Consider the following 72,089-nt stretch of genomic DNA (forward strand, 5'->3'; position numbering starts at 1 on the left):
GTCAGCGATTGCTAGGAGTGGTGGTAGGAGTCAGGCGCAGAGAGCAGAGGTAAGAAAAAATGTGTTTATTCCTTATTGTACGACAATGGTCGACGCCAACACAACCGGCGTGAATAACGAAGTGCCCAACCCCTATACAACGGGTCCACAGTTCGCACAGAAAATAAAACAGGCAGATCGCCAGCACATCCAACAAAAAGCACTCTGACGGGCTTAACAGGCTTAAATAACCATAAATCAAGAGACACAAATAAGGAACAGGTGCAAACAATAAGACATACCAACTGAAAAGGAAAAAGGGATCAGCGGCGGCTAGTAGGCCGGCGACGACGACCGCCGAGCGCCGCCCGAGCAGGCAGGGGAGCCACCTTCGGTGGGATTCGTGACAGTATTTCTATGTTTAGTTAATTGGGGATTGGACTCTCAATTTGAGGCAGATGTTTTCTAGTTGCCTCTGATTGAGGGTCCTATATATAGCTTTGTGTTTGTTTTAGTGTTTTGTGGGAGATTGTGCTGGGTATAGCTTTGTTGCCTTACCGGCCTGTTATTAGTCCTTGTGTTTTTTGTGTACGTATTTATTTTGGTTCACCTTCTTTGTCCGATTAATAAAAAAAGATGAGTGCACATTTCCCCGCTGCGTCTTGGTCCACTTTACTCTACGACAACCGTGACAGAATCTACCACCAACCAAGGACCAAGCGGCGGGGTAAGGAGCAACGGGATAATTATATGGACTATCGGGAGTTTTGAACGTGGGAGGAGATTTTGGCCGGAGAGGGCCCATGGAGGAAGTCTGGTGAGGACCGGGAACGCTACCGGGGAACACGGCTGGCTAGGAAGCCGGAGAGGCAGCCCCAAGATTCTTTTTGGGGGGGGCACACGGGTAGGTTGGCTAGGCCAGGCAGTGGACCTAAGCCAGCTCCCCGTGCTTTTTATGGGGAACAGGTGGAGACGAGAGCACCGGAATATGCGGAAGTGTACACGATTTCGCCCATGCGCACGCACAGTCCGGTGCGAGTGATCCCAGCCCCTCGCAAGTGCTGTGATAGAGTGGGCATCCAGCCTGGAAGGAGGATGCCTGCGCAGCGCATCTGGCCACCGGTGCACCTCCTAGGTCCAGGCTACCCTACGCCCGCTCTACGCACGGCAACCATCAGGCCCCTGCACAGCCCAGTTCGCCCTGTACCAGCACTCCGCTCGTACAGGGCTACTAGTTCCATCCAGCCAGGACGGGTTGTGCAGGAGGTGCGATCAAGACCGCCTGTGCACCTCCACGGTCCGGTATATCCACAGCCAGCATCACGCACCAGGCCTCCAGTGCGTCAGCCCAGTCCAACTTAGCCTGTTCCCGCTCCCCACACTAGCCCTGAGGTGCGTGTCCCCAAACTGGCACATCCAGTACCAGCACCACGCATCAGGCTTCCAGTGCGTCAGCCCAGTCCAACTCGGCCGGTTCCTGCTCCCCGCACTAGCCCTGAGGTGCGTGACCCCAGACTGGTACCTCCACTACCAGCCCCACGCATCAGGCTTCCAGTGCGTCAGCCCAGTCCCGAGTGTCCGGCAACAGTACCTCGTCCAGAGTGTCCGGCAACAGTACCTCGTCCAGAGTGTCCGGCGACAGTACCTCGTCCAGAGTGTCCGGCGACAGTACCTCGTCCAGAGTGTCTGGCAACAGTACCTCGTCCAGAGTGTCCGGCGACAGTACCTCGTCCAGAGTGTCCGGCAACAGTACCTCGTCCAGAGTGTCCGGCAACAGTACCTCGTCCGGCACCGAGTGAGACGGCCTACATTCCGGAACCGAGTGAGTCGACTTACAGTCCGGAGCTCTACAGCCCTGAGCATTCAGCAGGGGTGGACAGGTTGGGTGGTGGAAGAAGACCTGAGCCTGAGCCACCTCCAGTATAGGTTAGTTGGGGAGGGGGGGGGTGTAGCACAGGAGCCGTCGTTGACGGCAGCCACCCTCCCTTCCCCCCTGTAGTTTAGGGGATTTATTTTGTTTTAGGGTTATTTTGTTTATTTGTGTGAGGTGCATCCGGGGTCTGCACCTTTGGGGGGGGGGGGGGTACTGCCACATCCTGACCAGTAGAAGGGGTTATTTGTTATTGTAGTTTGGTCAGGACGTGGCAGGGGGTATTTGTTTTATGTGGTTCGGGGTGGTTGTGTGTTTAGTAGGGTGTTTGATTTATTATTCCGGGTTTTGGGCACTGGTCTATGTTAATGTATTTCTATGTTTAGTCTAGTTCTTGGTATTTCTATGTTTAGTTAATTGGGTATTGGACTCTCAATTGGAGGCAGGTGTTTTCTAGTTCCTTCTGATTGAGGTGTTTGTTTTAGTGTTTTGTGGGAGATTGTGCTGGGTGTAGCTTTGTTGCCTTACCGGCCTGTTATTAGTCGTTGTGTTTTTTTGTGTACGTATTTATTTTGGTTCACCTTCTTTGTCCGATTAATAAAAGAAGATGAGTGCACATTTCCCCGCTGCGTCTTGGTCCACTTTACCCTACGGCAACCGTGACAGAACCCTTGGTTTGGTCTTGAACATAATTTTCTGTTGAGTTGAATTTCAAACAACTAGCTCAGAGTTTATGGTATAAGCTATTTTCACTTTAAGTTGACTTAAATGGTGCAGATCTCGGTTCGTTGTTGCTTACGTTCACTGCTCCTACGTTTTTGACTCATCCTACAATCTTTGTTTTGTCTTTGTCTATAGTTTCTCTTAATGCTAGGGGATTACGAAACAACGTGAAGCACAAGGCCTTATTTTTATTTTCTAAACAATTTCGAACAGATTTTAGCTTTTTTCAAGAGTCTCACTCCAACTTCTGGAGGTCACAGTGGGGCAACAATATTTGGCTTTCCCATGGATCTGAACGCTCCGCTGGTGTCACTACAATGAAATATACCTTTGGTGGTAATATTCTACACTCGAAATGTGACCCATTTGGTCACTTTATTTGTCTTGTGATCAGATACAATGACATTACGCTCATTACTGTAAACTTCTACGGGTACAACACCAAACATGAGAATGATGAGTTGCTTGAATCTACAGTATAGAGAAACATATTGGTTATCTACATTTCCAAATTTGTTATTATTGATAGGAGGGGACTTTAACATTACTATAGATAATTCAACTGATAGATGGCCCCCAACCAATCCGAATTTGGGTTTAATACTTTTTATGGAAAAGATTGATCTTACTGATATATGGAGAGAGAGAGAGGTTTCCGAGCCGACAGATCATCCACTTGGAGTAAAAAAACAGGTTCCAGACAGTCCAGAATAGATTGTTGGCTTATATCCGAATGTATAGATAGTGAGTGTGTTACTACAAATATTTGTACTACTCCCCTCACAGACCATAGGCCCATTTACATTGATATCAAAATATTTACCCCTGATACTAACCTTGGCAGAGCATCCTACTGGAATCTAAATAGCTCGTTATTAAATAATGATATAGTTAAGTTTGAGGTTAAAGATCTGCTCTCACACTTTTGTGAAAGGGCTTGTGAAGAAAAATCTTATTGCAAGAACTGGGAGCTCTTTAAATTTGAGGTGTCCAAATAACTTAGAAAATATGGTATTAATGTTGCTAAGACCAGAAGAGCTGAGGAGGAAAAGGTGATCATTAAGATAACTTCCCTTTCTCAGAGGTCCCCAGCCGGCCTCTCAGGGGAGGAGAAGATTGTCACGGTCGTCGTATGAATGAGACCAAAGCGCAGCGTGTGTATCGTTCCACATCTTTATTTAACTGTGAAACTATGCAAGACATACAATAAACTAATTAACAAAAACAACAAACCGTGACGAAGAGGTGCAACATACACTAACTCAAAATAATCTCCCACCAACACTAGTGGGAAAAACAACAACTTAAATATGATCCCCAATTAGAGACAACGATGACCCGCTGCCTCTAATTGGGAATCATACACAAACCCCAACCTAGAAAAAAGAACCTAGAACACAACATAGAAAATTTAAACTAGACAAAAACCCCAACATCGAAAAAAGAACCTAGAACACAACATGGAAAATTAAACTAGACAAAAAACACAACATTGAAAAAAGAAACTAGAACCAACATAGAAATAAATAAACTAGACCAAACCCCCCAGGCACGCCCTGACCTACTCTACCATAGAAAAATACAAGCTCTCTATGGTCAGGACGTGACAGTACCCCCCCCCCCCCCCCCCCAAAGGTGCGGACTCTGGACGCAAAACCTGAAACCAAAAGGGAGGGTTAGGGAGGGTGTCTAATGTTGGTGGCGGCTTTGGTGCAGGACGAAGAACCTTCTCATCCCGCGGATCCTCCCGCATCGGAGGCGGTTCTGGTGCGGGACAAAGGTTCCGGACTGTGAAACGTCACCGGAAGCTCTGGACTGTGAAACGTCGGCGGAAACTCTGGACTGGGAACTGTCGCCGGAAGCTCTGGACTGGGAACTGTCGCCAGAAGCTCTGGACTGGGAACTGTCGCCGAAAGCTCTGGACAGGGAACTGTCGCTGGAAGCTCTGGACGGGGAACTGTCACCGGAAGCTCTGGACGGGGAACTGTCGCCGGAAGCTCTAGATTAAATCAACTGGATAATATATAGATATTAAATCAACTGGATAATATATAGAGATTATATCAAATGGATAATATATAGTGATTAAATCAAATGGATAATATATATAGATTAAATCAACAGATAATATATATAGATTAAATCAACTGGTTAATATATATAGATTAAATCAACAGATAATATATATAGATTAAATCAACTGGTTAATATATATAGATTAAATCAAATGGATAATACATATAGATTAAATCACTGGATAATATATATAGATTAAATAAACTGGATAATACATATAGATTAAATCAACTGGATAATACATATAGATTAAATCAATTGGATAATATAGAGAGATTAAATCAACTGGATAATATATATAGATTAAATCAACTGGATAATATATATTTCGATTCCCATATTGATCAATCCTTTTCCAAAGCATCTGGTCTATATCTTAGCATGAATAAATATGAACTCATGACTGTCAAAGATTGTGTGACACCTTCATATTATGGTATTCCAGTGAAAGAAGAACTTACATATTTAGGCATAACCATTACAAAGGATCAGAAGTCTAGAGGCTTACTACATTTTAACCCTTTTGTAAAAAAAACAGAAGAAGCTAAATCAATGGCTACAGAGGGACTTATCTTTGAAAGGAAGTCCTAATAACCAAGGCTGAAGGTATCTCTAGACTAACATATGGCACTCTATCTTTATATCTTGATGGTAAAATAAGCAAGGAGATAGACCAGATGCTTTTCAACTTTCTGTGGAGAAACCGTACCCATTACATAAGGAAAACTGTTGTAATGAACACTTATGAGAATGGTGGGCTGAATTTTCTGGACTTTACTGCCTTAAATAATACTTTTAAGATCAATTGGATAAAACAAAGAAGACCCACTTCTATATGGATTTTTATCCTCATGTCTTCTCTACTTTCGGTGGCCTTAACTTCATGTTGGTTTGCAATTATAATATTGACAAGGTTGAAGGGAAACTTTCTGCTTTTCATCGGCAGGTTTTCTTGTCATGGTCCTTAATTTATAAGCATAACTTTTCTCCACACAGATATTATATATGGAATAATCGGGATATATTGTATAAAAATACTTATTTGTTTTTAGAATATTGGTTCCAAAATAATATCCTATTGGTGAGCCAAATGGTAAATGCAGAGGGTCTTTTACTTAGTTATAAGGAATTCTTATCACTTTACAAGGTCCCTGTAACACCTAAAGATTTTGCAATTGTTTTAGATGCCATTCCCTCAGGTGTTGCTTTATTATTCAGGAACATGTAAAGACCTGACCCTCAGAGCCTACCTTCCCTGTTGACTCATCGGTAGGAAAGATTTGTTTCTCTTCTGGTCCATTCAACAACAGAGTGATACGAACCTTGTTTCAGCAGGATGTTGTATCTATACCTTATGTCATGCCTTATTGGAATGGATTTATTGATAATATCTGTTGGGAAAAAGTTTGGATGTTGCCACACACATACCTACTTGTTAACAAAATTAAGGAGGTTTCCTTTAAAATTATTAATAAATATTATCCTGCCAATCACTATATGAAGAAGTTTAAGAAAAACATAAAGTCAAATTGTACCTTTTGTAATGACCACCCAGAAACGGTGTTGCATTTTTTTTTACATTGTATTAATGTAAGAAAACTGTGGCAAGACATCAGTAGATTTATAATTGAACACATTTATGAATATGTTACACTATTGTGGAGAGATGTACTGCTTGGATTCCTTACCTACAATAGAAATAAGCTGAAACAATTTTATGTAATTCATTTCAATATTCTTTTGGCCAAATTTCATAATCACAAATGTAAAATCACAAACAAAACACCACATTTTCTTACCTTACAAAAAGAAATTGAACTGTATTTTAAGGCAATTAAATACTCTACTAACAAAAAAGCTGTTAGAATTATAAGTGTATGTACAGTTGAAGTCGAAAGTTTACATACACTTAGGTTGTAGTCATTAAAACTCGTTTTTCAACCACTCCACAAATTACTTGTTAACAAGCTATAGTTTTGGCAAGTCGGTGAGCACATCTACTTTCTGCATGACACAAGTAATTATTCCAACAGTTGTTAACAGACAGATTATTTCACTTATAATTCACTGTATCACAATTCCAGTGGGTCAGAAGTTTACATACACTAAGTTTACTGTGCCTTTAAACAGCATGGAAATTTCCAGAAAATGATGTCATTGCTTTAGAAGCTTCTGATAGGCTAATTGACATCATTTGAGTCAATTGGAGGTGTACCTGTGGATGTATTTCAAGGCCTACCTTCAAACTCCGTGTCTCTTTGCTTGACATCACTGCTCCAAAACCACAATAAAAAAGCCAGACTATAGATTGCAACTGCACATGGGGACAAAGATCGTACCTTTTGGAAAAATGTCCTCTGGTGTGATGAAACAAAAATAGAACTGTTTGGCCATAATGACCATCGTTATGTTTGGAAGAAAAAGAGGGAGGCTTGCAAGCCTAAGAACACCATCCCAACCGTGAAGCACGGGGGTGGCAGCATCATGTTGTGGGGTGCTTTGCTGGAGGAGGGACTGGTTCACTTCACAAAATAGATGGCTCATGAGGAAGCAGACTTATGTGGATATGTTGAAGCAACATCTCAAGACATCAGTCAGGAAGTTAAAGCTTGGTCACAAATGGGTCTTCCAAATGGACAATGACCCGAAGCATACTTCCAAAGTTGTGGCAAAATGGCTTAAGGACAACAAAGTGAAGGTATTGGAGTGGTCATCACAAAGCCCTGACCTCAATCCTATAGAAAATGTGTGGGCAGAACTGAAAAAGCGTGTGCGAGCAAGGAGGCCTACAAACCTGACTCAGTTACACCAGCTCTGTCAGGAGGAATGGGCCAAAATTCCCCCAACTTATTGTGGGAAGCTTGTGGAAGGCTCCCTGAAACATTTGACCCAAGTTAAACAATTGAAAGGCAATGCTACCAAATACTAATTGAGTGTATGTAAACTTCTGACCTACTGGGAATGTGATGAACAAAATAAAAGCTGAAATAAATCATTCTCTCTACTATTATTCTGACATTTCACAGGGACAGGGTATTTTCACTAGGATTAAATGTCAGGAATTGTGAAAATCTGAGTTTAAATGTATTTGGCAAAGGTGTATGTAAACTTCTGACTTCAACTGTATATTAATTTGGGGACAGGTCGAAAAGCATTAAACATTTATGGCAATTTAGCTAGCTAGCTTGCAGTTGCTGGCTAATTTGTCCTATTTAGCTAACTAGCTTGCTGTTGCTAGCTAATTTGTCTTGGGATATAAACATTGTGTTGTTATTTTACCTGAAATGCATGAGGTCCTCTAGTCGGACATATACTCCACACATAAAACGGTCAACCGAATTGTTTCTAGTCCTCTCTCAAGGCTTCTTTTTCATCTTTGGACTTCATATGGCGATTGGCAATAAAGGTGCATTACCACAACCGACCTCAGTTCATCTTTCAATCACCCACGTGGGTATATCTTCCTAAAAACCAATGAGAAGATGGCACGTGGGTATATGCTTCTAAAAACCAATGAGGAGATGGGAGAGGCAGGACTTGCAGCACGTTCTGCGTTACAAATAGAATCAACTTCTATTTTAGCGCCTGGCAACTCAGATGCTCGTTGGCACGCGCGAGCAGTGTGGGTGCAATGATTGAATAACGTGTGTACATTTATTGTGCAACGCTCACGCACGCGACGTGACTAGTGTGGTCAGCATTTTAGCCTAGTCCCAGATCTGTTTGTCTTGCCAACTCCTATGGCCATTGACGTGGCAGATCTGGGACCGAATTTATTATTGTCTCATTGACATTTCAGCCCATTTGGAACAGAACCTTCTTCCAACCATAAACAGATGTATTTCACAGTTTGAGTGAAACAGAGAACAGTGATATTATTCTATAAACCCTGTTGCCTCAGTTCGTAAGTATCTCAACAAAATGTTTTACCCATAGTACAACCACCCACATTGGTAGCCCACTCTTATGACCCCTTGTCTTTGTCTCTCTTCCTCAGTTTTCAGATACCGCTTTGTGCTGACCACTACATGCTAAAGTACCTGGAGTCCATCTCAGACCAGATCCCCTCTCACACCATGACCTCCTTGAGGCAGAGGCTCGGCCTATGGATGGCTGACCAGGGAGCGGAGACCCACGCTGGCCCTCAGTCAGGTAAGGGCCTACATTTCAACAGCTGTTGCCAGGGTGACACATTAACCTGGAATACTTGATTTGGGATTATTTTATCAGATGTGTGTGTGTGTGTGGGTGCATGCATATAAACCAGACCGCTCCAACAGTACACTCATTCCTCTCCCTTCTTTCTTCAGATGACATCAGAGTGGAACCCTCTTCTTGATGTCATAAAAGATATCACTCCCCTACAGCTTTTCTCCTCTTTACTCCCTAACAGAACATCCTTACTCCCTTCCCTCAGACTATGAACCAAGGTAAGTACACCCTTGTTGCTTTGACAAAGTAATTTCTGAAGATTATATACACTGCTCAAAAAATAAAGGGAACACTAAAATAACACATCCTAGATCTGAATGAATGGAATAATCTTATTAAATACTTTTTTCTTTACATAGTTGAATGTGCTGACAACAAAATCACACAAAAATAATCAATGGAAATTCAATTTATCAACCCATGGAGGTCTGGATTTGGAGTCACACTCAAAATTAAAGTGGAAAACCACACTACAGGCTGATCCAACTTTGATGTAATGTCCTTAAAACAAGTCAAAATGAGGCTCAGTAGTGTGTGTGGCCTCCACGTGCCTGTATGACCTCCCTACAACGCCTGGGCATGCTCCTGATGAGGTGGTGGATGGTCTCCTGAGGGATCTCCTCCCAGACCTGGACTAAAGCATCCGCCAACTCCTGGACAGTCTGTGGTGCAACGTGGCGTTGGTGGATGGAGCGAGACATGATGTCCCAGATGTGCTCAATTGGATTCAGGTCTGGGGAACGGGCGGGCCAGTCCATAGCATCAATGCCTTCCTCTTGCAGGAACTGCTGACACACTCCAGCCATATGAGGTCTTGCATTGTCTTGCATTAGGAGGAACCCAGGGCCAACCGCACCAGCATATGGTCTCACAAGGGGTCTAAGGATCTCATCTCGGTACCTAATGGCAGTCAGGCTACCTCTGGCGAGCACATGGAGGGCTGTGCGGCCCCCCAAAGAAATGCCACCCCACACCATGACTGACCCATCGCCAAACCGGTCATGCTGGAGGATGTTGCAGGCAGTAGAACGTTCTCCACGGCGTCTCCAGACTCTGTCACGTCTGTCACATGTGCTCAGTGTGAACCTGCTTTCATCTGTGAAGAGCACAGGGCGCCAGTGGCGAATTGACCAATCTTGGTGTTCTCTGGCAAATGCCAAACGTCCTGCACGGTGTTGGGCTGTAAGCACAACCCCCACCTGTGGACGTCGGGCCCTCATACCACCCTCATGGAGTCTGTTTCTGACCGTTTGAGCAGACACATGCACATTTGTGGCCTGCTGGAGTTCATTTTGCAAGGCTTTGGCAGTGCTCCTCCTGCTCCTTGCACAAAGGCGGAGGTAGCGGTCCTGCTGCTGGGTTGTTGCCCTCCTCCACGTCTCCTGATGTACTGGCCGGTCTCCTGGTAGCGCCTCCATGCTCTGGACACTACGCTGACAGACACAGCAAACCTTCTTGCCACAGCTCGCATTGATGTGCCATCCTGGATGAGCTGCACTACCTGAGCCACTTGTGTGGGTTGTAGACTCCGTCTCATGCTACCACTAGAGTGAAAGCACCGCCAGCATTCAAAAGTGACCAAAACATCAGCCAGGAAGCATAGGAACTGAGAAGTGGTCTGTGGTCACCACCTGCAGAACCACTACTTTATTGGGGGTGTCTTGCTAATTGCCTATAATTTCCACCTGTTGTCTATTCCATTTGCACAACAGCATGTGAAATTTATTGTTAATCAGTGTTGCTTCCTAAGTGGACAGTTTGATTTCACGGAAGTGTGATTGACTTGGAGTTATTGTGTTGTTTAAGTGTTCCCTTTATTTTTTGGAGCAGTGTATTTCATGTGGTTAGTGATTCATTAAGGCAAAAAAATATATTAACTGTCCCTTTCCTGTCCAGCTCCCCCCTCAGTCCTCCTCCAATGAGGTATCAGATACATTGAGGAAGCAAGGAAGGAGGTTGCAAGGATTTAACAGCCATACAAAACAGATTCACATCATGGTAATTGCAAATGATCAGTTATTTTTATATTTTAGTGTGTATTGTACCACACATCAGTTATGGTTGAAAGATTCATTTAAGGTAAAAAATAAGTCCAGACCACCACAATTGAGAAAAATGCATTATTTAATTAAGTAATAACAGATACTTCTTTAACAAAAACAATGGGAATGGCATGCGGTATTATCCAACATACATGGTCATCAGGATGGGCATGGTTTGTGTGAAGTGACCACAGCATGAGCACAACGCGGTCCGAGTAACACCGACCATGACCCAGAAGAAAGGGCCAAGGATTAACCAGAGCCCCATGATTGGTCCAATATCAACCTTGTCCCGCCAATTCTACACACTACCCATCACTGACTGGGTAGCATCAAAGCCAGCACATTTGGATGTCCCTCTAGGGCCACCGTAGTATCAGCAACATCCTTCCTGCACCACATTACCAGGGTCGTATTTATTAGGACAGGAAACATAAAAACATTTATCAACGGAAACCGAAAATGTGCGTTTCTTATTGGACAAGTCCAAATAGTGCCTCAATGTTTCAATCCATTTGGTGCCTAATGAATACGACCAATGCTAAAAACAAAAAGCGAAGCCAGCTCATTCAACGGCGACAACAGAGCTCAAAATCAGCTGCGGTGACATTTCGACAAACACTACACCAGTACAGTACTTAACGTATGAGGCATCACATTCAATATGACACATACAGTGTGCCAAACAAACAACATATTCATCGTTCTGTATACAAAGGGAGCTCCAAAAACAGAGTGGCCATAGCAGGCGGTGTGGGTGTATAAAAAAAAATACTGATATTAGAGTAGAGAGAGAGAGTAAATGTCTGTTCAGGGCTCAAGGGGGGTTTGGTTTTGGATTTTCATCCAGCATTTTTAAAGCCGTGTTGTGTCCATAGCGACAGACCCAGGCCCCGCGTCACCTCCGGAACACGCAAAACAGGAAGAGGATGAACCGTGTGGGACCAGTTTCCTGTTCCTCTGATTGATAAGCCATATAATCAGGGCCACTGTTAGGGCAGCCATTCCGGGTAGAGCCATTAGGGGGCCTTGATCTTCTTGGGCCGAGGAGATGCTCCATTCTCGGCTTTGATCACGCCATTTTCATGCTGGCCAACTGTAAGAGGGAGGGAGGAGAGGAGGGCATACACACATTAACAAATAGTAATCAACATGTTATTGTTAGCTGCAATAGAATGGCTTCAACTCTTACCATTGACTATCTTCTAACTTGATAACTTGTCATAAATCCTCTACTGATCTTGAACAATGGCATAAGAGGTGCTATAAACCCATTCTAAAGTGTGTGTCCACTCACGGGAGTCTCTCTTAAGAGGTCGGGGGGTTTGCTTGGCAGCGACCCTCTTCCTAGAGGCCTGTTCGTGTCTGAACTCTCGCCACCGCCTCAGCTGGAAACGGATAAACTTCCACAGGAGCCAGGACTGGGTCAGACACACCAGCAACAGCACAGTCATCCTATAGAGAGGGATGATAGAGAGAGGGTTAGGGAGAGAGTGGTGTGTCTGCGTTTGTGTGAGAGAGGGAGAGACATAGTATTAGTGTGCACACACGTGTGTGTGTGTGTGGAGCAGTTTGTGTACATTAGACATAGAAGTACGCTGTTCAAGACAGCCATCAAAAATCCCTTACCGTATCAGCACAGTGTTAAAGTTGCCCAAGTCCCAGTCCAGTCCCTGGTTTTCGGCGCGGGCCAACCCAAAGCCCACAGCCAGGAACATAAGGGTAAGGGTCACCATCCGCGTGAACACAAAGCACACCGCCCACACGTCAAACCTGGACACACACCGAACACATCAGTACATGACATAAATGGATTGTGATTATGCTAGGATTGGTTGCATATGGCATGCAGTGCCATTAAAGGTAGAGTCAGCAATAAGATATCATTATACACATCAGGGAGATTTACAGCATTTTTAGAAAACAACAAAATTGAGATTTGCCAAGAATGTAGATATTGGGAAGAACCAATAGTGAGAGTCTTGGCAGGTTGTATTTCAGGAAGTCACCACACTGTCTGGTGATGTCACATTGCATAGTTTACCTTTAATGAAGTGCTGTTTATACAGTTGAAGTCGGAAGTTTACATACACTTAGGTTGGAGTCATTAAAACTCGTTTTTCAACCACTCCACAAATGTCTCGTTAACAAACTATAGTTTTGGCAAGTCTGTTAGGACATCTACTTTGTGCATGACACAAGTAATCTTTCCAACAATTGTTTACAGACAGATTATTTCACTTATCACAATTCCAGTGGGTCAGAAGTTTACATACACTAAGTTGACTGTGCCTTTAAACAGCTTGGAAAATTCCAGAAAATTATGTCATGGCTTTAGAAGCTTCTGATAGGCTAATTGACATCATTTGAGTCAATTGGAGGTGTACCTGCGGATGTATTTCAAGGCCTACCTTCAAACTCAGTGCCTCTTTGCTTAACATCATGGGAAAATCAAGAGAAATCAGCCAAGACCACAGAAAAAAAATTGTAGCCCTCCACAAGTCTGGTTCATCCTTTGGAGCAATTTCCAAACGCCTGAAGGTACCACGTTCATCTGTACAAACAATAGTACGCAACTTTAAACACCATGGGACAACGCAGCCGGCATACCACTAAGGAAGGAGACGCGTTCAGTCTCCTAGAGATGAACGTACTCTGGTCCGAAAAGTGCAAATCAATCCCAGAACAACAGCAAAGGACCTTGTGAAGATGCTGGAGGAAACAGGTACAAAAGTATCTATAGCCAAAGTAAAACGAGTCCTATATCGACATAACCTGAAATGTCCGCTCAGCAAGGAAGGAGCCACTGCTCCAAAACCGCCATAAAAAAGCCAGACTACGGTTTGCAACTGCACATGGGGACAAATGTGAAGCACGGGGGTGGCAGCATCATGTTGTGGGGGGTGCTTTGCTGCAGGAGGAATTGGTGCACTTCACAAAATAGATGGCATCACGAGGAAGGAGAATGTGGATATATTGAAGCAACATCTCAAGACATCAGTCAGGAAGTTAAAGCTTGGTCACAAATGGGTCTTCCAAACGAACAATGACCCGAAGCATACTTCCAAAGTTGTGGCAAAATGGCTTAAAGGACAACAAAATCAAGGTATTGGAATTGCCATCACAAAGCCCTGACCTCAATCCTATAGAAAATGTGTGGGCAGAACTGAAAAACTGTGAGGGCAAGGAGGCCTACAAACCTGACTCAGTTACACCAGCTCTTTCAGGAGGAATGGGCCAAAATTCACCCAACTTAATGTGGAAAGCTTGTGGAAGGCTACCGGAAACATTTGACCCAAGTCAAACAATTTAAGGGCAATGCTACCAAATACTAATTGAGTGAATGTAAACTTCTGACCCACTGGGAATGTGATGAACAAAATAAAAGCTGAAATAAATCATTCGCTCTACTATTATTCTGACATTTCACATTCTTCAAATAAAAAAGTGGTGTCAGACAGGGAATTTTTACTAAGATTAAATGTGAGGAATTGTGAAAAACTGAGTTTAAATGTATTTGGCCAAGGTGTATGTAAACTTCCGACTTCAACTGTATATCACATTAAAATATGAATAGCACTTCATTAAAAAGGTAGACCCCGCAACATATGTTGTTTTGCAGTTGGAAGTAAAAGTAGCCATAGGTTCCTGCACTATCTCCTGATTCTGCAACGTGAAGCAGCATGATGTACAAGTACACCCTGGACAGGTCGATAGTCAATCACAGGCCATTAGCCCAAATCCATCTGAGTGCCAAGTAGAGAGGCATCGGGCACCATTTTTAGGGTCTTTGGTATGACTCAACCAGGGATCAAACCCCCCAACCTTCCAATCTCAGGACGGACACTAAGCACAAGGACACTGAGTTGGAAGTATGAACTCACATCTTTTGGTGGCTCTCATCAGTGAAGTAGAACATTCTTGCGATGTGGAAGCCCATCTCAGACAGGTACTGGAGGCAGAGGAGCACCAGGCCCACACGACTCAAACTGAGGGAGGGGAGGAGAGGAGGGGGCGGTGAGGGAGAAGGACATGGTCAGGCATGTGTTACGAAGTCCTTATGCAAGTACAAATTTGGAGTAAATATGAATATGGCAACTCTCAGGTGCTCTTAACTTCTTTGGGATAGGTGGCAGTATTTTCACGGCCGGATAAAAAAACACGTAACCAATTTTATCTGGTTACTACTCCTGCCCAGAAACTAGAATATGCATATAATTAGTAGATTTGGATAGAAAACACTCTAAAGTTTCTAAAACTGTTTGAATATATCTGTGAGTATAACAGAACTCATATGGCAGGCCAAAACCTGAGACGATTCCATACAGGAAGTGCCCTGTCTGACAATTTGTTGTCCTTCTGTATCGAAATTACAGCATCTTGCTGTAACATGACATTTTCTAAGGCTTCCATTGGCTCTCTAAAGCCGCCAGAAAGTGGAATGGGGTGTCTGCTGTCTCTGGGCGAAGAACAGCAGGAGAATTTGTAAGTGGTCAGCGACACTGGAGAAGCGCGGCCACGAGACTATAATCTTTTTTTCTTTCAGCCTTTGAATGAATACAACGTTGCCCGGTTGGAATATTATCACTATTATATGAGAAAAATTGCATAAAAATTGATTTTAAACAGCGTTTGACATGCTTCTAATTACGGTAATGGAATATTTCGAATTTTTTTGTCACGAAATGCGCTCGTGCGTCACCCTTCGGATAGTGACCTGAACGCACGAACAAAACGGAGCTATTTGAATATAACTATGGATTATTTGGAACCAAAACAACAGTTGTTGTTGAAGTAGAAGTCCTGGGAGTGCATTCTGATGAAGAACAGCAAAGGTAATCCAATTTTTCTAATAGTAATTCTGAGTTTAGTGAGCACCAAAAACTTGGTGGGTGTCAAATTAGCTAGCCTGTGATGGCCGAGCCATCTACTCAGAATATTGCAAAATGTGCTTTTGCCGAAAAGCTATTTTAAAATCTGACACCGCGATTGCATAAAGGAGTTCTGTATCTATAATTCTTAAAATAATTGTTATGTATTTTGTGAATGTTTATCATGAGTAATTTAGTAAATTCACTGGAAGTTTTCGGTGGGTATGCTAGTTCTGAACATCACATGCTAATGTAAAAAGCTGTTTTTTGATATAAATATGAACTTGACTGAACAAAACATGCATGTATTGTATAACATAATGTCCTAGGAGTGTCATCTGATGAAGATCATCAAAGGTTAGTGCTGCATTTAGCTGTGGTTTGGGTTTATGTGACATATATGCTTGCTTGGAAAATGGCTGTGTGATTATTTGTGTCTATGTACTCTCCTAACATAATCTAATGTTTTGCTTTCGCTGTAAAGCCTTTTTGAAATCGGACAATGTGGTTAGATTAACGAGAGTCTTATCTTTAAAATGGTGTAAAATTTACATTTTAGTCATTTAGCAGACGCTCTTATCCAGAGCGACTTACAGTAGTGAAGGCATACATTTCATACATTTCTTTTCCTGTGCTGGCCCCCCGTGGGAATCGAACCCACAACCCTGGTGTTGCAAACACCATGCTCTACCAACTGAGCTACAGGGAGGACTAAAAAAATAGTTGATTGTTTGAGAAAATTGAATTGTGGTATTTCAGTTGGTTTTGTATTTCGCGCCTTGCGATGCCATTGGCTGTTGGCTAGGGGTTCCGCAGGTGGAACGGGGTTCCGCTAGCGGAACGTCTGTCCTCAACAGGTTAAGGTATAGGTGCTTATATATGCTAATGTAAAGTGCCGTCAGAAAGTTCTCATACCCCTTGACTTACTCCACATTTTGTTGCGTTACTGCCTGAATTCAAAATGGATTAAATATATTTTTTTCTTCACCGGTTGACACACAATACTTCATAATGACAAAGTGAGAACATGTTTTGGAGACAATTTTGCAAATGTATTGAAAATAAAATACAAAAAAAACAATTCACACTCAAGAGTCAATACAGTATTCACACTCCTGAGTCCAATACATGTTAGAATCACCTTTGGCATCAATTACAGCTGTGACACTTTCTGGGTAAGTCTCCAAGTGTTTTGCACACCTGGATTGTACCATATTTGCACATTATTCTTAAAAAATATATATTTAAGCTGTCAAGTTGGTTGTTGATCATTTCTAGACAGCCATTTTCAAGTCTTGACAAAGATTTTCAAGCTGACTTAAGGCAAAACTAACTAGGCCACTCAGGGACATACAATGTCATCTTGGTAAGCAAGTCCATGTACAGGTTATGCATGTGTTATGAAGTCCTTAAGCAAGTACAACTCCATTGTTAGTATTGTGGAGTAACTACAATGTTGTTGAGCCATCCTCAGTTTTCTCCTATCACAGCCATTAAACATTGCAACTGTTTAAAGTCACCATCAGCCTCATGGTGAAATCCCCGTATCTTTGTAGTGACTGGGTATATTGATACCCCATCCAAAGTGTAATTAATAACTTCACCATGCTCAAAAGGGATTGCTCAAAAGGATATTACAAAGTCTGTTTGTTGTTGTTGACCCATCTACCAATAGGTGCCCTTCTTTGCAAGGCATTGAAAACCTCCCTTGTCTTTGTGGTTGAAATTCACTGCTCGACTGAGGGAACTTACAGATAATTGTATGTGTGGGGTACAGAGATGAGGTAGTCATTCAAAATGAATGTAAAACACATATTGCACACAGAGTGAGTCCATGCAACTTATGTGACTTGTTAAGCACATTTTTACTCATGAACTTATTTAGGCTTGCCATAACAAAGGGGTTGAATACTTATTGACTCAAGACACTTCAGTTTTTAATTTTAATGAATTTGTAGAAATTGTGAAAACATAATTCCACTTTGACATTATGGGGTATTGTATGTATGCCAGTGACACAAAACTTCAATGTAATCCACTTTAAATTCAGGCTCTAACAACAAAATGTGAAAAGAATGAAGGGGTGTGAATACATTCTGAAGGCACTGTATGTGCTTATCTATGCTTCTATGTTTTGGGTGCTCATGTGATTATATATGCTTTATATGCATTTGTGCTAATATTAGGCGCTTATATACACGTGCTTCTATTAGGGATGTCACGTTTAAATGATTGTTAACGTTTTAAAAGAAACGCTAACCGAAAAACTTTAAAATAATTAAAATCACAGGGCAGTTACCAAAAACCGAACAGGTCCCGATCATCATCAAGGGAAAAAGAAACATTCGACAAATGCCTAACAACAATGCTGTAACGTTAGGAGATATTCATCTTTCAAATGATTTGCTCAGCAAGTCATCCTCGTTAACAATTGAAAAATTGCAGCGTGAGACAGGGAAGTGACAGCAGCGAAGTCCTGTATGGCAATGCTTTGAGAAGTTAAATAAGAAAGTTGTGAAATGCAAACTTTGTGGGGTGGAATTGAGCTACAGTGGCAGTACAGGTGCAATGCTGAAAGGGAGGCACCGTGAGACCCAACCTGTTGCTGGCAGCAGTGCGATAAGGGATGGAATGAGAAATTTCACAGCACTGATTAGATAAATGATTGCGGTTGATATGCAGCCATTGTCAATGGCATGTCTAGAGCCAGACTACAAGATGCAGTTTAAACGTTAAGAACATTTGTCACATCCCAACTGTAGCTTCTACATGTGCTTACTTGAGCAGGTATGCTGCAGAGATGTGCAGTAGGTAGAGACAGATGTACTGCAGCTGGCGAGGGACCTCTTCCTAAGGACAACAACACAGAGCAGTCACATCAGGAGTGGGTTACCAACCTTTTTTGAGCCATGGCACAACTTGATGGTTTTTAAAATTCTGTATTTAGTGGTAATGGCCAGGGTTTGGAACCGGTTCAGGGAACAGAACACTGGAAAATAACAAAAATGTCATGAAACAGATTCAGAACCGTGAATGAAAGTGATCTATACAGTTCCAGAACAGAACCGTTACCGTTACTTTAAAAACAGGGGAATCAGTTAATAACGTTATTTTACGTTCCGGATATTTTTTTTCCAGTCCCACCAAAAAACGCAACAGACAGTGTCTATGATCTGAAAAGTCAATCAATCGATCAATAAAATAATAATACTTTTAGCAAAAATATTTTCAATGTACATTCTGTAGAAACAATGAGAATGGAAAGGTTCAGAGCTTTTGTGAAACATCACATCACAGTTGAAAAATACATGGCAAATAGAAATCCAATAAGGATGGTGTTAAGAGATAGATGGGAAGGGGTTGAATGGAGCTGAAGGTTGGGACTAATAACAATAAGATAACTAATGTAAAACATACCATGCCCGTAAAACTATAAATAGAGAGTAGGATTACAGTTTGAAAGATATGGAAAATAGAAATCAAACTGGATGGGCATCATAAATATATGGGAGAGGTTGAGGAAGGACAAGAGTTAAAAACAAACAAAATAAAACTAATGTAAAATAGACTGTCCATAAAATGTATATAGTATGTATAAGCTGGAAATACAGGCCTAGGTGTTGTTGTTCACTAGTTTGCTCCAATATGGGAAGGGGTGGTAGGGTAATAAAGGAAATGTATAAACTCAGCAAAAAAGAAACGTCCTCTCACTGTCAACTGCGTTTATTTTCAGCAAACTTAACATGTGTAAATATTTGTATGAACATAAGATTCAACAACTGAGACAAACTGAACAAGTTCCACAGACAAGTGACTAAAAGAAATTGAATAATGTGTCCCTGAACAAGGGGGGGGTCAAAAGTAAGTCAGTATCTGATGTGGCCACCAGCTGCATTAAGTACTGCAGTGCATCTCCTCCTCATGGACTGCACCAGATTTGACAGTTCTTGCTGTGAGATGTTACCCCACTCTTCCACCAAGGCACCTGCAAGTTCCCAGACATTTCTGGGGGGGGGGGACACCCTCCGATCCAACAGGTCCCAGACATGCTTAATGGGATTGAGATCCGGGCTCTTCGCTGACCATGGCAGAACACTGACATTCCTGTCTTGCAGGAAATCACACACAGAACGAGCAGTACGGCTGGTGGCATTGTCATACTGGAGGGTCTAGTCAGGATGAGCCTGCAAGAAGGGTACCACATGAGAGAGGATGCCTTCCCTGTAACGCACAGCGTTGAGATTGCCTGCAATGACAAGCTCAGTCCAATGATGCTGTGACACACCGCCCCAGACCATGACGTACCCTCCACCTCCAAATCAATCCCGCTCCAGAGTACAGGCCTTGGTGGAACGCTCATTTCTTCGATGATAAACGCAAACCCGACAGTCACCCCTGGTGAGACAAAACCGCGACTCGTCAGTGAAGACCACTTTTTGCCAGTCCTGTCTGGTCCAGCGATGGTGGGTTTGTGCCCATAGGCGACGTTGTTGTCTGGTGAGGACCTGCGTTAGAACAAGCCTACAAGCCCTCAGTCCAGCCTATTGCGAACAGTCTGAGCACTGATGGAGGGATTGTGCATTCCTGATGTAACTCGGGCAGTTGTTGTTGCCATCCTGTACAATGTCCTGCAGGTGTGATGTTCGGATTTACCCATCCTGTGCAGGTGTTGTTACACATGGTCTACCACTGCGAGGACAATCAGCTGTCGTTCCTGTCTCCCTGTAGCGCTGTCTTAGGCGTCTCACAGTATGGACATTGTAATTTATTGCCCTTGCTAAATCTGCAGTCCTCATGCCACCTTGCAGCATGCCTAAGGCACGTTCACACAGATGAGCAGTGAACCTGGGCATGCTTCTTTTGGTGTTTTTCCAGAGTCAGTCGAAAGGCCTCTTTAGTGTCCTACGTTTTCATAACTGTGACCTTAATTGCCTACCGTCTGTAAGCTGTTAGTGTCTTAACGACCATTCCACAGGTGCATGTTCATTAACTGTTTATGGTTCATTGAACAAGCATGGGAAACAGTGTTTAAACATTTTACAATAAAGATTTGTGAAGTTATTTGGATTTTTACAAATTATCTTTGAAAGACAGGGTCCTGAAAAAGGGTCAGGGTCCTGAAAAAGTGTGCCTATGCAACGCCCTCACTCAGAAATAGTAATGAATTTGAGTGTCTGCCTGCCAGCTGAAATATTTTGCCAGTGTGTGTGTAGGCCCTTCCCCCTCCAAAGCATAGTCTAGGAGCCTACTGACGTTAAAAGCTTGATTCAGAAATGTTATATTAAAGAATGGATAAACCTTTTCTATACTAGTTAAGGGTGCTATAGTTATCACATTTAACATTGGATTTATTAACTACATATTTTTATTTAAATTCTGGTGCCGCTCTGCACAAGCTTGTTAACTAGTTAGCTAGCTGTTCCAACGTTAAGCCAACTTTCTGAAGTTGACAATGTCAAAGATATTGAGATAATCCATGTCATAACAAGATGCCCAGCGCTCGCTCGCCTGCATTCTGTCAACCAACTTCACCTGGAATGCTTTTCCAACAGTTTTGAAGGAGTTCCCACATATGCTGAGCACTTGTCTGTTTTTCCTTCATTCTGCGGTCCAACTCATCCCAAACCATCTCAATTTGGTTGATGTCTGGGGATTGTGGAGGCCAGGTCATCTGATGCAGCACTCCATCACTCTCCTTCTTGGTCAAATAGGCCTTACACAGTCTGGAGATGTGTTGGGTCATTGCCCTGTTGTTAAAACACATGATAGTCACACTAAGCCCAAACCAGATGGGATGGCGTATCGCTGCAGAATGCTGTGTTAGCCATGCTGGTTAAGTGTGCCTTAAATCAGACAGTGTCACCAGCAAAGCACAGCAACACCATCACACCTCCTCCTCCACGGTGGGAACTACACATGCGGAGATCATCCGTTCACCTACTCTGCATCTCACAAAGACACAGCGGTTGGAACCAAAAGTCTCAAATTTGGACTCATCAGACCAAAAGGACAGATTTCCACCTGCCTAATGTCCATTGCTTGTGTTTCTTGGCCCAAGCAAGTCTCTTCTTTTAGTAGTGGTTTCTTTGCAGCAATTCGACCATGAAGGCCTGATTCACGCAGTCTCCTCTGAACAGTTGATGTTGAGATGTGTGTCACTTGAACTCTGTGAAGCATTTATTTGGGCTGCGATTTCTGAGGCTGATAACTCAGAGATAACTCTGGGTCTCCCTTCCCTGAGGCAGTCCTTACGAGAGCCAGTTTCATCATAGCGTTTGATGGTTTTTGCGACTGTTCTTGTCATAATATGGACTCATGAAGCTGGTTGAGAGAATGCCAAGAGTGTGCAAAGCTGTCATCAAGGAAAAGGGTGGCTACTTTTTATATTTGAGATTCTTCAATATTTAGATGTATTTTTGGTTACTACATGATTCCATATGTGTTATTTCATAGTTTTGATGTCTTCACTATTATTCTACAATGTAGAAAATAGTAAAATAAAGAAAAACCCTTGAATGAGTAGGTGTGTCCAAACTTTTGACTAGTACTGTATATAGGGGATACAACCAACCCAGCTCTGCAGAAATTGAGAGACAGAATCATTAGATAATTTGTTTTGTTAGGAATGGTTGAAGAATGGCAACATTTACCTGGAGTTAACTCTGCAAATAGCACTGCTGGGTGATTTGAAAATTCATCAAATCTAAATCAATCAATAATATTATAATACTCTTGACAAAAATGTTTGTCTTTAATTTACTATCTTTAGAAACTATGAGAATAGAAAGGTTCGGAAATTATTCAGACCTCTTCCCTTTTTCCAAATTTTGTTACGTTATGGACTAAATAAAAAAATGTCTTCAATCTACACACAATAACCCATAAATGATGAAGCGAACAGTTTTTATTTATCAAATTTATTACAAATAAAAAACAGAAATAAGTATTCAGACCTTTTGCTATGAGACTCGAAATTGAGCTCAGATGCATCCTGTTTCCATTTATCATCCTTGAGATGTTTCTACAACTTGATTGGAGTCCACCTGTGGTAAATTCAATTGATTGGACATGATTTGGAAAGGCACACACACACACACACACACACACACACACACACACACACACGGTCCCGCAGTTGACAGTGCATGTCAGAGCAAAAACCAAGCCATGAGGTCGAAGGACTTGTCCATAGAGCTCCAAGACAAGATTGTGTCGAGGCACAGATCTGGGGAAGGGTACCAAAAAGAGATTCTGCAGCATTGACGGTCCCCAAGAACACAGTGGCCTCCATCATTCTTAAATAGAAGAAGTTTGGAACCACCTAGAGCTGGCCTCCCGGCCAAACTAAGCAAACGGGGGAAGAAGGGCCTTGGTCAGGGAGGTGACCAAGAACCTGATGGTCAGTGACAGAGCTCCAGAGATCTTCTGTGGAGATGGGAAAACCTTCCAGAAGGACAACCATCTCTGCAACACTCCACCAATCAGGCCTTTTTGGTAGAGTGACCAGACTGAAGCCACTCCTCAATTAAAAGGCACATGACAGACTGCTTGGAGTTTGCCAAATGCCACCTAAAGGACTCTCACACTGTGAGAAACAAGATTCTGTGGTCTGATGAAACCAAGACTGAACTCTTTGGTCTGAATGCCAAGCATCACATCTGGAAGAAAGCTGGCACCATCCCTACAGTGAAGCATGGTGGTGGCAGCATCATGCTGTGGGAATGTTTTCCAGCAGCAAGGACTGGGTGACTAGTCAGGATCGAGGGAAAGATGAACGTAGCAAAGTACAGAGATCCTTGATGAAAACCTGCTCCAGAGCGCTCAAGACCTCAGGCTGGGGCGAAGGTTCACCTTCCAACAGGACAACAACCCTAACCACACAGCCAAGACAACGCATGAGAGCCTTCGGGACAAGTCTCTGAATGTCCTTGAGTGGCCCAGCCATAGCCTGGACTTGAACCCGATCAAACATCTCTAGAGAGACCTGAAAATAGCTGTGCAGCGACGCTCCCCATCCAACCTGACAAAGCTTGAGAGGATCTGCAGAGAAGAATGGATGAAACTCCCCAAATACAGCTGTGCCAAGCTTGTAGCATCATACCCAAGAAGACTCAAGGCTGTAATCGCTGCCAAAGGTGCTTCAACAAAATACTGAGTAAAGGGTCTGAATACTTGTCATAGGTTTTTTGTTTGTTGCTAAAATGTCTAGAAACCTGTTTTTGCTTTATCATTATGGGGTATTGTGTAGATTCATGAGGGAAATAAACAACAATCCATTTTTAAATAAGGCTGTAACGTAACAAAATGTGGAAAAACTAAAGGGGTCTGATTACTTTCCGAATGCACTGTAGATGGGAGGGGTTGAGCGGAGCTGAAGGATGGGACTAAAAAGAAACAAAATGGAACTATTGTGTGTACGCATGTATAAACTGGAAGTAGACGCATAAGTGTTGTTGTCCATTAGTTTACTCAAATTACAGGAGAGATGGTAGGGTAAGGGGAAAATATATTTTTTAAATACACATATTTAGGGCTCCCGAGTGGCGTAGCGGTCTGAGGCACATAACTCAGTTACATCATCCTACTCTCTATTCATAAAGAGTGTCTGCATCTGGTTCTTTGTCAACGGGAATGTTAATGCTCAGAATGAGGTTATGTGGGTGCAAACTAATGTTGTATTAAAAAGATAGTTCACTCAAATGACACATTCACATATTTGTTGCCTTACCTTGAAAGCAAAGCAGTCTATGGACAAGGAGATTAATTGCAACTTTCAAGGTGAGGAAGTAATATGTGATTTCAGTGAAAAAGCATTTGAGAGAAAAGAAGAAACCTGCACACTGCTCTTGATAGTGTCACTGCTCTTTAATAAGCCTCGCGTATCGGCGTCACGGCCGTCGTCAGAGCTTTTGTGATTTATTTATTTTTTTGCACCCTTATGTAGACCTAGCCCCACCCACATCCATTCCACGCATCGAATGGGGTTGGAGTTGAGGGAAAGCAAATACGTTTTACCAAATATAACAATGTGCATTTCATAAAAATTCAAATAAAGTGTGTACATAAATTGTATTAAACACATCTGTAAAACCACAATGAGGACATCGACCTACCAAGCAAATTTTCATAAATCATTGGGTACAGCGCAAGAAAAACGTTGAAGTAATCTTAAATGGGGGCATAATTCATGTTCACATTTACAACATAACATACATAGGCATTTCATTATTAAGACATCTAGGAAATAATGGCTGGAGTGTGAAAATCCCCAAACATTATCTTTTCGTCAGAGTATTATATATCTTAACTTTTTCTATGCCACAAAATCTAGGCATTTTATGTTTTAGGTCATTTAAATATACTGTGACTGGATAATGCCTCTCATTTCTCCTGATTTAACATGTATGGTCACAAATTCTCTGTTTGAGAGAACGAGAGGTTTTACCTAAATAACACAGCCCACATGGACATTTAATTATGTAGATAACATGGGTGGTGGAGCACATAATAATGTCATTTATTTGGAACCGTTTTCCTGTATGTGGGTGGCAGAAATATTCACACATCATATCATTACACTGTGCGCAACCTCTGCATCTATAAGAGGGCGTTCAGAAGAGGGCATAAAAGAGCCTGGCTGATTTTCTTTTGTTGCTGGCAGTTGGCATGGACCAATTATTGCGTAAATTGCAACCTCTCCTATAAACAATAAGTGGTGGATTCTTAAATTCAGCTGGCAAAGCTGGGTCCGCAAAAAAGATAGCTCAGATGTGCGAGTGCCTTTTGAATGGTGAAAAAGCCTTTGACATTTGGGTGGAAAATGATTTTTATGAGGAATATGATGTGACAGAAAGGAAGATTTAATGAATTAATTAATTTTCACACCAATATCACTCCTCCGTTTCTCACAGCCTCAGCACTAACCTTGCGTACTTTCTGGAAGTAGAGCTCAGGAAGGGCGTGAAGCCAGTAGGCCAGCTGAGTGAGGTAGAAGAACTTCACCTGAAACCTGCAGCACACACACACAGAGTTTGTTTAAGGATATGGTACAGAGCAGGGTTCTCCTGCCAACTCTGGTCCTGGAGAGCTATTGGGTGTGCAGGCTTTTGTTCCAGCCCTGCAGTAACATACCCGGTTCAGCGTAGAGAAGGGTTGTTTAAGCCATCATGAGAGTCCTACTAATAGTTACACCTGAGAAGAATACAATCTTACATTTTTACTGGACAAGAAGATAAACTATAAGTTACATTGCCATTGTGCTAATGATTATGGTTATCACAAGATATCTTGTTCTTGTCTGCGCCCTAAAGATCCTGATCAAGAGTAGTGCACTACACAAGGAATAAGGTGCCATTTGAGACGCAGGAAGGAACAAGATAGCCCTGTAATAGTGCTGAGTCATCATACCTGAGATGGACATGTGGGTAGTTCTCCCAAAGGCTGCTAGGGTGAAACAGGTATCCTTCCTGAAAAGGGAAAAGGGAGACTTTAGTGGAAATCTTCATGATGATTTGACTTTACACGACACATTGGCGTGTGTGTGTGTGTGTGTGTCTTACTGTTATGAGTATGTAGAGACTCCACACGCTAGACACCAGGTGAAACACACACAGCTGGCCTGACTCATTAAACTTGGTGTTCTTGCTTTTCGAGAGATGGAGACGCCTATTCACTTTCTAAAAACAGAACAACAAAAAAGCATGTGATTAAAAATAGGCTCCAGATATCGTGGGAGACAGGTTGTGTCAAAATGGGTTTCATTTCCTGGTTCCATAGAAACATTGTCATTATTATACACAAGCAAGTGTACAGAAACAAAAAACCTATGACAACAAAAGATGCTAAGTGCCATCTTTAACCACTGACGCACTTTGAGCAGAGACGTACCGTACAAGTGTTACCCCAGGGGTGTCAGGGGGACACAGTCGGTCTTCAACGAGCTCCGGAGGGCCACATTGAAAATGTGTTATATTTCGTCACTGTCAAAGTTTGCAAAAAAACATCCTCTATCCATATTTTGGGAATTGTTTTACGCTCCCTGATTGTCTTACTTTAATTTGGGTGATTATTAGCGAGCTGAACTGTCAAGAAACTGTATGAATGCATGTCCATTATTTCGACAGAGTTTCGATTTGGATTTATTCATTTTTAAAGTATTTTGAGTTTGTTTCCCCCACCCCAAAATAAAGAAACGTCTTAAACCACGGATTTGACACCCGTGTTAACCCATTGTAAAACCCAGTTGATGATAGAGCTAGAGTGTGAAATAATATTACAATCCTTTTCCTGTTAGCCAGGATCCCAGATCTCTTTGTACAGTCTTGCCAACTCTTATGGTCACTGTAATGCTAAACATAGGAGTTGGCAAGACAGCACAAACAGATCTAGCACCAGAGCCCCTATCCACAAAGTGTGTCAGAGTGCCGATCTAGCATAGATCATATTGAATAATATTGTATGGACAGATCCTCAAATCAGCACTCCTACTCTGAAACGCTTTGTGAATATGGCCCCAGGCTACATCCCTGTATTCTGGAGGTTTTGTATAGGAGAGGTGACATAAAGACAACCCCATTTGACCTTGTGACCTCATAATGAGTCTGTGTGCAGTAGGCCCAACAACCTTGATCTAAGGTCAGTTTTGCATTTCCAATTTAAATGGTTCATGCTACATTTGGCTGATCCTAGCTCTGTGCATACAAGGTCAACTTCTACTCAGACCAGTCAGTCTCCATTGTTCCAGAGTTTAATCTCCATTTTACCCATCAGTGTTCCCCTATCTACCATTGTATCGACAAGGCGGCCCACCCCACCTAGCCCCATTGCCTCCAGTCTACAAGATTTTGGCATCTATTGGTTTTAATTGACAGAGTTAAGATGCCAGAGTTTCTGGATGTTGCTTTGAGAACACAAATACCCACAATGCAGTGAGGCTTGGTATTACTCACATCCAGGACGTACTCCTGCACCACAGCGTGGAGGATGATGGTGATGAAGAAATAGAAGAGGATGGTGGCCCAGTCCCGCCAGCCGTACTGGTACAATGTCACCTCTCCCTCTGGACAGACAGACAGTGGAGGGCAGGTAGGCATAATTAGTGACAAAGGACAAACTCAAAGTACACACAAAGTAGGCTACAGGGAGGAATGCGCCAATGACAACAGGTTTGACAGAAATGGAAGATAAGCCTACTCTGATAAACAGACTATGGATGTATCCCAAATGGCAACCTATTCACTAAATAGTGCACTATTTTTGTACTATATAGGGTATAGACTCATAGCTGATGTGGTAGTGTTGAGTGGGGGTTGTGGCACAAACCTGGTGACTGGGTGCTGATGTTGTACTGGGGTTGAATAAACAGTATTGCAGTTTTTGCTGTTGCCTAGAAAAGAGAAGCATAACCACATTTAGGTTAGATATATGCTTAGATTAGATATCTAACGTTTTATGAAACTGCCAAGTGGCTTGCCTATGAATGACTTTCTTGTTTATGAAAGCAAGTAGACGGACAAATATGGAGTGGAAAAAGTTCTGGTAATAGACATTTGTGTGCGTATGTCTGTCTTTTTACAGAATGTTTCCATATAGCGTCATGTAGTGACAATTGACATGCTGACTGCAGGAATGTCCACCAGAGCTGTTGCATGAAAATGTTGTTAATTTCTCTACCATAAGCCACATCCAACATTGTTTTAGAGAATTTGGCAGTATGTCCCACCGGCCTCACAACTGCAGATCACGTGTAACCACGTGTAACCACGCAAGCCCAGGACCTCCACATCTGGCTTCTTCACCTGAGACCAGCCGCCCGGACAGCTGATGAAACTGAGGAGTATTTTTGTATGGAAGAAAGCAACTTTGTGGGGGATAACTAATTCTGATTGGCTGGGCCTAACTCCCAAGTGGGTGGGCCTATGCCCTCCCCCGCCCACCCATGGCGGTGCCCCTGCCCAGTCATGTGAAATCCATAGATTAGGGCCTAATTCATTCATTTCAATTGAAGGATTTCCTTACATGAACTGTAAAACCGTTGAAATGGTTGTATGTTGCCTTTATATTTTTGTTCAGTATAGTTAGCTTGTACTAGCTATCTAGCATGTACTAGCTGGCTAGCGTGTAGTGACGCAATGCTAGTGGGCAAGGCATGTAGAGATCTAATGCTAATGGGCGTGGTACTGTTACAATAACCCTCAATGGCAGAGGGCGCGGCGAGTAGTTACTGCAGTCCACAGATAGATATTATTGAAAAGGAAAACTTTCTCAAACACCTCACACATTTTTTTTGGGGGGGGAAGTAATTTGACGATGTTCTTCTAAAGTGAATTCCGAGGGGGGACGGTGCTGTATGTATATATATATATATATATTTTTTTAAAACGAGTCGTCTCGCGATGACGAAGGGATATGACGCTTATTTTACGGTAAACTCGAGCGCACTAACAAGTTGCCAACATTCCACACGCGCCAGGGCCACCTGGTGCCTTGTCAAAACCAAACCCCGCCGAGTTCTAGTTTGCATGGGTCTATTCAGAGTGAACTGTTACCACAGTGACTTTCCGAGACGTGAAACCTCAAGGAAACCCCCTCCATAGCCTATATGTAGCCTACACATGAAGGCCAATAGCTCGCGAAGGGACTGAGAATACCGGATCGATACCTAAAACAGTCACAGCAATGTAAATGACTTCGCCAAACGAACCGTAGACTAGGTTTTTTTGTTGTTGACAGATTAGGCTACAGCAAGTGTTTCCCTACGTGTGAATTCATCAGCCGGCCTATGACGACCATTTTTTTTGTCGAAGCATTCAATTATCTAACCAAGTCGAAGTGGTATAACGCTAATCTAACGTTTGTAATTTCATTAAAACGACAGCTCGGGCGCAAATAGAACGTGGAACACAATTCGTGTCACGGTCAGTGCACAGAAAAACAAACACGTCTACTCTTTCATTGCAACATAACCCGCTGCAGCAGCGCTCAAAGGTTGAGACGTGGCAGTTAACTCGATCATTTTGGAGCAACGGGCTTCCTTCGTCGAAAAGCTTTGTCAACGGGAACCAAGGGCCACTGCAAATGTAACGTTATTCGTTTATGGTAATTAGTTGTGCCTTAAATGAGCTTTTCCTTGATGTCAAACACACCGAACTAGTTAAAGTTTAACGTCAATGAAAAAGTGCCATACTCTTAAGTTTTCCATTCTTACCAAACAACACACACTTTAAATTGGTTAATCGTAGACTATGCAAAAACTTCTCGTCCCGTTATAGCTGACAAAATGAGCTACTTTAGATGAACTACTGTAGCCTAGAAACAGACCGATGTCGAGATGAAGGAAATTATAGGAAGTTATGCTGTACAAATGTCCAGTCTCTCACTTCCACTTCATCGCTGTCAACTTGCACATAAACCGTGATCAAACGACAGCTAAATTGTTACTTTGTAACCCTAGGAAGCAAACGCTATTGCGTTGTAACAAAAACTGCAACATTGTATCGTATCTACAAACCACCGCCATATCTGCATAACATATTAAAATGATTAACAGTGTAGCCAACAGCGGTAGTAAAAGTTAGTTGCAACTGCTTTCATATGAAACAGATGAAAGATATTACATGACGTTCAACTACATGCCATTGGAATATCTCATGGTTAAATCTGTAGCGGACCTGCCAACAAAAAAACAGCTGAGGTAGACGAGGGAAAATTGGAATCAGAATTCATCTCACCTCAAACATCAATCCAATCAGAATGAAAATGACCAAACTAAAGACGATATCGGCATGATTCTGTATTAAGAATTCCTGGCTGAAGAAGGGATAACTCTTGTTTCTCCTCCGGAATGCCATTTCAGCAGAATGACTTTTTCTCGACTTTTTACTTTATCCAACCAAAAAAAACTGACTGCGAAGTTCAGGAGTTAACTTTCTCCTTGCTCTGCGCATGTGCCTACTCTAAAAGGGGACGTTTTGAAAATTCCTCATTAAAGGTAAGGCTAAGTGAAATTCCTTCCTTTCTAGCAACTTCAGAATTACAGAATGCTGCAGAACATTCAAAGCATTTTCTTATTTACAACAAAAATAAAATGTTTGAAGTGATTTGAATGTAAAAATAGTTCGATGATCGAGCTTCTTTAAGTCACCCGCCTCTTTTCACAGGACAAATAAGGACACAAAAGTTACCCCATATTACCTATGCATTTCTATGTAATGCTTACAAGCATACCATAACTAATTTGCTCTTACTGTAGATACAAAATTATAATATAATTCATACATTCATTTGTGTACATAGAATTAAATGAAAGTTGAAATAATTACAACACATTTTTTGCATCAAGTCCACCCAATATAACCTTTATTGCTTGTTCGTTATTACATCAACTGTGGCCTTGACCTATGTAACAAAATTTTGAATAGGCAAGCACCTGAGAGGGGGAAAAGTATGAAAACCAGCATAATTTCAGTGTGTTGTACATGTTGCCTATGTACAGTGCCTCCCGAAAGTATTCACACCCCTTGACTTCATCCACATTGTCTTACAAAGTGGGATTAAAATGGATGTAATTGACATTTTTTGTCAACAATCTACACAACACACTCTGTAATGTGAAAGTGGAAGAAAAATTTTAACGTGTAAAAACTTTATGAAAAATAAAAACACTAATATATCTTGATAAGTATTCAACCCCCTGAGTCAATACTGTACATGTTAGAATCACCTTTGGCAGCGATAACAGCGGTGAGTCTTTCTGGGTAAGTCTCTTCACAGTTTTCCACTCCTGGATTGTGCAACATTTGCCCATTATTCTTTTCAACTTTTGTCAAGTTCTGTCGAATTGGTTGTTGATCATTGCTCGACAACCATTTTTAGGTCTTGCCATAAGTTTGCAAGCAGATTTAAATCAAAACTGTAACTCGGCCACTCAGGGATATTCACTGTCTTCTTGGTAAGCAACTCCAGTGTATATTTGGCCTTGTGTTTTAGGTTATTGTCTTGCTGAAAGGTGACTACATCTCCTAGTGTCTGGTGAAAAGCAGACAAAACCAGGTTTTCCTCTAGGAATTTTCCTGTTCTTAGCTCCATTCTGTTTCTTTCTTACCTTGAAAAACTCCCCAGTCCTTAACGATTACAAGCATACCCATAACATGATGCAGCCACCACTATGCTTGAAAATGTGGCGAGTGGTACTCAATTATGTGTTGTATTGGACTTGCCCCAAACATAGTTCAGTTGCTTTGCCACATTTTGTGCAGTATTACTTTTATGCCTTGTTGCAAACATGATGCATGTTTTGGAATATTTTTAATTCACTCTGTCAATTAGGTTATTATTGTGGAGTAACTGCAATGTTGTTGATCCAGGCTTAGTTTTCTCCTATCACAGCCATTAAACTCTGTAACTGTTTTAAAGTCACCACTGGCCTCATGGTGAAATCCCTGAGCGGTTTTCTTCCTCTCCGGCAACTGAGTTAGGAAGCGCGCCTGTATCTTTGTACTGATTGGGTGTATTGATACACCATCCAAAGTGTAATTAATAACTTCACTATGCTGAAAGAGATATTCAATGTCTGCTTTAAAAAAAAAAAACTATCTACCAATCGGTGCCCTTCTTTGCAAGTCATTGGAAAACCTCCCTCGTCTTTGTGGTTGAATCTGTTTCAAATACACTGCTCGACTGAGGGACCTTACAGATAATTATATGTGTGGGGTACAGAGATGAGGTAGTCATTAAAAAATCCTGTTAAACACACATTTTGCCCACAGAGTGAGTCCATGATTGTTAGGCAATTTCTTTACTCCTGAACTTATTTAAGCTTGCCATAACGAGCAGCGCAGCAGTCTAAGGCACTGCAACGCAGTGCTAGAGGCGTCACTACAGACCCTGGTTTGATCCCGGCTGTATCACAACCAGGCCGTGATCGGGAGTCCCATAGGGCAGCGCACAATTAGCCCAGCGTCATCCGGGTTAGGGGAGGGTTTGGCCGGGGTAGGCAGTGATTGTAAATAAGAATGTGTTCTTAACTGACTTGCCTAGTTAAATAAAGGTTAAAATAAAAAAACAAAGGGGTTGAATACTTATTGACTCAAGACATTTCTGCTTTTCATTTTTAAATAATTTGTAAACATTTTAAAAACATAATTCCACTTTTGACATTATGGGGTACTGTGAGTAGACCAGTGACCAAAAAAATCTCAATCTAATCAATATTAAATTCAGGCTGTAACAACAATGTGGAAAAAGTCAAGGAGTGTGTATACTTTCTGAAGACACTATCTTACCCTGGGTCCTTTATGGAGCATTTAATCAACAACACAATGATCCCTTATAAGAGAGATGAAAAAATGAGCACAGCAAAACATTGTCACAAAATATGTCTTGGATATCCCTTATTCTTCCATTTACCTTCACATTTGAGGTGTGAAAACTGTTTAAAACACAACCACGCGCCTGAGACAGTACAATACAACATATTTTAGAGTTTCTCAATTGGAAAAACTGTTAACATGTTCAACATGTCTTTAAGACAAAGAATAAAAAATGTTTTATATCTTTGCAACAATGTACCTTAAAAATATTAATTAATTAGCTCAATAAATACGTTTGTTAATATGAACAACTTCGCAAAAGGCAAAATGGGTCATATAAATGTGAGACAACTGTCTGATTTCACCATCAACAGTTTTGTCGAGTTGACTATGAAGCCCTGTCTGTCCTAAGCAGTGTCAGCAAATTAGTGTATAAGTTCACCTGGGGTGTAGTCATTAGTGCACAGCACACCGTAGCAAATGGTAGCTAAACATTTTGCAACGGACAAGTTCAGTTTAGTCCTTCCCCGTTTCGGTCGTTTGCTTACAATTGGTTCCTAGTGAACCCTTGTCCTGTTCAATGTGTTCATTATGTTAATTTTGGGGGTATGGGGAGTGAGTATCTTTTCAAAGGAATAACAAAAACACAACAGGAAATTAGAGGTGCACTGATACTATCGATGATGGTACTCAGTATCTGGCCGATACAGTATCTGTAAATGCCAGCCAAAACAAAGTTCAGATACTAAGCTGACATATTGCAGCGGGTATCTTCACTTTAGCCGAGATCATGTCACCACTTCTAGAATTATTTTTAGAAGCATTTAAATAGGTTTTTATGTGGTATTATTTGTTTATTGTATTATATTTGGTTGATTAGGAGGTAGCGTTGATTGAACTGGGTTAAAGTTATTGTTATAAAAAGTAAGTACCGGTACTCGGCGGAATAGGAAATCCTCAATAGAAAGTACTTGGTACTTGGAACAATCAGCAAGAAATGGTAACGGACAGCTTTATAGGAAATGTATATTACTTAAGATACTTGTGCTTCTAAATTAGCTAGCTTTGAGCTGGGCTTGTGTTTGATTATGCTTCCTCTCCATTGACTTTTCAATCTCTTTCCACCATCTCTTTTTATCTCCTCCCTCTCTTTTGCCCTCCCTTGTTCTTAAAATCCATCGTCCTCGTCTCGGCGTGACAGTATCAGCTGCCTCCTGGGACCACTCAGATGAGGGATGCTGGGCGGTGCGTCCCCCTGCACCCCAGAGTCTAGTTTGGGTGTGGAGGTGTAGCGAGGCCCCATCTGACCCATCTGCAGTCCCCTGACGTCCCTGTGCAGGGCGGGGTCGCTGGGGATGGAGCCAAGGCCTGCCATGCCCATGGGGGGGCTGGCCCGGTCCAGGCGTGGGTTGCTGGTTCTGCTGGGGGACTGGGGGTCGGCACTGAAGTACAGTGTGGAGCTGGACAGGGTGGTGCTGGGGCAGAAGTAGGGCTCGGGGCTGTCCCCGAACACCGATTTGCCCTCGGGCGAGCTGCGCTTTAAGGAGTCAGACACCGGCGACTCCAGTGGGCTCTGCATGTCCTCCAGGCTGTCCTCGCTCTCCTCCTCCCCAGGCGTCTCGGCGGATGTGGGCTCATCGCTGGCGCTCTGGAACTCCTCCTTGCAGTCCGAGATGGGTGCTAGGCCCCGCTTCGTCCCCTGCGATTCGGACACCGAGACCCCGTCGTAGTTGCCCCCACACGCCGTGGTAGTCCTGCCGCCACCTGTACCCGTGGCCTCTGAGTTACAACAGTAATCGTCCTCGTCCAAGTTGGCCACCACACCGCCGGCACCATAGGCCCGGTTGATCTTTCCTAAGTCACTCGTTTTTAGTGCCAAGCGAATCAGGAGCCAGTGGTGGTGGCGGCAGAGGCACGAGTTACCCAGCCTGGGACCGCAACTCCCAGGATGCTCCAGGAGGGAGCCGGCCACGCCAGAGAGGGAGAAGCTGCCGTGATTGTGCAGGGAGGAGGGTGCGGCCTGGGGGAGGCTCTTGTCACCTCCCCCACCCCCCAGGGAGTAGGAAGATTCGCCCTGCTCTAGGCCCTCCAGGCAGGTGGAGCCCATGTGGTGGTTGCGGTGGCCGAGGCCATGGCCTGTGGCGATCTCGGTGGACTTGGGGTGGAGGAAGCGGTAGTACAGGACTAGAGAGGTGGCACCTGGAGTAGAGAGAGATAAGAGAGGGGGAGACTTAGAAACACGCTCTGTGTGATGCAGAGTGTTTGAATGGACAGTGATGTACAATACTGAACAAATTATAGTATTCATTAAAGGTTAAGGCAATTTGGTGATGGGATTGAAAGTTCCTTATGGGGAACAGTTGGTTGTGTCTGAAGCTTGACGTGGTGCCTTAGACAATGTATCCCTTACAGCCATGAACATGACTAAATCTGTAATATTTTAGGTTTCTCTGGTGGCAAACATTTGCCCTAAATGAAATCTAAATATGAATTTTAGAAGTACTTGTTTTCTTTTAACGCAATAGCTTTTTAACCTCCTCTTTGTTCTGTGCACAGGCATCAGGCATAACCAGGGGCTTACAACTAAATGCTACATAAGGGGGAGAATCCAAAGAGTGACTCACCAAGCAGGAAGCTGCTCAGCACAGCGATGGGGAGGATCATGCTATCCCATGATTTCTCACTGAGGAAGTCGGATGCTGCCACTAGTAGGGTGGTGTTCTCCAGTAGCATGGCCTATAGGAGAAGAGGTCAGAGGGAGGTCAGGAGAAGTCATGACCGGACTAAGACGGGACAATTGAATGCAAGGACAGAAAGCGTGTGTGTGCGCGCCCATATGAACATGAGTGAAATAATAGGCCCCCCAAAAATACAAAACATACAACTCGTCACAAAGACACAGGGGTGAACGCTAAGACAAGGAATTACACCAAGCAGCAGGAGATTCAAACAGAATTCAATTAAATTCAATAGATCTTTATTGTCCCTGAATGGCAGTCCTCGTCCTCCTATTCATCATATGTACCACTTAGAAGCAGGAAATTGAAACGGAACTGAATCGGAACATGCACAAAAATCTGAATGAATAGAATTAAATTCAACAGATCTTTCCTATTGTCCCCAAAGGGCAATTCAGTTGCAGCATACTGAATTTCTCCTCTACTGAATTCTTTCTTCCAGGCAACTGAATTCTTCCTGGCAACTGGACCTTTTTTGGAACATCATTCTTTTTGTCTTACTGAGATTTACTGTCAGGGCCCAGATCTGACAGAATCTGTGCAGAATATCTAGGTACTGCTGTAGGCCCTCCTTGGTGGGGGATAGAAGCACCAGATCATCAGCAAACAGTAGACATTTGACTTCAGATTCTAGTAGGTTGAGGCCAGGTGCTGCAGTCTCTCTCTCCAATTAAACTCCAAGGGATTTATTGGCATGGAAAACATATGTTTATATTGCCAAAGCAAGTGAAATAGATAATTAACAAAAGTGAAATGGAATAGCAGCTCAGTTTCCACCTCATTTTGTGGGCAGTGTGCACATAGCCGGTCTTCTCTTGAGAGCCAGGTCTGCTCAGTGAGCATAGCAAGGCTATGCTCACTGAGTCTGTATATAGTCAAAGCTTTCCTTAATTTTGGGTCAGTCACAGTGGTCAGGTATTCTGCCACTGTGTACTCTCTAATTAGGACCAAATAGCATTCGAGTTTGCTTTGTTTTTTTGTTAATTCTTTCCAATGTGTCAAGTGATTATCTTTTTGTTTTCTCATGATTTGGTTGGGTCTAACTGTGTTGCTGTCCTGGGGCTCTGTGGAGTCTGTTTGTGTTTGTGAACAGAGCCCCAGGACCAACTTGCTTAGGGGACTCTTCTCCAGGTTTATTTATCTGTAGATGATGGCTTTGTTATTTAAGGTTTGGGAATCACTTCCCTTTAGATGGATTTACAATGTAGAGTCTCTTTTCTGAATTTTGATAATTAGCGGGTATCGGACTGTTCTGCTCTGCATGCATTATTTGGTGTTTTATGTTTTACACAGAGTTCTGCATGCAGTCTCAATTTGGTGTTTGTCCAATTTTGTGAATTCTTAGTTGGTGAGCAGACCACAGAACTCACAACCATAAAGGGCAATGGGTTCTATAACCGATTCAAGTATTTTTAGCCAGATCCTAATTGGTATGTTGAATTTTATGTTCCTTTTGATGGCACAGGCCTTTCTTGCCTCGTCTCTCAGATCTTTCACAGCTTTGTGGAAGTTACCTTGACGGTGATTTTTATGCCGAGGTATATATCGGTTTTTTTTGTGTGCTCTAAGGCAAGATGGAATTTGTATTTGTGGTCCTGGTAACTGGACCTTTCTTTGGAACACCATTATTTTTGTCTTACTGAGATTTACTGTCAGGACCCAGGTCCGACAGAATCTGTTCAGGAGATCTGGGTGCTGCTGTAGGCCCTCCTTGGTTGGGGACAGAAGCACCAGATCATCAGCAAACAGTAGACATTTGACTTCAGATTCTAGTAGGGTGAGGCCAGGTGCTGCAGTCTCTGTGTCTCTCTCTCGTACATACGTACCACGTAGAAACCGGCCATGCGAAAGCGCGAGGGTCCGTCTTTGACGTTGAGGAAGAGGAAGATGTGGACCAATCCCAGCGCGACGTTGAATAGGCGCCAGCGCCAGGGTCCGGTGCAGATTTCCGGTTGCTGGGCGACCAGCCAGAAGGACGCCGTGAGCCAGTGGAAGCCTGGAGGTCAGCGTAAAAATAGATAGCTAGCTGAGATTACTGGTAAAAGTTGATTGTGATTTGATTAAAATATTTATTTTTTTATTATCCCAATTAGGGTGTGGTGCCTGGCCATAAACAAATGGAGATTTTAAAAAGGATGTGCAGAGAGAGAGAGAAAAGAGGGAGGAGAGAAAGAGAGTGGACCGGGGTTATTTTGTTGTGTTTACTCAGGGAACTTGGTTGTAGTAAATAATGCATCGATGCAGATTCCAGATCCTTTACAATCATCTGACAGCACAGCCAATCAAAATGGTCAATTATAATCAACTGATTTAATAAACTCATTTGACCTACAATTGACCTCTACGTGCATTATACCAAATTTACAAAGCCTCAGGTTAAATTAGAAATAAATACATATATTAAGTAAAATCAATAAAAGGCATCTATCTTCTTAATGCAACACGTTGTCCTTCAAAGCCTGTTCCTTGGCAACCAATGTCCACCTACATGACTAACTAGGCAAATCAGTTAAGAACAAATTCTTATTTAAAATGATGGCCTACCAAAAGGCAAAAGGCCTCCTGTGTGGACGGGGTCTCAGGAGTCTGGTGGGAGGAATGGAATAACCCCCTTTTGCCTGGGCAGAAATCCAATGAGCATAATACAAAAATCCCTATACAAATCTGTCAGTTTAAGCTAGAGCTATCTGTTTTTTTTCTACATTGGCTGCGTCTCAATCCACCTCATCCTCCTTTGTAACACTTCTACATCTGCGGTGAAAGGTGACAGAGCTAGAGCGGTGTTGTCAGACCATGAGACATCCTGAAAATCGGTCTGCTCACAAAATCGTCTGTAGCGTCCGAACGGTTTGGCCTACAAACTACTATGAGATAAAACTCTCACAAACACGACGTTGTTCTCTGTTTTGCTCGATGACCCCCACAAGCGTCTTGGGTCTCGTCTGAAGTCGTTACAGCCGATCTGCCAACTTCTGTCTGTAGCGTCCGAGCAGTTTGGGCTACACACTAATATGACCTCTCTGTAGAAAGGTGAGACTCTCAGGAACACGTACATGTTGGTTGTTTTGCTCTAGGAGCCCACGGACCTCACAAGACTCGTCTGAAGGTCCCTCAGTACCAGTTGAAAAAATGAATGGAAGTATATAGTATATGGAGACTAATCTTTCTTATATTTCTCAGATATAGGATTGACACTTCAGAACAAACTTCCATTCGATTTTTGGGGGACTATCTGTTCCATGCATTTGTATGGGCTAATAGCAGTAAGGCCCAAAATAAATAAATATATATATATATATTTTTTTTATACTTCAAGGGGTCTTAAAAATCAAAAACAAATAGAAAAATGATCCTTCTTAAAAAAATTCTCTACCCTCCCTCCCTCCTTCGTTCTCTCTGTCTCCCTCCCTCCTTCTCGCTCTCTTTCGCTCTCCCTTTCTCTCTCTCACCTGCCACTCCGCAGGTCCACCAGTGGAAGTAGCGGGCGAAGGACATGAGGCTTGCCACGCGGGCGCCCAGCATGCCCGCCCTCCACAGCAGCTGGCACAGCAGGGCGGCCGGGGGCATGGCCAGGTGGCCCGGGCGGATCAGGCTGCACGCCCGGCTGAACAGCACCAGCGCCCAGGACAGTGACAGCAGGCACAGGCCTGCGCACACCGCTACTGTGGAGGGGGATGGGTGGGTAAGGGAGTGGGGGGGGGAGAAATTTAAGACATGTTTTAAGGTATACAGACATTTTTGGGTACAAAAATGACAAGGTATTTACTAAGAAAATGGAATGTATAGTAATAACCAATATGTTCTAAGTGACCGGCTGTAACCGGCTTCTCAACAAGGGTCCCAGCCTAATTATATAAGTCTATGGTGCCAGATGAGCTGGCACAATCTGATGGACAGTACAGTTTGCTGCGATTTCAATGAACATTCAGGAGTCATCAGCTCTTTAGGATATGATAATATATGATTTAGGTTCTGTTTTAACTTGTGGATCATAATTAACAAGATCACATGGATGGGACCTGATCTTAGATTAGCACTCCTACTATGAATACCAGCCCACTAAGAGATAGTAAAAGTGTAATTATTACGTAGTAATTAATTAGATATGATTTAGGCTACATGTTTGTTTCTTTGTAATGAATGAAATTAAGCATCGCCTGGGTACAGTGGCGTCTTACCCGGGGAGTGGAGTTCCACGTCAGTGACAGCTAAGACGTAGGTCTGCAGCAGTGTCTGAGGGAGGGTGAGGACCAGGGCCTCCAAAAGGCGGAGGGCAGACACATCGGCCTGCTGCATCACAGCCGCCCCGAGCTCTCCCGCAGTACCCTGCATGTCCCATACAGACATCATGCAGTCCCACAACCTGCCAGAGGGGGGAGACAATGAGCAATGGCTGTAATACAGAGCTGGTGCAATGGGGGCAGCTCTAGAAGGTAGTTGGTTATGTATGGTGTATGTGGATGATGATGTGTGTTGGTGGGATTGTGTGTCTGCAATTTAGATATGTAGAATTCTAAAGATTATCTACACATAAAATGCAAAAATTGTAGGTTTAATGACGTAAAACTCTCAAGGTAACCTCTAATCGGACCCGTTTTACTGCCGATGCGGAGCCCCATCGGGCCTTCACGACTGGACCACCGGCGTTGCCTGCCCGAGGGAGTTATCCAACTGGCCCCTCCGTCGCGACGTAACCTGAATGCCCATCTGCGGCCCGCTAATCGTTAGCTGTCTTATCGGCTGCTATCTGAATAGGTCTATCGGACAATTTTCTTGGGCCACTATAACTAACTATTTTGCCAATTGGACTGGTCCCCCCTACCACACGGAACCCCACTAATCTACAGACGGAATCGCACAAGGTGGCTAAAAACATACCTCCTCCATCTTCTACCAGCTTGCTACCTATGGCTCGGCTAGCTATCTAACTCTCACTGGACCCTTTGATCACTCGGCTAAGCATGCCTCTCCTTAATGTCAATATGACTTGTCCATTGCTGTTCTGGTTAGTGTTTATTGGCTTATTTTACTGTAGAGCCTCTAGCCCTGCTCATTATACCTTATCCAACCTCTCAGTTCCTCCACCCACACATGCTATGACATCTTCTGGTTTCAATGATGTTTCTAGAGACAATATCTCTCTCATCATCACTAAATGCCTAGGTTTAACTACACTGTACTCACATCCTACCATACCTTTGTCTGTACGTTATACCATGAAGCTATTTTATCGCCCCCAGAAACCTGCTCCTTTTTCTCTCTATTCCGGACGTCACAGACGACCAATTCTTATAGCCGTACCCTTATCCTCATACTTCTCTGCTCCTCTGGTGATGTAGAGGTGAATCCAGGCCCTGCAGTGCCTAGCTCCACTCCTACTCCCCAGGCGCTCTCTTTTGATGACTTCTGTAACCGTAATAGCCTTGGTTTCATGCATGTTAACATTAGAAGCCTCCTCCCTAAGTTTGTTTTATTCACTGCTTTAGCACACTCTGCCAACCCGGATGTCCTAGCCGTGTCTGAATCCTGGCTTAGGAAGTCCACCAAAAACTCTGAAATCTTCATCTCTAACTACAACGTTTTCAGACAAGATAGAACGGCCAAAGGGGGCGGTGTTGCAATCTACTGCAGAGATAGCCTGCAGAGGTCTGTCCTACTATCCAGGTCTGTACCCAAACAATTTGAACTTCTACTTTTAAAAATCCATCTCTCTAAAAACAAGTATCTCACCGTTGCCGCCTGCTATAGACCACCCTCGGCCCCCAGCTGTGCTCTGGACACCATATGTGAACTGATTGCCCCCCATCTATCTTCAGAGCTCGTGCTACTAGGTGACCTAAACTGGGACATGCTTAACACCCCAGCCATCCTACAATCCAAGCTTGACGCCCTCAATCTCACACAAATTGTTAATGAACCTACCAGGTACCACCCCAAAGCCGTAAACACTGGCACCCTCATAGATATCATCCTAACCAATTTGCCCTCTAAATACACCTCCTCTGTTTTCAACCAAAATCTCAGCGATCACTGCCTCATTGCCTGCATCCGTAATGGGTCCGCAGTCAAACGACCTCCACTCATCACTGTCAAACGCTCCCTGAAACATTTCAGCGAGCAAGCCTTTCTAATCGACCTGGCTCTGGTATCCTGGAAAGATATTGACCTCATCCCGTCAGTAGAGGATGCCTGGTTATTTTTTTTTTTAAATGCCTTCCTTACCATCTTAAATAAGCATGCCCCATTCAAAAAATGTACAACCAGGAACAGATATAGCCCTTGGTTCTCTCCAGACCTGACTGCCCTTAACCAACACAAAAACATCCTATGGCGTTCTGCATTAGCATCAAACAGCCCCCGTGATATGCAACTTTTCAGGGAAGTTAGAAACCAATATACACAGGCAGTTAGAAAAGCTAAGGCTAGCTTTTTCAAGCAGAAATTTGCTTCCTGTAGCACAAATTCCAAAAAGTTCTGGGACATTGTAAAGTCCATGGAGAATAAGAACACCTCCTCCCAACTACCCACTGCACTGAGGACAGGAAACTCTGTCACCACCGATAAACCCACTATAATTGAGAATTTCAATAAGCATTTTTCTACGGCTGGCCATGCTTTCCACCTGGCTACCCCTACTGCAGTCAACAGCACTGCACCCCCCACAGCTACTCGCCCAAGCCTTCCCCATTTCTCCTTCTCCCAAATCCATTCGGCTGATGTTTCTGAAAGAGCTGCAAAATCTGGACCCCTACAAATCAGCCGGACTAGACAATCTGGACCCTTTCTTTCTAAAATTATCTGCCAAAATTATTGCAACCCCTATTACTAGCCTGTTCAACCTCTCTTTCGTGTCGTCTGAGATTCCCATAGATTGGCAGCTGCTGTTATCCCCCTCTTCAAAGGAGGGGACACTCTTGACCAAAATTGCTATAGACCTATATCCATCCTACCCTGCCTTTCTAAGTTCTTCGAAACCCAAGTCAACAAACAGATTACCGACCATTTCGAATCCCACCGCACCTTCTCCGCTATGCAATCTGGTTTCAGAGCTGGTCATGGGTGCACCTCAGCTACGCTCAAGGTCCTAAACGATATCGTAACCGCCATCGATAAGAAACAATACTGTGCTGCCGTTTTCATTGACTTGGCCAAAGCTTTCGACTCTGTCAATCACCACATCCTCATCGGCAGACTCAATAGCCTTGGTTTCTCTAATGATTGCATCGCCTGGTTCACCAACTACTTCTCTGATAGAGTTCAGTGTGTCAAATCGGAGGGCCTGTTGTCCGGACCTCTGGCAGTCTCTATGGGGGTGCCACAGGGTTCAATTCTTGGGCCAACTCTTTTCTCTGTATACATCAATGATGTCGCTCTTGCTGCTGGTGAGTCTCTGATCCACCTCTACGCAGACGACACCATTCTGTATACTTCTGGCCCTTCTCTGGACACTGTGTTAACAACCCTCCAGACGAGCTTCAATGCCATACAACTCTCCTTCCGTGGCCTCCAACTGCTCCTAAATACAAGTAAAACTAAATGCATGCTCTTCAACCGATCCCTGCCTGCACCTGCCCGCCTGTCCTGCATCACTACTCTGGACGGTTCTGACTTAGAATATGTGGGCAACTACAAATACCTAGGTGTCTGGTTAGACTGTAAACTCTCCTTCCAGACTCACATCAAACATCTCCAATCCAAAGTTAAATCAAGAATTGGCTTCCTATTTCGCAACAAATCATCCTTCACTCATGCTGCCAAACATACCCTCGTAAAACTGACCATCCTACCGATCCTCGACTTTGGCGATGTCATTTACAAAATAGCCTCCAATACCCTACTCAACAAACTGGATGCAGTCTATCACAGTGCCATCCGTTTTGTCACCAAAGCCACATATACTACCCACTACTGCGACCTGTATGCTCTCGTTGGCTGGCCTTTAGGGCTGGGCGATATGGACCAAAAGTCATAACCCGATATATTTAGGCTGAATATCGATATAAGATATATATCCCGATATTTTTTCCGCAAAGTGAGAGCAAATGTTCAGTCAAAGTCAAAGCCAGATATGACATGTCTCAAGTAGTTTTATTGAAACCGGCTATTTCAGTGAACAGTTGAAAAATCAAATGAATAAATAATAAACAGGGCTCTTCACCTGGTTCAGATTAAATGCTCAGCTGTTCAAATAACAATAACATGTAAACATAAACACTGTATAACAACAGGAGTACCTTTTTTGAAATCAAAGCTCCATAAGGTGCACATTTAAATAAATAAAAATATCTTAAACAAAAATAGCCTATAAAATAAAATAGGCCTATAAAATAAAATAGGCCTATCTTTTTCTGAAATAAATATTATATATATATATTTATGAGAAAAGTCTACTTTTTTTTAGTTTGACAAGTTTAAATGGCTTATTAAAATCAAATTACAGATTTCTTCTCCTTTCTAACAAATCCACAGATGCAAATAACGAACATTACAAAATAATAAAATATGACAAACCCTAGTAAGGGCAGCAATTATATATAAATAAAGAACAAAATAAAGTGCTCAGTTTGAGAAAATGTTTTTTAAACATCAGCCTGAGATTACCATTTGCTTTTTGTTAACTCAATTTCTTATCTGAACAGCCTCAACCAGTTGCACAAGAAACAGACTATCAACTCAATAAACATTTTCCCCCTCTTTTTTTACTTTGATAAACAGTAATGCTGTCTTGAGGTAGACATTAGAAGACAAGCGTGTCCTCCTTCGTTTAAAGATTTTGTGCGAGAAACACCAGCCTGTCAACGGCATCCGGCTTCAGAGATGCTCTGTGGCAGGTCACGATATTGCCACTGCAGCTGAAAACCCTTTCGGAGGGTAAACTGGTAGCTGGTACCAAGAGATACTTTTTTGCCAGGTGGCTCAGAGCTGGAAAGACAACTTCATGATCCTTCCACCACTTGAGGGGATCAGTGTCACTCTCCACACTTGCTGACTGCAAGTAACTTGACAGTTAATTTTCAATAGCCTCCCTCTTGGTTGGTGGCGCAGTGGTGGTGGCTGTGCGCTGCTTGAAGAAGCTTGCCAGTGTCTTAGCTTTTGGTGCCACTGCTGCTTCTCCATCTGCAGGCTCAAGCACAGTTGGCACACGTAGGTAAGGCGGTTGACAGCTGCTCTGATCAGCCAGTAGCGTCTCCACCTCCAAGACAGCTCTGTGCTTCAATGCATCAACTTTTTCACTTGGGATATAGGTGGCCCTGAAGCGTGGATCCACAAATGAAGCCATCTCCAATAGGTCAGTAGTGGCTGGGTCAGAATACTTGCGGTTGAGATACTCAACAATGCTGGTCTTGATCGATTTGCAAAGCTCGCTATCACCCTCTTCACATGCCAGGAGACTGTCGTTAAAAAGGTGCAGCACAGGTTTTACATATGATAGAGTGACGTACTCCTCACCTGACAAAGCATCGGTAAAGTCTTGGAGAGGTTTCAGGACCTTTTGGACTGCTTCTAGGACCTCTAAGTCCTGCCAGGTAGGGACAAGGTGCCTGGTCTTTTTGTCATTAGACAGGACTTTGGCCAGTGCTCCTTCCTGCTCCAGGACTCTCTCTATCATCTGCTGCCTTGATCCCCAGCGTGTGGCCGACTCGGTTATGAGTTGGTGACTTGGCAGACCTAGCTGAATCTGGACTTCAGCAAGATGTCTCCTTTTCTTCCAGCTGTACGAAAAACAGCTTACAATTCTCTTGCACAGAGAAATGGCCCGGGGTGACGCGCTTGTCATTCATGCCATGTCCTGTCAGAATCATAAAAAAACTATTAAACAAATGTGCTTATGCGAGAAATTTGACTCTGTTTTCACTTTAACACACTCATACAACTAAGTGCTTTCCAAAATCAAGCTTTAGAAATATTCTACATTAATATTTTCTTGTTTCATAGTTTATTTTTTTAATCAACGCCAGTCCTAATCATAAATATCAAATATTATATTCATTCATCAAGTGATTTTTATGTATTATTATTTTTGTATAATTTATAAATGATGACTATACTGAATGTACATTTACTCATGTTTCGTTCTTGTTGTTGTTCTTAGTATTTATGCTTAGTATTTAATGCTACTTCATATTTCTACTCCACTAAAAACTCCACAATGTTTAGGCCTACCTACGTGTCAACATTAGTTTCTAGTTACTTTGCAGTTGGCTCTTTCAATCCAGAGAAAAAACTATAGTCTATCATAATAACTAAATATGTTACCTTGATGATATCAACAGGCTAACCAGCATTTTAAAGTCATAATTACCTCACCTTTACCAGCTGTAACATTAAAGTGGTAAACACATCAATGCATCACTAATTCTTATCCAATAACCTAATAAATATGGTTCTGAAATCTACCATCCTGTATTGTAAGTGATTTTACTTTTAGCACTTTATGTTTTGTGTTTTATTAATCTACTTAATCAATTTTTGGCCAAGACAGCAGCATAAAACAAAAAGTTGCAGACAGACACAAAGGAAAATAATGAAAAACTAATATTTTAATGTTTTTCTTTAAAGTAAAATATCTGAATACTCCTTAAAACACTGCACTCACCAATAGCCAAGTGTAGTCTGTGACCGAAGCACTGCATCCTCAGCCACTCGTTCAGCTCAACCGCTTTGACGATGTTGCTCCCGTTGTCGGTTGTTATAGCAACCAGATGCTTTTCTTGGAGTTTCCAGCTTGCAATTGCGTCCTGCAAGGCCTCAGCTATATGCTCACCGGTGTGATCCTGGGGGAAATAACTTGTTTGGAGACACGCTGTTTTCATCTCCCAGTCTTGAATGAAGTGAACTGTCACGCTCATGTAAGGCTCACATGTCCTGCTCGACCACATATCGCTGGTCAACGCAAAATGGGTCACGTTAGCGAGCCGGTCAGCAAGGCTCTGCCTGACTTCAGTGTACATTTGTGGCAGTGCTTCTCGTGCAAAGTAGTTGCGACTGGGAAGCTCATATCTCGGGTCCATAGTTTTCAGTAGCTTTTTGAATTTGACTTTGTTCCACAGTTGCAACAGGGACCATATCTTTAGCAATGTGATAGGACACCGCTGTAGTTATAGTACACCACTTGCCAATGTTCTTTTCATAAGGCACACTGCGGGAAAATGAAGTTTGCAGTGAGCTTTGTTTCGGGGCTGGAGCTTTTTCGGGTTGTCGACGGCTTGCGGCTGGGGCTTCTGCAGCGCGCAGTTTCACACACTCTTCGTATTGCAGTTTGTGCCAGTGTTTTAGGTGGTGAAAAAGATTTGTAGTGCTTCCACCCCTGGCTGTAACTTTTTTATGGCACTGCCTACATATAACGTGATTTTGTTGCTCATCTGATACTTTGAATCCGAACCATCTCCAAATTACTGAGCCAATGCTTTTTCTTTTACTAACCAATTCCTCCTCAAAACGCTCCGCAGACGCTGTTGCTTCCTCCATGTTTGTTGAAGTGTCTGTTCCTGCCCCTCCCCCCTCTGTGCATGAAAGAGGAGGGGCGGGGAGCAGCGCAGAGAGCTCTGGGTCTGCAGCTTGCTTGGAGCAAGGATCAAAGCGCAAATTTGAACTATATCGATATATGCGAAATGGTCTAATTTCATATCACATTTAAAATATATCGATATATTTTTTATATCGATATATCGCCCAGCCCTACTGGCCATCGCTTCATAATCGTCGCCAAACCCACTGGCTCCAGGTCATCTACAAGACCCTGCTAGGTAAAGTCCCCCCTTATCTCCGCTCACTGGTCACCATGGCAGCATCCACCTGTAGCATGCGCTCCAGCAGGTATATCTCTCTGGTCACCCCCAAAGCCAATTCCTCCTTTGGCCGTCTCTCTTTCCAGTTCTCTGCTGCCAATGACTGGAACGAACTACAAAAATCTCTGAAACTGGAAACACTTATCTCCCTCACTAGCTTTAAGCACCAGCTGTCAGATCAGCTCACAGATCACTGCACCTGTACATAGCCCATCTATAATGTAGCCCAAACAACTACCTCTTCCCCTACTGTATTTATTTATTTTATTTTGCTCCTTTGCACCCCATTAACTATTTTTCTACTTTGCACTTTCTTCTACTACAAATCTACCATTCCAGTGTTTTTACTTGCTATATTGTATTTACTTTGCCACCATGGACTTTTTTGTTGTTGCCTTTACCTCCCTTATCTCACCTCATTTGCTCACATTGTACATAGACTTATTTTTCTACTGTATTAATGACTGTATATTTGTTTTACTCCATGTGTAACTCTGTGTTGTTGTATGTTGTCGAACTGCTTTGCTTTATCTTGGCCAGGTCGCAATTGTAAATGAGAACTTGTTCTCAACTTGCCTACCTGGTTAAATAAAGGTGAAATAAAATTTAAAAAAAGAAAATAATGCCCATCACTTACGTTATAGTACTAGAGGGCAGATAGGACAGGAGATCTTATTTATCCAACTAAATAAATCAGTGGCTGGTTTCAAAATGATTGTTACTTTGAATTATTCTGAGCTGAAAGCAACTTCTCCGTCAATTTATAATTCTGAGGCAGATCGTTCTGTTGTCAGGGTCCTGTTCTTTAAGGCACACTGTAACAAAATGTTAAAAAGCATTTTGTGACAGAAAACAAAAGCGGACATTTCTAATTGGTCAAGTTCAGCTAGTACCTCCACATTTCAATCTGTTTTCTTTCCTTTTGTGCCTATTGAACATACCCAGGTGTAGCGATTGTTCAGGTGGGCTCACCTTTGGAAGATGCCCAGTTGCAACACATGTGTGACGGTCAGGAACCAATAGTGGTCTTCCCCGTCGTCACAGTACCACCTCAGACTCAACACCTGGACCAGTATCCCCGGCAACAGGAAGGCGAGGGTCATCCCAGCCCACTGCGTTTCTTCATTCCATAGGTAGAATCCTACACAATAGATCACTTTATAGATCACACACACAGAGGAAAGAAATAGGTCTATTATACATTTATATCAATGTAATAGTGTATCAGTGTACTACAAGGTCTATTTACCTACATACAGAATATATTGGTTACATTCTATGGCGCCTCACGTTCTAAAACCATTGTTTCATATGTGAAGGCGTCACTTTGACTTTCTTTTGGTTACATTCTGTACAGTCTATGGTGGGAGTGAATGGTTATACATTCCATTGCACACAATGCCAGCTACATAAATGAACAAGTGAGTGAGTGAGGTGAGTGACTTAGTGAGTGGATGGCTGGATAAATGAATGAATGGTATATTTGGAAACAATCCCCTGTATTGATCATTATTAATTAAATGCTATTTATGTGTATGCCTCTTGACCACAAACTTGGCAAAGGGAGAGAAGAGCTCTTGATGGATAGATATTGATTATTTCTGTCTTATCCATCAGGACTGACTGTCTCTGTTGGTGGGGCCCTAGAGAGGCTCTCAGGCTTAGTTTATTTGGATCCACATTAGCTACTGCACATGCAGCAGCTCCTCTTCCCGGGATCAACATAAAACGTACAAATAATTGACAAAGTACAGTTATAGACGAGCATAAGATATTAAATTCCCCTAAAAAATAAATATGAGTTACATATTGAAGGCACAGACAGTAGTTTTATCTGGTGAAATCCATCTGTGTGGAGGCCAAAGTTGCTTCGCGCGCAGTCAGTTGCCTTCGATGGGGCTCTCTGACTTGTGCTACTTGTCCATTGGGTTTCCAAAGCCACAAAGTTGAAATTGTCTATCGTAAAAAATAGGGGTCAAGATCAGGGCTAAAATTCAATTTTTAGAAGATGGGAGGGGTTTATGACTTTGTGGCTGTGGTAACTAGTGACGACCTTGTCATTGATCTGCTTACTCCTCTACACAAGGATGCACGGCGCCTTTTTCCCAGATAACGGCGCGGAGGAGACCTAATCTCTCCGTGCCCTTCGACTGACCCGCGTGTGATATGCATACAAAAACAAAAAACATCTCGGTAGAAATAAAGGCTAGCCTTCAACTTAAAAGACCGCAAAGAAACTGGCTATACACTTATAGAGAATGAAACAAAGGTCGGGAGTAATTCGTGCAATGTTACCGGGCCACATTCACATTAACGTATGCACATACAGTAGCTAGCTAGCTAATGTGGCTAACGTTACTAGGCTAATGTTAGCCAAGTGATGCTGAACTGTACTAGACGTGTAACGTTAGCTAGCTAAATACGCATTCCATGAAGTCCATAATAACACATTTCCCCGGAAAAACAAGAACTCTACCATTGCATATAACTAATTGAAGGTCACTAACGCAGTCCAATGCATGATTGAACATGCTGTGAATGTTAATTTGCAGAATACAGTGGCTAGGCTACTGTAGCGTTTGGTATCCACTTACGCGCGGTTCTTTCAGCCAGTATCACCAACCCCGACACACCAAAAAGGATAGCCTGGCACCACGCAATCCAGGACCCACTCCGAGCCGCCACGGGCATCATATGGGCGACAGGCCCAGTGTTTATCATGATACGGAGACTTGGGCGCCGCGGGAACCAGCCGGGGACATTACTATTGTCATCCTTCTCCCTTGGTGGATCCGTTACCTACCAGTACTCGTCCTCCAGGCTGGCTCCCGTCAAAAATATTTGACGTCACTGCAGTTTTTAAAGAGGCAGTACACAACACGGTAAAGTAAGTATTGTTCAAACTCCCCATTGTCACATTGACACGTTACACCTTTTCATGTAGTGGCTATCCTGATTTATACAGGGCCGGTCCTGGACGTTCTGCCGCCCTAAGCGAGACAAACATCTCAGCTAAAAGTTTTTTTTTTTTTTAGCACATCTGGTTACTAGGCTATATAATCAGTTAATGTCAATAATATAGCCAAATATTTTCAATCTGATTTCATTGTTAAAATCACCAATGTCCTGGACGTTCTGCCGCCCCAGGCCAGACAAAAATAATTACATCTTAGACATCCTTATGAATCTAAGCATGGCACTTTCAAAAGTTACCTTTCCACCCAGACAGAGGCTCTACTGACGCAGAAAACTGTAAGCTTCAAATGCTGGCTACTGGCTACAAATGTTGTATAACCCAACAACAGAAGTTCTTCCCTAAAAGCTGCCTGGGTTTAAACAAACATAGTCTATTTTCAGAAAGAGAAAAGCTCAATTAATAGGGACAGAATAGCAAAGTCTATTTTTAATCTCATTCTCTTTTCAGAAAGAGAAAAGCTCAATTAATAGTGACAGAATAGCAAAGTATTTTTTTTAACTCCTCGAATATTATAGGCTGCGGTTTAGCTTCTGATTGTCATAGAGAGGAATCAATATATCCCAATATGCATCGGAGTCACGTCTTTCGCGGGCATTTTAGAGCTTGTTTCTACTATAATGCATCACCGAGTTAAGCATTGTTATAGAACGCTTGATATAATCTGGATACGTTTTATGTATTTATTTAAAATATAAAGCAAACAATAGATATCCTTTTCGATATCCAATTCGAGCCCTGGTTTTAGTCAAACACACCAAGCCCTTCCCAGACACGGAGGTATTTAATCAGTGCATGCGACAGTTTTGGAGTATTTGGCTATACCGACATTTATGGATAGGATAATTGTGTCTGTCAAACAGGTAGGCTGAACACTTATTGTTTGGAAGATGAAGAAATAAACTCCAATTATCTATGTCATTCTATGTTTATGCCCATAAACATTGTTGGTGCACTTTAACCCCTGCATCAGATAGTTACATTGTTGCTATCACTATGCAACCTACTACCTATAGTTGGAAAACTACGTTTTTTATTAATAATATCCCACCTGTTATCACACATGGCACGACCACATAATTTTTACAATTACAATAAAAATAACACTTTTATATAACATATTTAACATATATTTTATATTACTGTAGAACTGTTAAACCGAGTAAGATCATTTGAGCTTTGGAAACAACTGCTTTCATAAATTCATAGCGGGCCTCGTTTCGCTGTCAATGACCCAGCCTTAATTCATTTAGTTTATTTATTTATTTATTTATTTCGTCTCCACCTAGAGAGGCCTCTTTCCTCTGCTGTGGTGCTGCATTGCAGTCAGCGATGTGTTCTCTCGGTAGCTGTCCATGGTCCTGATTCTTCCCGTCCCTGGTTCCATCCCTGACCAGCGCAGATTTGCACTCGTGTGAAAAAAGTTTGCCGCAAAAACAAAAGGCTGCATCGTTTTGCTTGGAATAGACAAGCCTTGGTCTCTCGTTCTCTCTCCCCCTATAGTAGTGGGCCACCGACAACTTTCGTTGCCCCTCATCTCTTGGGAAATGTGGCCCTGCCTGCACTAACATATCCTGTAAAGATCCATTCATTTATTTTGGCCATTCACTGGGATCTTTAATGTTTTTTGTCTGGGAGTCGGATTTAGCAGCAGCACCACCACTGTCATCGGGGACGGGGAGCGATGAATCTGACTCTGGGTCCAAGATAGTAGGGTCTTCGCCGGCATTGTTTGGAGGTGTGGCTAGGCCTGGTGTTATCATCGGTCGAACTGCATATGGCTCGGACTCCTCCGGTTTGCCCTATTCGAACAGGGGCTCGTCGTTCTCGGCGAATGAATGGCCTGTCCTCGTAGGGTTGTCATTCTCCACACCGGCTGATGGACATTGCTGTACACTGATACATTTCACCAGCGGATTTCTTTGGTTTAGAGATTGTGCCTCTTTTCTCATTGTTTAAAAAAAAAAATTCGCTTCCTGATAGTTTTTGTCACTTAGACATGATAGCAAATTGTTTCACATCTCTATAGATTACTTTTAGTTAAAATTATATCCACTAGTAGTAGCTAGCTAACGTTAACAGGCTAGGTTAGGCTACTGCCTTAGCCACTGATCGTCTTCGTCACACACAAGAAGTGGGAATGGGGTGGGGGCGGGAACTGCAGCATCGCTATGAGCTGGTGGCTGGAGTGCGGTGGGCGGTGAAGCAGTGATGCCAATTTAGCAATTTTGTTGCTATATTTAGCAACTTTTCAGACTACCTTGGCAACTTTTTTTTCAAACAGCACCAAGCAACAAATTTAGCTACTTTTAAACATTTATTTGGAACTTTTAGCAACTTTTGAAAAGTGACTCAAAAGCTAAAATGCACACATTTTCCCCCTAAATGACAAAAACGATTTGCTCTGTCACACACTCAGTCTCAACACACGTGCCTGGCTGCAAAAGTGCATTGTGAGTGACGTCAGCAGCAGGCGCTCAGCTCGTGCACAGGCAGCAGCAGGCCAGCAGCAATTTCAGCAAATTGCAATCATTGTTGGCTGACTGCAGCAGCAGTAGTACGGGTTCGACGAGCCAAACCCAATGAATAACCGATCGCTGCAGCTGTACATAGTCCATCTGTAAATAGCCCAACCATCTACCTACCTCATCCCCCAAATTGTTTTTATTTACTTTTCTGCTCTTTTGCACACCAGTGTCTCTACTTGCACATCATCATCTGCTAATTTATCACTCCAGTGTTAATCTGCTAAATTGTAATTACTTCGCTACTATGGCCTATTTATTGCATACCTCCTCACGCCGTTTGCACACACTGTATATAGACTTGATTATTTTTGTATTTTTTTCTATTGTGTTATTGACTGTATGCTTGTTTATTCCATGTGTAACTCTGTGTTGTTGTTTGTGTCCCACTGCTTTGCTTTATCTTGGCCAGGTTGCAGTTGTAAATGAGGACTTGTTCTCAACTAGCCTTCCTGGTTAAATAAAAGTGAAAATTGTATATATATATATATAGTTGGTCACGAATGTTTGATCTTGAACAGAACTTACAACATCAATCAACATGTCTCGATCAAAAGTGTACAGCCAGAAGAACAGAAAAGAGTGGGAGTCTGTACCTGAACAAATGTTAAATCATATATTTTACGAGATGGCCAGTCAATTTGAGTAACGTTATTGTGTATTCTACGTAATGACGCAGTTTTACGTTATCACGCAATGACATCACAACGTCATTTAGCAACTTTGAGCAACAAATCAACCTGCCTCTAGCAACTTACCCTGAAAATTATTTGGCAACACTGCGGTGAAGTAGCTGATCAGTGGCGCCGGAGGGCCACTGTCAAAATGCCTTAAATTCAAGTGCCTAATCTTGCCTAATGGGAGGGCCAGCCCTGGGTTTATAATCTTCCATATCACACAAATCCAGGGATATTATCTAGAGATATAATACCTTGGGTGCTATGCCCCTTAGAAAACACTGAGAAAACACTCAGGAAAGATGCACTTATTCAAACACTCATTAACTCAAACACTAATTTCACTACCACCTCCTAAGAAAGAGGATAATGACACAGGAACACAGACAGTGAACCTACAGCGACTTCAGACAACCTGCGTGTGTGTGTTAATGGTATGCGGGCTCAGCTATTTGTTCACCCGCACCTACCTGTAATCGCTAATAACCTATCCGCAACCGCCCGACTGAGCGTACAAGACATTACGAACACCTTCCTAATATTGAGTTGCAGTCCCTTTTTTCCCTCAGAACAGACTCAGTTCGTCGGGGCATGGACTCTACAAGGTGTCAAAAGCATTCCACAGGGATGCTGGCCCATGTTGACACCAATGCTTCCCACAGTTGTCAAGTTGGCTGGATGTCCTTTGGGTGGTGGACCATTCTTAATACGGGAAACTGTCACGGTAGTGTTGCAGTTCTTGACACACTCAAACCGGTGCGCCTGGCACCTATTACCAGTGGTGGAAAAAGTATCCAACTATCATACTTGAGTAAAAGTAAAGATACTTCAATAGAAAATGACTCAAGTAAAAGTGAAAGTCACCCAGTAAAATACTACTTGAGTTAAAGTCTAAAAGTATTTGGTTTTAAATATACTTAAGTATCAAAAGTAAATGTAATTGCTAAAATATATTTATGTGTCAAAAGTAAAAGTATGAATTATTTACAATTCCTTATATTAAGCAAACTAGACAGCTCTATTTTCTTGTTTTTCTAATTTATGGATAGCCAGGGGCACACTCCAACACTCAGACATAATTTACAAATGAAGCATGTTGTTTAGTGAGTCCACCAGTTCAGAGACAGTAGAGATGACCATGGATCAAAGGATGCAGAGAGGGAGGAGAGGAGGGTTGAGGAGGCAGAATCAGGAGATAGGTTGGAGAAGGTTTGAGCAGAGGGAAGAGATGATAGGATGGAAGAGGAGAGAGTAGCGGGAGAGAGAGAGCGAAGGTTGGGACGGCGCAATACCATCCGAGTAGGGGCAGAGTGAGAAGTTTTGGATGAGAGCGAGAGGGAAAAGGATACAAGGTAGTGGTCGGAGACTTGGAAGGGAGTTGCAATGAGATTAGTGGAAGAACAGCATCTAGTAAAGATGAGGTCAAGCGTATTGCCTGCCTTGTGAGTAGGGGGGGAAGGTGAGAGGGTGAGGTCAAAAGAGGAGAGGAGTGGAAAGAAGGAGGCAGAGAGGAATGAGTCGAAGGTAGACGTGGGGAGGTTAAAGTCACCCAGAACTGTGAGAGGTGAGCCATCCTCAGGAAAGGAACTTATCAAGGCGTCAAGCTCATTGATGAACTCTCCAAGGGAACCTGGAGGGCGATAAATGATGAGGATGTTAAGCTTGAAAGGGCTGGTAACTGTGACAGCATGGAATTCAAATGAGGAGATAGACAGATGGGTCAGGGGAGAAAGAGAATGTCCACTTGGGAGAGATGAGGATTCCAGTGCCACCACCCCGCTGGCTCGATGCTCTAGGGGTATGCGAGAACACGTGGGCAGACGAGGAGAGAGCAGTAGGAGTAGCAGTGTTATCTGTGGTAATCCATGTTTCCGTCAGCGCCAGGAAGTCTAGGGACTGGAGGGTAGCATAGGCTGAGATGAACTCAGCCTTGTTGGCCGCAGACCGGCAGTTCCAGAGGCTGCCGGAGACCTGGAACTCCACGTGGGTCGTGCGCGCTGGGACCACCAGGTTAGAGTGGCAGCAGCCACGCGGTGTGGAGCGTTTGTATGGCCTGTGCAGAGGGGAGAGAACAGGGATAGACAGACACATAGTTGACAAGCTACAGAAGAGGCTACGCTAATGCAAAGGAGATTGGAATGACAAGTGGACTACACGTCTCGAATGTTCAGAAAGTTAAGCTTACGTTGCAAAAAATCTAATTGACTAAAATGACGAAAATGATACAGTACTGCTGGCTGGTGGAGTAGGCTAGCTAGCAGTGGCTGCGTTGTTGACTTTGTTTGAACGTGTAGCTGGCTAGGTGTAGCTGACTAGGTGACCTCGATAGTTTCAGTACTACACCTTGTCATGATACAAAAGCAACTTTGTAGCTAGCTAACATAACACATTATTTCCTTTAAAAGGCATGTGCCTCTCACCATGTGAGTACCTAGGTAAACACCATCATTAAACTCTATGACAATACAAAACAAATAGTGTAAGGTTTTACTTTCATGGCCTAGTTTTACCCTAACAGCCTGCAAGTCACATTATGCTGGCTTGCAAAGTGATGTGTACTTCCAATTGGAATCCAGCCAGAGTAAGGATATCCAACAGTTAGTATTTTTATTCACCTGCAAACTGCAATCAGAATTACTGTATGGGTTGGTAAGAAGACTACCTAAACCATTTAAACTGGAACAAGCATTTCATTAATGGGTGCAATAAATCTAACTAACTGATTGGATAAGTTTAGAAACATGTATGTTAATTATGTTTGTGTAGCATAAGATTAATCAATTAATCAATGCAAAAACACAGATATTAAAACAATCCTAAAAAAAATCTACCTGCAGTAGAGCATGCTGGGAAATATGGTAATGATGGGCATAGTTTTGATGGGACTGTTTCTTACAGAGTGAATTAATTTCTGAATCAACAGTAGAAATGTTACACTGTAAAGTCAACACTGGCCAATTTGCTGTGTACTGCCTCTGATCTGGCGGGCTCACTAAACACAAATGCTTTGTTTGTAAATGTGTCTGAGTGTTGGCCCCTGGCTATCCGTAAATAAAAATTAAATAAAAATGTGCTGTCTGGTTTGCTTTTTGTGCTGTCTGATTTATACTTTTACTTTTGATATTAACTATAATTAAAACCAAATACTTTTCGACTTTTATTCAAGTAGTATTTTACTGGGTTACTTTCACTTTTACTTGAGTCATTTTCTATTAAGGTATGAATCTTAACTTTGTTTCAAGTATACCAATTGGGTACTTTTTCCACCACTGTGTTTTGTGCACTCAGTGTATGTGATAAAGTGAAAATCTGAGGACCACGCCAGACAATAAGAAAATGCCTGTAGACTACAGTTAGAGATGGCAGAATTTGTTTTGACAGTGGGTACAGGATTTGTTTTGCCTGATTTAGATAGACCTGTTTCTGCTTAGAATTTCAGACATTTTGGTAGGCTATTTGTTAGTCAAGTTGTCTATAATAAGATACATGCAGCTTCTCTTCTGTCATTATATGTTGCCCTAGAATACCAAATAAACCCTTGCTCACCAGAATAATGTCATGAATCGATAGAATGAATCCTTCCTTCAATCTAGTTGATATCAGTAAAGTTCTCTGTCATCTCTGCTTCATTCGCAAAGCAAAGACATTAAGGGAATGGGGAGAAAATGCAATAATAAAGATTTTCTGTGCAAAAGTTACAAATTACTTCAGTTTGACTTGTTGTAAGAAAATAGAAAGCTGTGAAAACAACCCAACATGTTTCTGATAAGATTTCAGTTCGGCTTGGATGCATATTTTATGTGGTTAAAATACTATCAGCTTTTATGATGTTGATAAAGATAACACTTCTACAGATGGTATCTATCTGTGTATTCGCATTCTCTCAAGATGCTGAAAGAAAGAAATCATATTTCTCCACTCCTGTTCCCGGGTCAAAAATGTAGCCTGCAGTTGGTGTAAAGTTTTACTGCAATAAATGCTTAATTCTGCAGGAGTTCAAATTGAGGCTATGTGAGGTTATAGACCTACAGTTAGTGTCCAGATTTCAGTTTCCATTTAACCCATCTGAACAGTAGGCTACAGTTCCCTTGAGATGCCATAGGCCTACTTGAAGTCCCCACCTTGTGTCTGTTGATTTGTATAGTTCCTCACAATCATCACAAATAAATAGCCGGCACTGCTATCATCCTCTTTTACCACTTCACCAAATCTTTCCCAAACATGACTTTTCTGGCCCTCCCTTCTCTTTATTTTCAACTGTCCATTTCGCAGCTTTTTTGTTATTGAATTAAAGACATTGTCCATTTTGCCTCTGGATACTTTTCCGAGGCTCACAGACAAGGCAGAGATGATGAGTGGCCGAGTCCTAGGCGTGCGTGGACAACAGTAGATGCATCAATTCAGGCTACAAGTGTAGTCCTAATGGCACAGCAGAATGTCATTATAATACACGTAGGTGTTTTGTAACTGATGTCTCTTTCCATTCATCAATTCGCAGGTGCACAGTGCACTGTTGGATGCTGAAATGATTTTGTGAGTGGACGAATGAGCACATTTGTTTAGTGTTTGTTTGACAATCAGATGAAAGCATCATGACTGGTTGTATTTATGCCACATTAAAAGGCATAGGCGCGGTGTCCATGAGGCTAGGGGAAGCTAAGCTCATCATCCAGGTTAGAGTGTGGCCGGGGTAGGCCGTCAGTGTAAATAGGAATTTGTTCTTAACTGACTTGCCTAGTTAAATAAAGGTTAAATAAAAATAAATAAAACGTAGTTTGGATGTGGGGGTGCTGCGATTTCCAGGGAGTGCTGCAACACCCTCAGCACCCCTACTTCCCGCAGCTGTGGTCGGAAGGGCCCGCAATTTGGGCAGTGCCCCCTGCAAATACCAAATAGATGATTGTTGAGTTGCAACTGTCAGTGAAAAGCAGAGAGACCCAGTCAGGCATATCGCAATATTTCAAAATACAAGCGCGGAAAAACAGTTTGGAAAGCAAATGGCTATTGCTGTAAAGAAGACAAGTTATCAAAATTCTCAACTTCATTGAGCGAACAGTAGCCTCTCTTATTGGCACCAGGGGAGAATGTTGGCCTTATCCCCGATGAGAATGGCAATGATTTGGCAATGATTCAATAGTGTGTGGTTTCATAGCGTAGCTAGTCATTCACCGTGGGAATGATTAAATAGTGTGTGGTTTCATAGTGTAGTGGACCTAGTCATTCACAATGGGAATGATTCAATAGTGTGTGGTTTTATAGTGTATTGGTCCTAGTCATTCACCATGGGAATGATTCAATAGTGTGTTGTTTCATAACGCAGCTAGTCATTCACCGTGGGAATGATTCAATAGTGTGTGGTTTCATAGTGTAGTTGGCCTAACCATTCACTTTGGGAATGATTAAATAGTGTTTGGTTTCATAGTGTACTGGACCTAGTCTTTCACTGTGGCAATGATTCAATAGTGTGTGGTTTTATAGTGTTGCTAGTCATTCACCATGGGTTTGATTCAATAGTGTGTGGTTTCAATGTGTAGTGGGCCTAACCATTCACCATGGGAATGATTCACAAGTGTGTGGTTTTATAGTGTAGTGGGCCTAACCATCCACCATGGGAATGACTCAATAGTGTGTGATATCAATACACAGTGGGCCTAACCATTCACCATGGGAATGATTCAATAGTGTGTGGTTTCATAGTGTAGTGGGACTAGTCATTCACCATGGGAATGATTCAGTAGTGTGTGGTTTCATCGTGTAGTGGACCTAGTCATTCATCATGGGAATGATTCAGTAGTGTGTGGTTTCATAGTGTAGTGGACCTAGTCATTCATCATGGGAATGATTCAGTAGTGTGTGGTTTCATAGTGTATTGGGCCTAGTCATTCGCTTTGGCAATGATTCAATAGTGTGTGGTTTCATAGTGTTGCTAGTCATTCACCATGGGTATGATTCAATAGTGTGTGGTTTCAATGTGTAGTGGGCCTAACCATTCACCATGGGAATGATTCACAAGTGTGTGGTTTTATAGTGTAGTGGGCCTAACCATCCACCATGGGAATGACTCAATAGTGTGTGATTTCAATACACAGTGGGCCTAACCATTCACCATGGGAATGATTCAATAGTGTGTGGTTTCATAGTGTAGTGGGCCTAGTCATTCACCATGGGAATGATTCAGTAGTGTGTGGTTTCATAGTGTAGTGGACCTAGTCATTCATCATGGGAATGATTCAGTAGTGTGTGGTTTCATTGTGTATTGGGCCTAGTCATTCGCTTTGGCAATGATTCAATAGTGTGTGGTTTCATAGTGTATTGGTCCTAGTCATTCACCATGGGAATGATTCAATAGTGTGTTGTTTCATAACGCAGCTAGTCATTCACCGTGGGAATGATTCAATAGTGTGTGGTTTCATAGTGTAGTTGGCCTAACCATTCACTATGGGAATGATTAAATAGTGTTTGGTTTCATAGTGTACTGGACCTAGTCATTCACTGTGGCAATGATTCAATAGTGTGTGGTTTCATAGTGTTGCTAGTCATTAACCATGGGTGGGTGTGTGTTTATCTTTTTATTTTATTTGTTATGATTGGGAAAGTTGAGTGAGTGAGTAATGAAATGGTTGCATATCCCAGAACCAATGTATTGCTTTGAGCCGGGGTATGAGAGGGCTTTCAATGTTGCTCAGATGATGGATATACTTTTATGATGAATTATATGTCTTATTTATTTATTTATTGTCCTATCATGGTGGAACAGTTTTAAAATAAGTTATACATTTTAATTTATTTTATTGTCCTATCATGGGGAACTACATTTTTTAAATAAATTATATCTATTTATTTATGATCCTAATTTAATGGTACGGTCAACAACCCTATACCCTGGACACCCACCTGAATGACCCAGATACTAATGAGAAGTCCCTAACTGTTTTATGTGCCTGCTGTAAGCGGTCTCTATGCAGCCAAAATGCGGTCAGAGACCAAGAGCAGCACTGCCCCCTCAAGATTCTGAGCCCGCTTGGCAGGGTTGGTCCTGCAAAGCCAAAGCCCCCTAAAGGGAGAGCATACTACACAAGGAATTCTCAAAGCTGCTAATGAGAACCTTGACGACCTTGTACCTAGCCGGTGGGGACTCCGGTGGGGTGCCCCAACCCACGTAGTGGCAGTGCTGGCAACACTAGCTGCAGTAACCCATGGGGAGGGGGTCACACTCGGACATTCAGAGAGGGGGTATGTTATTGTGGCACAAAATCAAAGTCTGACTGCTTGGAGATGCTTGGGAATATGGTCAATACGGGTGACCGTATTGTGGGTGTTTCAGGGAAGAGGTGTACATTTGACCTCCATCATCTAGGATGTGACAATGGTTAATAAAATCTCTCATTTTCTGCCCATTTTTTTTGCACGGTCTTGCAGGCCTTCTAATGCAGCTGCAACTGTAAATGCATTTGTAAATCAAGACCTTTCTTCAGTTGGGCTCTGGGTGGTGCAACTGTTGAGAATGTGAGCTTATGGTTGTGTGGGGGGAAGGGGTTGAGTGTGTGTATGTGTGTATCCCACAACTGTTGCGAAGGAGTAAAAGATGTTAGGTACAATAGAGGATGATCCACAGCTATATATAATACAAATCGAGGTGAGGGCGATGGAAATGCATTTGGCAATTGATTTACTTCAATTCGGTAAATGGCACTGTGTGCTCATTTCGAAGGATGGATCCCAGTCTGTTCAGGGCTATGGGATACGGGGGGTCGGGGGTGGTCTGCCGGGCATTGGGATGACAACCCAACTAGGGATGAGGAAGGCTTTTAGCGGGTGGAATAGTAGGGACCAATTGGAGGTTTACTTAGTAGCAATGCAAATATCATGGAACAGCTATATAGACACTCAATCATCATGTTACTTTTTAATGGTACGTTTACAAAGATATATTTTCATAAATAGAATTTAAAGTCGTGTCTCATTAAGATAAGTGGAGAAATAAGTATAGCCAGTTACAATTGTAATGGCCTAGCAGATAATAAGAAAAGACGATCAGTATTTACCTGGTTAAAAGAGAAGGAATATAATATCCATTGTTTACAGGAAACCCATTCACCAATTTTAGATGAAGTTTTGTGGAAAAAGAACTGGGGGGGCGAAAAGAAATTCAAAAGGGGTGATGGTTTTAATTAACAGTAATTTTGATCCAAATATGCAAATTGCACAAACAGATTATCAAGGTAGATGGATTATTTTAAATACGTTATTGGACAATAAACAGATATGGCTTATTAACCTATACGGTCCGAATAATGATGATCCAAGCTTCTTTGAAAATATAAGAATTTATCAACTCTACAAGCAACACTAGACTCTATTATTATGGTAGGAGATTTTAATACGGTCTTAAATACTTCTATGGACCGGAAAGGAAATCACACTACACTAATCACACTAACTATCACCCTCAGGCACTTAAGGAAATCATGAATGTCATGGATATATTGGAATTGGTGGATATATGGAGACTTAAATACCCTGACCTAGTGAGATATACATGGCGGAGGCTGAATCAAGCTAGTCGTCTTGACTACTTTCTTATGCCATTCTCTCTGGCACCAAAAGTTTAAAAAGTGTTGATAGGGGACAGAATGCAGTCGGATCATCACATAATTGGCATATATATTACTCTTACAGAATTTCCACGTGAGCGAGGTTATTGGAAATTTAATCGAAGCCTACTAGATGATAAATTGTTTAGAACTAGGACAGAAGAATTTATAACGGACTTTTTCAGACATAACATTGGTACAGCAGATCCCCTTATTGTATGGGACACTTTTAAATGTACCTTTAGAGGCCATGCAATTCAGTACTCATCTATAAAACAAAAGCAATTTAGATCAAAAGAGTCCATATTAACAAAGGAAATTGAAGGACTAACAGTACAGTTAGATAGCAATAAAAACGGTACCATAGAGGCACAGAATAAGTTAGAGGAAAAACAAAAAGAAATGGAGGAACTTATTCAAGAAAGAGCCAGTGTAATATATTATAAAAATAAAGCGAACTGGATGAAATATGGGGAAAAATGCACCAAATTATTTTTCAATCTTCAATACAGAAATGCTACCAAAAAAATATATTAAAACTTGTTACAAATGATGGAGTCACACATGATTCACCAAACGATATTTTGAAAGATGAAGTAAAGTACTTTAAGAATATGTTTTCGTTTCAGGTTCCTCCATCTCCACTAACTGAAACTAATTGCATGGATTTTTTCCCTAATAGTAATGTAAAATTAACATCTGTACAGAAAGACTCATGTGAAGGCCAAATTACAGAGGAGGAACTGCTTGATGCAATTGGGGCCTTTAAGGATGGGAAAACTCCAGGGCTGGATGGCATACTAGTGGAAGTATACAAAACTTTTTTTGATATACACTGCTCAAAAAAATAAAGGGAACACTAAAATAACACATCCTAGATTTGAATGAATGAAGTCATCTTATTAAATACTTTTTTCTTTACATAGTTGAATGTGCTGACAACAAAATCACACAAAAATAATCAATGGAAATCCAATTTATCAACCCATGGAGGTCTGGATTTGGAGTCACACTCAAAATTAAAGTGGAAAACCACACTACAGGCTGATCCAACTTTGATGTAATGTCCTTAAAACAAGTCAAAATGAGGCTCAGTAGTGTGTGTGGCCTCCACTTGCCTGTATGACCTCCCTACAACGCCTGGGCATGCTCCTGATGAGGTGGCGGATGGTCTCCTGAGGGATCTCCTCCCAGACCTGGACTAAAGCATCCGCCAACTCCTGGACAGTCTGTGGTGCAACGTGGCGTTGGTGGATGGAGCGAGACATGATGTCCCAGATGTGCTCAATTGGATTCAGGTCTGGGGAACGGGCGGGCCAGTCCATAGCATCAATGCCTTCCTCTTGCAGGAACTGCTGACACACGCCAGCCACATGAGGTCTAGCATTGTCTTGCATTAGGAGGAACCCAGGGCCAACCGCACCAGCATATGGTCTCACAAGAGGTCTGAGGATCTCATCTCGGTACCTAATGGCAGTCAGGCTACCTCTGGGGAGCACATGGAGGGCTGTGCGGCCATCCAAAGAAATGCCACCCCACACCATGACTGACCCACCGCCAAACCGGTCATGCTGGAGGATGTTGCAGGCAGCAGAACGTTCTCCACGGCGTCTCCAGACTCTGTCACGTCTGTCACATGTGCTCAGTGTGAACCTGCTTTCATCTGTGAAGAGCACAGATGAACAGAGCACTACCTGTCTCCTGGTAGCGCCTCCATGCTCTGGACACTACGCTGACAGACACAGCAAACCTTCTTGCCACAGCTCGCATTGATGTGCCATCCTGGATGAGCTGCACTACCTGAGCCACTTGTGTGGGTTGTAGACTCCGTCTCATGTTACCACTAGAGTGAAAGCACCGCCAGCATTCAAAAGTGACCAAAATATCATCCAGGAAGCATAGGAACTGAGAAGTGGTCTGTGGTCACCACCTCCAGAACCACTCCTTTATTGGGGGTGTCTTGCTAATTGCCTATAATTTCCACCTGTTGTCTATTCCATTTGCATAACAGCATGTGAAATTTATTGTCAATCAGTGTTGCTTCCTAAGTGGACAGTTTGATTTCACAGAAGTGTGATTGACTTGGAGTTACATTGTGTTGTTTAAGTGTTCCCTTTATTTTTTTGAGCAGTGTACTTTTTTTGATATACTCAAAGGACCATTATTAGCATGTTTTAACCACTCCTATATAAATGGTAGATTATCAGACACGCAACAAGGTCTGATATCATTATTACTGAAACAGGACCCAAATGGTATATATAAAGATCGAGTCCATTTAAAAAATTGGAGACCTCTTACACTTCAGTGTTGTGATGCAAAAATCCTAGCAAAATGCTTGGCGCATAGAATTAAAAAAGTATTGTCAGATATTATTCATCCTAATCAGACAGGTTTTTTTACATGGACGATACATTGGAGATAATATAAGACAAGTACTGGAAACAATAGAATACTATGAAATATCGGGGACACCAGGCCTGGTTTTCATAGCTGATTTTGAAAAGGCTTTTGATAAAGTACGACTGGAGTTTATGTATAAATGCCTAGAATATTGAAATTTTGGGGAATCTCTTATAAAATGGGTTAAAGTTATGTATAGTAACCCTAGGTGTAAAATACTAAATAATGGCTACATCTCAGAAAGTTTGAAACTGTCTAGAGTAAAACAAGGTTGTCCACTATCGGCATATTTATTTATTATTGCCATTGAAATGTAAGCTGTTAAGATTAGATCAAACAGTAATATTAAGGGATTAGAAATCAGTGGCTTAAAAACCAAGGTGTCATTGTATGCCGATGATTCATGTTTTCTTTTAAAACCACAATTAGAGTCTCTCCACGGCCTCATAGAGGATCTAGATACTTTTGCTATCCTCTCTGGATTAAAACCAAATTAAGATATTACGTATTGGATCACTAAAAAAATTCAAATTTTACATGACCATGTAGTTTACCAATTAAATGGTCTGACGGAGATGTGGACATACTTGGTATACAAATCCCCAAAGAAAGAAATGATCTCACTCCAATACATTTTTAAAAATAGATAAGATCTTGCTACCATGGAAAGGAAAATACCTGTCTATTTGTGAAAAAATCACCCTGATTAACTCTTTAATCATATCACAGTTTACCCATTTGCTTATGGTTTTGCCTACACCTAGTGACCTGCTTTTTAAATTATATGAACAAAAAATATTCCATTTTATTTGGAACGGCAAGCCAGATAAAATTAAAAGGGCCTATTTATATAACAAATATGAATTCGGAGGGCAGAAATGATTACTTTTTAAAGCATTAGACTTCTCACTAAAGGCATCAGTCATACCAAAGTTATATTTAAATCCAAACTGGTTTTCTAGTAAATTGGTACAAATGTCTCATCCTATGTTCAAGAAGGGCCTTTTTCCCTTTATTCAGATTACACCTGCCCACTTTCGGTTGTTTGAAAAGGAAATAATCTCCAAAATATCTTTATTTTTTAAACAAGCCTTAGAAAGTTGGTTGCAATTTCAGTTTAATCCACCTGAAAAGACAGAACAAATAATACAATAAATATTGTGGTTAAATTCAAATATAGTAATTGATAAAAATAAAAATAAAATTCGAAGAAATAAAAAAAAAAAAGTATACTTTTAGTGAATGATATTATAAAAAGGACTGGTGGAGTGATGTCACACATGCAGCTAACACAGACATATGGAAATGTCTGCTCTACCCAAAATGGAAGAGGCAAGTAGAAGGGGAAAAAAGTAAGGAACTCGTATGTCGGCCCTGTATTAAAGAACATAAATGGTTAAAGAAAAGTGTGATAAATAAAAACATATACCAATTTCATTTAAGGACCAAAACACTGATAGCTGTGCCATATAAATTGAAAAATAGTTGGGAAGAGATTTTCGATGTCCCCATTCCATGGCACATGGTTTATGAATTGATACGCAAAACAACGGCGGATTCAAAACTTAGAATTTTTCAATTTAAATTACTATACAAAATTCTTGCAACTAATAGAATGTTATATATATGGGGGATACAATCTTCCCAGCTCTGCAGATTCTGCTGTGAGGAGGCAGAGTCATTAGATAATTATTTTGGTATTGTCCATATGTAGCTCGTTTTTGGTCACAGGTCCAGGAATGGCTGAAGAATTGCAACATTTGCCTAGAATTATCACTGCAGATAGCAATACTGGGTGATTTGAAAAGCCATAGTCAATCAATCAATAATATAATAATTATTTTAGCAAAAACATTTATTTTTAATTTACAATCTGTAGAAGCTATGAGAATAGAAAGGTTCAATTGTTTTGTGAAGCATCACAGCACAGTTGAAAAATATATGGCAAATAGAAATCCGAAATGGATGATGTTGATGGAGAGATGGGAGGGGTTGAATGGAGCTGAAGGGTGGGACTAATAACAAGATAAACAATGTAAAACATACGGGGTCTGTAAAATGTATATAGATTCAGAACTTTTGTGATATAGCACAGTTACAAATAGAAATCAAACTGGATGGACATCAGAAATAGAGGAAGGACTAAAAACAAACAAAAAATAACTATTGTAAAATAGACTGCGTCTGTAAAATGTGTATAAGATGAATAAATTGAAGGTAAAAGCCGAAGTGTTTATTAGTTTACTCCAATTGGGCGATCGGTGGTAGGGTTTGCGGGGAATAATAAAAAAGGTATATTCATCGTGTGCAAGGCCAGGTCCCAGGCCAACCTCAGACCCGAATCCTGGCTCCAGATCCAGACTGGCCAAGCTATAGAGCCCGACCAAGATTCAGAACTCGAGATGGCTGCCGAGGCTCAATGGGTAGTGATAGACATCGATCGAGCTCAATGACAACGAATGTTTAGATGTTGAATTTGTCTTCAAAGGGGAGGATCATCCCTTCATCTGAGATCAAAAAGGAGGCAGAGGAAGCTAAGCAGAAGGCTCAGGCTTTTGAGATGTAATGTAGGAAAACCAGTGTGAAACAAAGAACCCCAAAGAGTTTCTGGTGGATGACTACGAAGTGAGAGAGGAAGAAGATGAGGAAAAAAACAGAGGAGCCAGAGGGCTCAGATTACTCCAGCCTCCAAACTGAGGCCAATGACGAAGAGGAGACGGGGTAGAACTGTAACTCTAGCAGGAGGGGGGTGTGTGGAATCAGGAGCAGGAGAGCAGATGGTTTCCAGGAAATCAAATGTTTATTCAGGCAGTCCTAAAGGCACAGCACAAACACAAAGGGAAAACCGCACAAATGTCGCATCCACCCACAGGGAAGGAATTATGCACACAGAGGAGAAACCTCTACTCCACGAACTACAGAGCAACATGTCCACGGTGAACACATACGTACTAAACAAAACAAATCCCGGGGTGCAGGTACGCACCCCTTACAAGTACAATACAGTAATAATCCCGCACACAGCCTAACCTGCAGCGGGGAAATATAAACCCACCGAAATCAGCTCAACTAGACACAGGTGTGTAAAACCAGACAGAACTAAACGAAAAGGAAAATGGGATTGGTGGCAGCTAGTAGGCCTGCAACGACAACCGCCGAGCACCGCCCGAACAGGGAGAGGAGCCACCTTCGGTGGAAGTCCTGACAAGAACGGGGAAAAGGTCTTCCAAGATGAGGCAGAAAAGAAAGTATTCGTTAAAAGTGCAAGTGCAGAGGGGCAGTGTACTGGGTGAATACAATAGTGAGACAAAACTGAGTCCAAAACTGAGACCAATTGGTCTTCAATTGGTCTTCAAAGGGTATTTAGTCCTGGACATTACCCGGGCCCAGCAGACATGAGCAGAAGAGGAAGGGTAAAGGAGGGTAAAGGAGGGAGGAAAGAAGGTAGAGGAGGAATGGTTGCGGAGCCAAAGGGAGAAGTCCCAGATTAAGCAAGCCAAGATAGAGAAGTCCAATGTCCATGCTGGAAACACTCGGGTTTGTTATTTTTGATTAAAACAAAACCGCTATTCATTAAATACGAAGACAGCGGCCTCTCCGAAACTCACTTAGATAATATCTTTGATGATACAGTGGTAGCAATACAAGGTTATAACATTTACAGAAAATATCGACAATGCCAATGGTGGAGGTGTTGTTGTTAATATTCAGAACCACATTCCTGTAAGGATTAGAGAGGATCTAATGTTAAATACTGTTGGAGTAATATGGCTACAGGTTCATCAGCCTCACCTAAAGCCAATTCTGGTGGGAAGCTGCTATAGACAACCAAGTGCAAACAGTCAGTATCTGGATAACGTGTGAAATGCCTGCTAATGTATGTGATATCAACAGAGAGGGATATTTTCTGAGTGATTTAAATATTGACTGGCTTTCATCAAGCTGCCCACTCAAGAAACAACTTCTAACTATAACCAGTGTCTGCAACCTGGTTCAGGTTATCAGTCAATCTACTTGGGTAGTTACAAACAGCACAGAAATCATCAACATGTATTGATCACATCTTTACTAAGTAGGGATGCACATTTTGGGTAATATTCAGAGGTGGAAACTTTCCGTGTGAGTTAACGGGAATATATGGGAATTAACGGGAATATATGCAAATTAATATTATTAACATTTAAATGTAGATGTTTTTTGCATTGGATATATTTACCATTTCATATGGAGACAGAAACATAAACCTTTTTCCTTTCATAAGTAGACATAATTGCAAATGATGAAATCCTTCCAATAGGAAAAAATAATTTAGTTATAATTTAGTTATGAATTGAACTTTAATTAAATGAGTTGACTCCTCACATGGGATGATTTCACTGAACAACAAAAGAAAGGGAATATTAAATGATCCCCAATGATCCATCGCATCTCCCAAAAACGTTTTCAACATACACCTGTAAAATGATTGTCTAGAAACTAAAGCGTTGGTTGTCTTCCTCTCAGACGTCCATGTATTCTCCCTGGACCTCCTTAATGTCCTCCTCTTGAACATCAGAATCTGAGGCCTCATCGTCACTGTCACTTTACAACCTAGTTGAGGATGGCTCGTTGTCAGGCTTAAAAAGCCTAAAATTTGCCCGGATGGCCACCAATTTTTCAACCCTTGTATTGGTCAGCCTGTAGCATGCTTTGGTGTGTGAGTTCCCAAACAAGGACCAGTTGCGCTCTGAGGCGGCTGATGTTGGTGGGATTTGAAGGATGATGGAGGCAACAGGGGAAAGAGTGTCATATCCACAAAGTCCCTTCCACCAGGTGGCTGATGAGATATGTTGGCACGACTGCCATATTGCATCTCCATCCCAAAGCCCTTGCTTGGAAGTGTACTTTGCCAGACTGCCAAGAACCTTGTCCTCATCCAGGCCAAGGTGGCGAGACACGGTAGTGATGACACCATAGGCCTTGTTGATCTCTGCACCAGACAGGATGGTCTTGCCAGCATACTTGGGGATCCAACATGTACGCTGTGGCGTGTATGGGCTTCAGGCAGAAGTCTTCACGCTTATTGATGTATTTCAGAACTGCAGTTTCCTATGCTTGGAGCAACAGTGAAGTAAGCAGGCCCGAACGGATTTATTATCTTACATCTGCAAGCAGAGTCTGAACATCAGACAGGATGGTATTGTTTCCCTCAATCCGTGCAATGGCTACTGCTATAGGTTACAGGAGTTTCAGGCTGCTTACCACTCTCTCCTTGATGGGGCTGTCCATATCGGCAGATTGTGATATGGCCATTTCTTGGAGAGACTCCTTCCCCTCCAGGAGACTGTCAAACAGGATGACAACACCACCCCAATGGGTGTTGCTGGGCAGCTTCAATGTGGTGCTTTTAATCTTCTCACTTGGTGTTGTCATCCTCCCTTGGTGAGGTAGATTGCTGATTTAACTTGATGATTCTTCACATACCTAATCATTTCCTTGGCTCTCTTGTAGAGTGTATCTATTGTTTTCAGTGCCATGATGTCCTTGAGGAACAGATTCTATGCATGAGCAGCACATCCAATGGGTGTGATGTGAGGGTAGGACTCCTCCACTTTAGACCAAGCAGCCTTCATGTTCTCAGCATTGTCTGGCACCAGTGCAAATACCTTCTGTGGTCCAAGGTCATTGATGACTGCCTTCAGCTCATCTGCAATGTAGAGACCGGTGTGTCTGTTGTCCTTTGTGTCTGTGCTCTTGTAGAATACTAGTTGAGGGGTGGAGATGATGTAGTTAATGATTCCTTGCCTACGAACATTCGACCACCCATCAGAGATGATTTCAATATAGCATGCTTTCTCTATGATTTGCTCGACCTTCACTTGAACTCTGTTGAACTCTGCATCCAGAAAATTAGTAGATAAAGCATGTCTGGTTGGAGGGGTGTATGCTGGGCGAAGAACATTCAGAAATCTCTTCCAATACACATTGCCTATAAACATCAGAGTTGAACCAGTTGCATACAGAGCTCGAGCAAGACATTCATCAGCATTTCTCTGACTAAGTTCCTCCATTGAGTCAAAAAACTTCTGATTCCAGGAGAACCATGAGCTGTTTCTATCGATAAGGTGTCTGATTCATCATTTTCACCTCGAATAGAAGTAGAGGGACTTTTGTCAGAGGTTGCTTGTTGTGAGCGCTGAGGGAACTTTATGCACTTGGCCAGATGAATCTGCATCTTTGTTGCATTCTTCACATATGATTTGGCACAGTATTTGCAAATGTACACAGCTTTTCCTTCTACATTAGCTGCAGTGAAATATCTCCACACATCAGTTTTGTAAAAAAACACCAAATACAATTCCATGTACAGATAAATAGTTATGCAGTTAGATTAAACAACTCCTTTGTAAGATAAATGTTTTAAAATGAAACCTGTATGGAAATAGGTGAATTAACACTCCTGAGTGAGCAGGCTCAAGCAAGCTAAAACCCACATGGTAGAACAAACTAACAAGCAGAAATTGTTAACAAGTTAGAAATTATTTAAACACACTTTAATGTAGGCTACTATTTACTAGTTAACAAAAAATTATGTATGTCATATGAGATATATTCACCCCACCCAGTATTGTAATCAAAACTTACCAGAAAGCATGTAGTCGTTGGATCAGACATTGTAATAGTGTAGGCTCAATAGCATCTCATTAGTGTGCAAGATCTTGAGTATGGAAGAGTGCACTGTGCATGCAGAGGGTTGCAATTCCATTGAATTGGGGATAGTTTAACCAAAATATGCCACAGGACCTAGAATTGCCTAATGTGTATCCCACAAAAAAAGTTCCAGAAATGTACTGGAAAGTTTCCTACCCATTGCAACCCTAATCACATCTTTGCTAATGCTGCAGAAATTTGCTTGAAAGCAGTATCCAGATCCAGATCCATTGGATGTAGTGATCACAATATAGTAGCCATATCCAAAGGTCCTACGGCTGGGCCTAATATAGTGTATAAGAGGTCATACAATATGTTTTGTAGTGATTCCTATGTTGTTGATGTAAAGAATATTTGTTGGTCCGTGGTGTGTAATGAGGAGCAAACAGACACTGCACTTCACAAATGTATGAAATTCCAGTAAATTCCAAATGTATCTTATTCCAGTAAATAACAAGCATGCAACCATTAAGAAAATTACTGTAAAACTGTCAAATCCCCAGTGATTGATGAGGAATGGAAAAATTGTATGGTTAATAGGGATGAGGCAAAAGGAATGGCAAATAAGTCTGTCTGCACAACCGATTGGCAAACGTACTGCAAATTGAGAAATCATG

General features: G+C 42.2%; 2 protein-coding genes across 3 annotated transcripts; both read right to left on the minus strand.

Annotated features, from left to right (window-relative positions):
- Positions 1-10,966: 10,966 nt before the first annotated feature.
- Positions 10,967-30,719, minus strand: LOC115195584 (translocating chain-associated membrane protein 2). Its single transcript, XM_029755601.1, has 11 exons — positions 30,503-30,719; positions 28,095-28,158; positions 27,722-27,831; positions 26,333-26,449; positions 26,181-26,239; positions 25,698-25,782; positions 18,553-18,623; positions 14,787-14,891; positions 12,532-12,675; positions 12,200-12,357; positions 10,967-11,998 (listed from the first exon to the last, which is right to left on the minus strand). Exons 1-11 carry the CDS (start codon positions 30,620-30,622, stop codon positions 11,922-11,924), a joined length of 1,110 nt encoding a protein of 369 aa, XP_029611461.1. The 5' UTR covers positions 30,623-30,719; the 3' UTR covers positions 10,967-11,921.
- Positions 30,720-33,063: 2,344 nt separating this feature from the next.
- Positions 33,064-50,470, minus strand: LOC115195573 (XK-related protein 5). 2 transcript variants are annotated; one of them, XM_029755587.1, is made up of 7 exons: positions 50,204-50,470; positions 48,582-48,750; positions 39,999-40,183; positions 39,270-39,482; positions 37,647-37,816; positions 35,707-35,818; positions 33,064-35,281 (listed from the first exon to the last, which is right to left on the minus strand). In XM_029755587.1, the coding sequence occupies exons 1-7, from the start codon at positions 50,328-50,330 to the stop codon at positions 34,251-34,253; spliced, it is 2,007 nt and encodes a 668-aa protein (XP_029611447.1). In that variant the 5' UTR covers positions 50,331-50,470; the 3' UTR covers positions 33,064-34,250. The 2 variants fall into 2 exon arrangements, with proteins under 2 accessions (XP_029611447.1, XP_029611438.1); XM_029755578.1 differs by having other exon boundaries at positions 48,582-48,765.
- Between the last annotated feature and the right edge of the window lie 21,619 nt (positions 50,471-72,089).

Source organism: Salmo trutta, chromosome 1 (assembly GCF_901001165.1).
Source record: "Salmo trutta chromosome 1, fSalTru1.1, whole genome shotgun sequence".
NCBI lineage: Eukaryota > Metazoa > Chordata > Actinopteri > Salmoniformes > Salmonidae > Salmo > Salmo trutta.

Bases quoted from the DNA above. Each gene is read 5' to 3' on its own strand.
- LOC115195573 (XM_029755578.1), bottom strand. From the start codon at position 50,330: ATGATAAACACTGGGCCTGTCGCCCATATGATGCCCGTGGCGGCTCGG. The intron at 40,184-48,581 runs GTGAGCCCACCT...CCCCTCTGGCAG, and splicing joins CAACTGGGCATCTTCCAAAG to GTTGTGGGACTGCATGATGT. The intron at 37,817-39,269 runs GTGAGAGAGAGA...GCTGACCTCCAG, and splicing joins GTGGACCTGCGGAGTGGCAG to GCTTCCACTGGCTCACGGCG.
- LOC115195584 (XM_029755601.1), bottom strand. From the start codon at position 30,622: ATGGCATTCCGGAGGAGAAACAAGAGTTATCCCTTCTTCAGCCAGGAA. The intron at 12,358-12,531 runs GTAAGGGATTTT...CCCTCTCTATAG, and splicing joins TTTAACACTGTGCTGATACG to GATGACTGTGCTGTTGCTGG. The intron at 11,999-12,199 runs GTGAGTGGACAC...TCCCTCTTACAG, and splicing joins ACCTCTTAAGAGAGACTCCC to TTGGCCAGCATGAAAATGGC.